The 72,089-nt window shown below is 45.8% G+C and overlaps 4 protein-coding genes across 8 annotated transcripts in view; 1 reads left to right on the top strand and 3 right to left on the bottom strand.

Moving 5' to 3' along the window:
- LOC135826955 (uncharacterized) overlaps nucleotides 1–4,624 on the bottom strand; it is a 14,646-nt gene extending 10,022 nt beyond the window's left edge. Inside the window, exon 1 of the mRNA XM_065339493.1 lies at nucleotides 4,450–4,624. The gene's annotated coding sequence lies outside the window, so the exon portion shown is untranslated. The remainder of the gene's footprint in view (nucleotides 1–4,449) is intronic.
- A 14,532-nt stretch (nucleotides 4,625–19,156) lies between these two features.
- Nucleotides 19,157–22,444, top strand: LOC135826939 (uncharacterized). Its single transcript, XM_065339486.1, has 4 exons — nucleotides 19,157–19,494; nucleotides 20,718–20,994; nucleotides 21,322–21,451; nucleotides 21,718–22,444. The coding sequence occupies exons 1-4, from the start codon at nucleotides 19,371–19,373 to the stop codon at nucleotides 21,841–21,843; spliced, it is 657 nt and encodes a 218-aa protein (XP_065195558.1). The 5' UTR covers nucleotides 19,157–19,370; the 3' UTR covers nucleotides 21,844–22,444.
- A 1,120-nt stretch (nucleotides 22,445–23,564) lies between these two features.
- Nucleotides 23,565–44,844, bottom strand: LOC135826903 (oxalate:formate antiporter-like). Of its 3 annotated transcripts, none has more exons than XM_065339483.1 (15): nucleotides 44,533–44,844; nucleotides 41,367–41,644; nucleotides 40,720–40,787; nucleotides 39,477–39,598; nucleotides 39,083–39,206; nucleotides 38,531–38,688; nucleotides 38,117–38,237; nucleotides 37,444–37,482; nucleotides 35,703–35,939; nucleotides 35,306–35,428; nucleotides 29,061–29,215; nucleotides 27,734–27,788; nucleotides 26,602–26,701; nucleotides 25,959–25,984; nucleotides 23,565–24,299 (listed from the first exon to the last, which is right to left on the bottom strand). In XM_065339483.1, the coding sequence occupies exons 2-15, from the start codon at nucleotides 41,461–41,463 to the stop codon at nucleotides 24,114–24,116; spliced, it is 1,611 nt and encodes a 536-aa protein (XP_065195555.1). In that variant the 5' UTR covers nucleotides 41,464–41,644; nucleotides 44,533–44,844; the 3' UTR covers nucleotides 23,565–24,113. The 3 variants fall into 3 exon arrangements, with proteins under 3 accessions (XP_065195555.1, XP_065195557.1, XP_065195556.1); XM_065339485.1 differs by having other exon boundaries at nucleotides 37,444–37,479; XM_065339484.1 differs by having other exon boundaries at nucleotides 41,367–41,528.
- Nucleotides 44,845–71,342: 26,498 nt separating this feature from the next.
- Nucleotides 71,343–72,089, bottom strand: part of LOC135826869 (uncharacterized) — a 9,232-nt gene continuing 8,485 nt past the window's right edge. For all 3 annotated transcript variants that reach the window (XM_065339481.1, XM_065339480.1, XM_065339482.1), the window contains one exon: nucleotides 71,343–71,739. In XM_065339481.1, coding sequence (XP_065195553.1) covers nucleotides 71,709–71,739 — 31 coding nt within the window. In that variant the 3' untranslated portion in view covers nucleotides 71,343–71,708. The remainder of the gene's footprint in view (nucleotides 71,740–72,089) is intronic.

Raw genomic sequence — 72,089 nt, 5'->3', positions numbered from 1 at the left:
TATTCCCAATCGAACATGGTTGAACAAGCGGTCACGTGCTCCTGGGTGCCCAAATCACCTGGTCACCACGCCAGCAGGCGACAACTAATACTTTCACACCAAGGTTCAACTCAAGTTCCACTCGAGTGGCAGGACTGCACCCAAAAAAGGTCAAACAGGCTAGTAAGTTGTACCCTGCAGGCACGGTGACCAGGTGACTGGTGTACGCAGGAGCACGTGACCACTTGTTCAACCATGTTCGATTGGGAATAAAGGAGGAACGCTGCATCGCAGCCTTTTCGGACCAAAACCAGTCGACTCAGCGTCCAAAAGACTACAACATATGGGCCAATCGTGGTCGTCCGTGCTTTTATAAGAACGAAATGGCGCTTTTAGTGACATTTTGCATACAAATCCCCATCTAGTAGGGCGCAGTCACCCAGTTTCGGTGGAAGTGCGCGAGTTCGATTGGGAATAAAGGAGGATGGGAGCGTCTCAGCTTCCTCGGACCAAGACCATTCGACTCAGCACCCCGAAGACTACAACTGGTGAAAGTTTGATTTTAGGGTATAATAATAGTACAGCACGCATATAGCTCATATGAAAAATCAAATGAGGGTCATGCATCTGTCGACAACGTCGAGCCAGTGCGTTCTGTCTGAGGCAAGTTGCTCCGCTTCCAAAAGAGACATATTGAGAAGTAAAAGGTCATTCCTAATGTTGTCTACCCATCTGGTCACTGGGCGACCTCTGGGCTTCTTTATATCTGTTATATTCATTGCCATGTGAAGGGCTTTGTACGACACAGCGTCCTTCCCTTCACGAATGACATGTCCAAACCATAATAAGCGCCGGCGTCTACAGACTGCACTTATTGGGCATTGAGCAGTTTTAGCATAAAGAGCATTATTCGAAATTTTATTGGGAAAGATGATTCCAAGTATGTATCTGAGTTTACGGCGGTGCCATACATCAATTTTGCTTTCTAAGGCTTTTGTTAGAGTCCATAGGGTATACTTCCCCTTTAAATTATTTGCTAATTCGACAAGTCATGACCTAACGAGAGAGCTTGGAAGCTCAGTGCCCTACGCTATGCTTTCTTGCCTTGATGACCTAGACAAACAAAAGCATAGGGATGTTATAAATTCTTTAAAAAATTCCATTTTTGTAAAAACATAACCTGGGATTCGAACCCGCACTATCGCGCCCTGCATGCATCCCCCGGTCTTTGAAAAATTCCTTTTTTTAAGACATAACCTGGGATTCGAACCCGCACTATCGCGCCCTGCGTGCATCCCCCGGTCTTTGAAAAATTCCTTTTTGTTAAAAGACATAACCTGGGATTCAAACCCGCACTATCGCGCCCTGCATGCATCCCCGGTCTTTAAAAATTCCTATTTTTTAAGGCATAACCTGGGATTCGAACCCGCACTATCGCGCCCTGCATGCTGCATGCATCCCCCGATACACTTCGTATACATACTAGTACTTATTCCTCCAAGTTGCTTCACATTATGATCTTGCATTTGAAAGCCCTATTTGAATATGCATTGTGGCCAGCCGTCTTTGCTGGTAAGGTACGGTAGGGATAGGTACGGGACAGGTACGATCGAGGGTCATACGACACCGTCTCCCGTACTGTACCATCAAACACAGCTGGCCACATACAGCTGCCCGCAATATTCAAATAGGGCTTTCAAACGCAAGATCATAACGTGAAGCAACTTGGATGAATGGGTATGAATGCGAAGTGTATGGGGGAATGCATGTAGGGCGATAGTGCGGGTTCGAATCCCAGGATATGCCTGAAAAAAAATAGGAGAATTAAAAAATTTATAACATCCCTATGATTTTTTGCCGTCAGATACGGGATAGCGCCAGGCGTGACACAAACAAACAAACACACAAACAAACAAATACCAAATTAAAGCTGTGTGGACCCTGGCTAGCGCCAGACGTTACTGAAGTAACGTCTTCTGCATAGCTACGGGAATAAAGTATACAATACAATACAATACAATACATCAGGGAGTCGTATACATAATACGACGATTATTGGTACGGTACGGGACAGATACAGGAGCCCGCAAATATTGTGGACAGCTGTTATGTACAATCCTGTAGAGCCTTTGTAGTCACAGATACGGGACAGATACGGGACAGATACGGGATAGCTCCAGGCGTGACACAAACAAACAAACACACAAACAAACACCAAATTAAAGCTGTGTGGACCCTGGCTAGCGCCAGACGTTACTGAAGTAACGTCTTCTGCATAGCTACGGGAATAATCATGATAATTGTCTTCATGCAGCCAATGGCACCCATTGCCCAAGGCATTGGCATTGGTCAGTTCTGTGCTAGCGCCAAGTAGACGTGCGCTGCATGTGCGTGTGCATGGTGTGTACATGTACGTCTGGGCAATGGATTATCATACGGCTCGCCATCCGGGTCATGTCAGGACAGATATGTACATGTTGACAGTAGAACAGGACGTTAGGACTCAGGAGGCTTCTAAACCGGTTGCTGAGTATAATACGACTCCCTTTTTACTGCTTCATATCTAGATCTACCTGTACATAGATGATCAGCACGTGAGGCTACACGCGAATACGAAGATCAGTTAGTGTTACTGATCTTAATGTACTCTGTACATCATTACAAACATAACCCCCATGTACTCTTGGTACTATCTACATGTACAATGCCATGCTAGTACATGATGTAGTACTAGTAGTATACATGTACATGTGCACTCTTATGTAGTGGAACCAGGGAGTCGAATAGACCTCCCTGAGCTGAGTGGAATGAGTTGCCGTAATCATTCATGGCCAGTAATGGTCCTTCGAAAGTCTTGTGGCTTGTGACTGATCTTGATTGCAGCAAAGATAGGACAGTGCAGGATATGTACTGTCTTATGGACAAGCTCTTTGTCCGTGACAGTTGGCAAGCATGCAAGCCAGCTCGTGCTCAGTGAAGAAGCCGGAGCGGGAAAATGCCAAGCAAGTGGAGCATTGGAGGTGCATTGACTCAGTGGCGCTTCATGAATATCCGGACAATGTACATTTATGTACCTCATGCAACTAACTTGCAAGCCTTGCTTGTTTGAAGATAACAACACACTGTCTGTGTGCCCTCGGCCTTTTTACCTGCTGTCATCTTCAAACATGTACATGTATGTACGGTACTACTTGTGTTCCTTTGCCCGTTTTACAGGAGTCCACTCTATCATGTACAGACTGGTGGATACAATTGAGAGTCCATTCGCTATCATTGTCTTCGGCAATGGCGATGTTCAAGATTCAAGGTGGGGGGGGGGGGGTCTTTTGTATTTTGTGTGTGCGACTGTGCGCATGTGCGCACGTGTGTGTGCATGCGTGTGTGTGGATGTGTGGGAAATAACAATGCGCTATCATTGCTACATGTACGCAAGAAGGAATACATAATCTCAGCCATTCCCGATTATCCGTTATCAGTGCTGCCAACCTTCCGTATTTTTCCGTATTTGTACGGAAACTCACTCCTTTGTCCGCAGTACGGGAATTGACCGAAATTGTACGGAAAATTGAGAAGTATGGATCAGCTGACTATCAACCAGTTTTTTGAACTTTTTTCTACAATACATTGACATTGTACATATACTCAGTACATGACTGTATGTCATGTACTGAGTACTGTAAGTATCTATTATTGCACGATTAAAGAGGTCAATATATGAAATATAGAACGAGTAAAAGACCGAGGTCCCCCGAGGTCTTTTACGAGGTCTATATTTCATATATTGACCGATTATGAGATATTTGACCGCTTAGAGATCACAAGTTTCTGTGGGGGTCAATAATAAGAGAGTGATAAGACATGTTATTATAACGAGTCGCAAATTTAACGATTGTCCAAAATTCATAAGTTAACGAGAAGATATGTTAACGATCTTGCACTATTCTGCCATATCCACACACAGCATATATGAAGCAGTACGGCCTCAACGGATCTTATTATAACGAAGAAATGTCATCCGTTAAAACGTTAGATTTGCTTCCTCGTTATATATACATGTCTTACAGTATATGTACATGTACATGATGAGGACAGTTTGAATGGATATGGCTTTGATTATGACTCAATATATATATATACATGTAAGTACTACTAGTATACTGACCTACATGTACATGATTGTACAATGTACATGTAGGTCATGTCATGACTATGCATAGTCTAGTCTGCAACTGGTGAGATTTTAGCCCCCATTCTTTTCGCCAAAAACACACATTCTAAATCATGGGATTAAAAAGAAATTGGTAGTACGCAACAACTTTGGAAAATACGGAAATTCAGCTGTCCGAGTACGCAAAATAGACCAAGCAGGTAACGGTTACCGGTTGGCAGCACTGCGCTATAAATAATTGTATAATATTCTTGCTTGTGACTCATAGTAATACCCTGCACACAGCTGCTACCGGTACTTACCGTTACGATCGGATTCTATCGGTTTAGTCAGCCAGGAGCTGTTCTTTGTGCACAAATACTTCGATGGTGGATTCGTAATCGTAGCTTGTTTCAGACTCTCTCGTGGATTCGCTCTCCTTGCACCTGGAGGAAAATGGGAAAAAAAGATGTTGAGCATGCCGCGAAGGATTCGTTTTTGAAGTGCAGGATCGCTACAAGCAGTGCTAGTGACGCTCAGCGCTCGCCACCCGTTCTGCGAGACTAGAGACTAGTACTAGAGTGTTTACTACTTACGGGTGGCGACTGTATCGAAACGCTTGTGGCCTCATCAAGATGATCGCTCCTGTCACAAACAGTAGTAACTGGTCAGATAGTTTTTTGATGTAGGGGCAGCAGCGCACGCATGTGTTGTCTGCCGGATGACTGCTCAGGTTTCCCCTGACAGTTGGGTTTTGGACGAGAATTATGCACGCCTAGGTACTACCAAGGGGGATTTCCCACCAATGACATGGCTGAATGGTTGGTCGGCCCGTGGCCATGGGCCGGCCGTAGGCGCTAGCCTAGTAGTAGTACGTAGTAGTACTAGTACTTTAGTAGTACTAGTAGTAAGACAGTACTATTACTAGTACTAGTACTAGTACCGTACTGGCAATATATGTTGCCGCAGTGAGGCCATGAAGCGTTACATTGGCACATGTTTGCCGCACGCAGGGCGTTACATGCAAAGTCGCACAGGAGCCGTTACACAGGTTTCTATATTGCCGCAGTCCTTTTTTGCTATTGCAGGACTTCCTGCTGCGTCCAGTTTTGAACTTTTCACCACGCGGTACACGTGCTTTCACAGTTTTCAGCCTTTTTTGCAATGAAAAGATCGCCGCACCCCGCCGGACGCGCGTTACGAACGCAACGAAAATTTGTTGCACTCGCCTGGTCGCGCGTTACGCCGCACCCCCTGCGTTACGCGTTACGCGGCAACATATATTGCCAGTACGGTAGTAGTAGTAGAGGCTAGAGCCAGGCTAGTACCTACTACTACTACTAGTCTACTAGTACTAGTAGTAGTAGTCAAAGAACTAGTTACTTTATTGAAAATCCATGATAATGTGATCGGAAAGATGATTGAAGAAAAATCCAAATCTAGTAGTAGTACAGTCGTCCCTCTCTAATCCGGCACTTTATAATCCAGCACCCTCGATAAACCAGCACAATTTTCAGTAGCCAAAATTAATGTCCTCTTCATGCACATTGCAGCAGTAGATCAGATTTGTTAATCCAGCACCCTCCCTAATCCAGCAGATTTCCGTGGCACAAATGGTGCCGGATTATAGAGGGACCACTGTACTAGTACTAGTAGTAGTAGTAGTCCGGCTACTCTCATTGGTTATCATTACCATACGGTCTGAAAACTTGTTCTTCTATTGGTCAGTTTAAAGATCTACTATCACAACTGAACTAGACGCAATAATTATCATCGAAGAACATTCTCGAATACCTGGGTGATGCACGAATATTGATAGTGCTCACTTCCGTTAATCGTTTTTCTTTGTAATTTTCCATTCATTTTCTGCTCTAATTCATATTTGCTTTGTTTTCCTAGCTTACTATTGCCGTGGCTGGCTCAACGCCCTTGTCTCAGGGGATTCTGTCCCTGCATTAGCTATGCTTGTCACATGCTATGAGATTGTGTCTAATAATAATAATAGTAGAGCGTTGTTCGAACAATAACATGTTCGCTGTAGCCTTGTAGGGCATGCATGTACTTGTGCAGTTGTAGACGCTTGCATGCAGGACCGGCCCTGCCATGCTATCTAGCCTGACTGGCGAGGCGGTGGCAAGTAACAATTAGTTACATAATTACTCATTACCAGGGAGTAGTAAAATGATTATGTATTTTACTACTCCCTGCTCATTACAGTACATGTACTACGTCGTTAGTTCCGGCCAACTGCCTAGTACTCACTAGTACGTAGTAGTACACTAGTACTCAGTACTAGTAGTAGTACACTAGTACTGTAGTACTAGTAGTAGATCTACTGCCTAGTACTGGCCCCATGAATCATGATTAGATGGCCCAGCCAGCTGTGCTGTGCGGAAGGCATGCAGGCATGCATGGCCGACCGTGCCAAAACAAGGCAAAACTGTTTGTCCCAGCGCTCTGCCAGTCCCGTGCATGTGTTGTGCGCCATCTATGGATCTGCCACATCGATCGATTTTGCTGCGCGATCTGTCGATCGACAGATCGCGCAACGATCGATCGATCGCGCAAAATCGATCGATCGCGCAACAAAAAGAAGAAACCAAATCGATCGATTGTGAGCTGGGCGCGGAGTAGGTATTTTACTACTCCCTTGTGAACGGCATCATCGTAATCAGTACTCGCACTGGTACGAGTACTTGGCGACTGGCCGCACACCACTCAGTAAACAGTAGATGACGATTCTTTGAAGAAGTAATGGTTGACGTTGTCGAACATTCAGACCCACTGGAGGCGTTCCACAGCCTGGAGCCCGCTGATAAGGATTTTGATGTGACTTGAGTAAGTACTAAAGTGATGTCAACACTAGTTCTACGTACTCTCAGTCTCTCTCTCTCTTTTTTCGGCGTCAGACATTGAGTGGGAGATATAGATGACTGGATTTCGTTTGTAAAATAATGAGTAATTTCTGCAATTTGTGATCGAATCAGCATGCTGTCAGCTGTACCAGTCCACATCCCATCGTAATCAGCGACCAGGCCAAGCGTGATATTTGCCTTGGTATTTCACTATGTGTGGTGAGAAGACGTCCATTCACGTCTGAGAAATTCATTTGCAAATGGGAAATCAACAGGCCTGTATTAGTATGGGCAGAATTCATCACCCGGGCCGCTATTGAAGCTTTGCACAGTTGTCAATGTCCAACGGCCTATTTATACGAAGACCTGTGGTGGCTACGTGATTCTCTTAAACCTGTGATCATGTTTTCCAAGATCATTTCAGTAGCAGACATATGAAACACTACGCCGGGCCTGAGCCCGAGGCAATGTACGGACGTGGCCGTGCTGCACTGAACCGCGTGGCATCATCGTCACGTATGATGGAGTCAACATGACTGCGCCCTGCATATGCATCATACATCTGATAGTACGTTTATTGCCCTATCCTTGGAGAGTGGGCCACCAGGGAAGGCTGGGTTTCCGACTTGGCTTCACCTATAATGCTCATGATTGAACACGCTCTTGGAGAATAAATGTAGAATCCGGCTGAACATTGAAACCAGATAGCATCGCGTTTCTGCGCTGCACCTCACAACACCATTGACATACAACCAGGAAGAGCTGGGAACTTGAGGGAAGTGACGGAAAAGTCAAAGAGGAAGTGAAGAAGATTGAAGAAGAGGATCAGTAATCATCAAGGAGGCCAAAAAGAGGTCACCTACGAGCCAAATGGCTCTTGATGTGATGATGTGCAGGCAGGTATGCTGGAATTGGATAGACTCTTTTGGTCAATTTTTGGCCTATCCCACATCTTTCTACCGCAGCTCTGGCAGATTGATTGGTACTATACCCCTGAATTTATACATTTCTGAGCTCTGTGACACGTTACCTAGCTTGTGAATGTCGTCTTTCAGCCATTCATCATTGCTTATTTTGACATTTGATGAGGAGCCGATCATGACTATTTTTGAGGATGCGCATGTCAGAACGCTTTGTTGTGACATGCTCATCTAAAGGATTTTGCAACTGTTTCTATTGAATACCTATAATAGTAGTACGAAATAATTAGGGCTCAAACGGTCACGGTTTTACCCCGAACGGTTAACTGCTAAGCTAACGGTCGGTTTAACGGTTATAACCTATAAGCCATGGCAATCCTGCGGACTCTTTTTTAACCGTTTATTTGACTATACTCATTCAAAAAATGTACCCTATTCAGTACAACGCACACATGTACATTCTCTTGCATGCTCATTCATACATACTCTCACACGAAGAGACCAGATATGACCGAGTTGACAGCCCAGAAATTGCGTACGCGTGCGACAGGCTGCGAAAGTGCATACTTTGCAACGACCTGATACATGAAAAATTGACTGAAAAGTTACTGCGTAACCGTTATCTTTATCGGTTAACCGTTAATTCTTCGTAACCGGTCTGCAACCAGTTAATCGGACTAACCGTTTGAGCCCTAGAAATAATGGTTGCGACTTTGGCGATAATTATTACGAAAGGGTTTGCTCCCCACACTGGAGCTCGCGCTATTCCGTCGACTTGACAAAAATACCCGAGCCCGCTACCCGACCAAACCCCTACCCGTTGCAGCCCTGATTTTTTTTCGTCGGACTGGCCCCTTTCCATTCCCTCAACAAACAAAGGAATTATATAATGAACACTGGATCACTTATTATTCTGCTCGGTGCATGGACCAGTACAGGAACCGACACTCAATACAGTCAACTTCGCTTATAACGACACTCGGCAGGGCATCAAGAAGGTGTCCTTATTCGTGAAGTGTCGTTATACCCGAAGTCTCATTATATGTATTACACTGGGATGGGACTTTGCTCTGGGCATGGAAATTCTGTCGTTATTCGCGAATTGTCGTTATATCCGCAGTCGTTATTAGCGAAGGTGACTGTACTTACTGTTATGTTGATGGATGGATGTGGTTTATAGGATCGCTCTTCCGAACGAGAACACTGTTTCTGGTTCATTGAAGTAGGGATACTGTGCATGTATTATAATGTGCATGCTTAGCTACAAGATGAAATGGATCCAGCCATTGAGTAAGAGAAGAGTTTCAATATTTTAATTCTATTAAAGTATACACCCGGTTCCAAAATAACGCACGTGCCCTTGCATACGCCCAGGAAATCGAGCCTGCTATTATATACACCCGGGACCTATACACGGGCTTTTACGGTAACGTTATAATTATCTCAATGTTCCGGGTACGGCTATTTACCATGATGTGGATATAATACTGGACATACATGTAGTCTGTTTTCTATTTTGCTGCTCCTTGTTCTTTGGTGCGATTGGTGGCTCGGAACAGGCAGACATTATTTACCGATATAATCGCACAGGTCACATTGTAGAGTGCAGACCACCTAGTGCTTTGAAGATTCACTGCGATATTCCCATAATGTTATAATACATGTATGAAAATCAGCATCATTTTCTGTATGTTAAATGCCACAAATTGTTAGGCTTCACCGTAATATCAAGAGTACATAACCCCTCTTGGTAATATCCATGTTCAGTGTTCCGTTCACATCGGTTCATGCTGATCACCCGAAAGTGTCGTCTAAACAGGATATAGGGGTGTGCGGATAATGCTCGAAAAGGTGGGAGATTCTGCTCGAAAAGCTGTGAAATTGGCAGAACCATACAAACCTTATGGCGGGCAATTCCTCGAATTCTGCTCCATTTCTTTATCCACATACCAAACATGCATGAAACTTACCAGAAAAAGTACTGAATTCTGCCAATTTTTCTGCCCGCATATGCCTAACAGGATATGTCCGCGCCGCGGGGATTATTTTTCAAATAATCTCCTCAATGTCATGTACATAATTGTCGCCGGTCGCAGCGGCTTCACAAAACGTAGACTTTCCCCCCCCCCCCCCCCCCCAAAGTACACACAAAATACAATTGAAGCATATGCAATGAAACGTATGCATTGGGAAATTGGATTGCAGTAAAACCCGTGTTTGCCGGACCCTGTACCAAGCGGAATCCTGTATTTACCGGACAAAATTTCATGCACCAAAGTGCTGTGGATCGAAAGTGCATTCCTGGATCAAGCGGGGTCCTGTCACATCAGGACAGTTTCCGCTGCACCAAGGGCGTCTTGTCAGGGCAGGCTTTACTATAGTGAAGTTTATAGTGAATTGTACTCCAAGTAACTCGTGAGTCCACACACAATGGTCATGCAGTACAAAGCCGAAAAGTCCCTTTCAAGACAGAGTGACAGACAGGAGTCGTCACTAGAAGGGCTGATCTACCAACACAGAATACTACAGTGGTGCTCAATGAAGTCCAATGAAGCGAGTGAATGCCGTGCGGAACGTTGTGCAGCTGTGAACACTGGGCTGTCAACTGGCACAGGGCGCACACTTGACTCACACAATATTAACATTGAGCATCAACGTAGCATAATAATAGCAGTGAAAAAGAGTAGAGTCAAATACGCGATGAGCGATAGTGTAGAGTCTAATACTAAAGGCAGAAATAGAGTAATGCCATCAAGTGCGAGATAACATGTTAGGAGCATTAATGTGTGATTGTGAAGCTTACTTTAAAGCGGGATGTTGAGTCTACAGTGCACCATGGGCACAGCGAGATCATGTTATGTGTGAATGGTATACCGTAAAGTACCGCCAGAGCGCCCCGTCTCGCGAGAGCGCCCCACCTTGATTTTACAGCCAGGGTCCAGGGAAAGGAAAATCGTACGGCAGAATGCAACGAAGTGTGTATGGTGTACTAACGTCAGAGGAAGGTTTTTGTGTGGAGCTCGTGTCCGCTCGAAGGTACGGATTGTCTGCACAACGTGCAATATGTGTACGAAGTTCGTGTCGTATGACCTACAGACGGGAGACCACCTACACAATACGACCACGAAAGGACGAGATAGTGTATTGCCATCGATCCACACTGATCAATCCAGGAAATGTGCGCATGTTGTACATTTTTAGTGTATTTTATAGTAGTGTGTCTACTGCATGTGTTTCAGGACTGTAACAGTCACACTACAACAAAAGTCCGACACTCCAGAACAACCCCACACAAAATCCTGTGGTCGACCAGCCAACAAACACAGCTCTGGGTTGAATGACGAATTAGTGAAAAACTATAAAGAGAAAAGAGAGGTGAAAGAGAAAACCGCCAACACATCTCCAGAACGACAGAGCCTCACTCTCTCCCTCCCTCTCTCTCTCTCTCTCTCTCTCTCTCTCTCTGTCTCTGTCTGTGTGTCTGTCTTTGTCTTTGTCTCTCTCTCTCTCTCTGTCTCTCTCTCTCACGGCAACTAAAAAAACAACCATATCTCAAACCACACCTCACTCATTTTACGCTGTAGGATGAAGATGAAGGGGAGGTTGGCGATGAGAAGAAGAACACGGCAGGGTTTAAGCATTTATTGTTCAGTGACCCGTGTCGTTTGGCGTATAATGATTCTCGGTTTACAGTTGTAGTATTGTTTGTTTTGCAAAGAATTTCAATCAGTTAAAAGTCATAGATGCTGTTTACATTCACAAGCGTAAGCCAGACCGATGCATTCAGAAAGAACATGTCACGGCATCCACATTCTTTCCTTAGCACCGTAACTGTATTTTGCACATATGTTTGTTTTATTCACCCTCTCTCTTTCTCTTTTCTTACAGTTACACTTGTGTTTTATCACACTATAGAATGACTGCGCATGTATTTTATAGATTGCGATTATTATCACTGTCGGGAAGGAAAACACCAATTTTACAGGGCCCTAAAAGTCTGAACGATACCTATGAAATGCACTGTCAAAGCAAACACAAAATATGAATATGCAAGCTCATGCCTGAGGGGAAGATGAGAAGTTGAAACGTGGAGAATTTTCGGACAGGACGAGAATCCGAAGAACCTGGGTGATTCCCTTACTTCCACAATGGGCTAGTGGCTGCATCACAAAAATTATACCTTGCAGTGGGTGCAGAGACAGATCAATAAACACTAACCTGAGCATGAGAGCTGCTCGTATTCATTGCGATCGTCAGGAAAATGGCAGGACGAACGGACCAGAAGAATGTTGGCTATGACAAACAACTGCATATCCAGACGACACACGGCTTGACTATTTGCTTATGACGTTCAGCTTCGAGGTCCAGCACGATGGAATTTTCGGAAGGAACTGATTTTTGAATTATTTGGGGAAGAAGATTGCACTCAGAAAAGGTACCGTAACTGGTTTCTTTCATTTGAAAAGCTGTTCACCAAAGTCCTAAACATACACTGTACGACGTTTCGGAGCTGCTCCAAATCGATCGATTTGTTTTGAATGGTTTCGCCACCGCTTTCCGATCGATCGATCCTTGCGCGATCTGTCGATCGACAGATCGCGCAAGAAAATCGATCGATTTTCCAAATCGACAGAACGCGCACAACACATGCACTGAGTGCGTTCGATTACACACTTGAATCGATTCGTGAATCGATTCGCGTGCATAATCGAACGCGAAGGACTAAAGGGACCGTCACTTAATTTTTGCCGACTACCCGCCAAAAAAATCTTTTCGTTTCACGTGTCAGACACGTACGTGAGCGCGTACTCGCGCTACCTTTCACGTCAAGCAATCTGTTCACGCCACATGCCATGGCTGGATAGCGCGTACATGCAAACATGATTGAAGACTTGCAAAATTGATTTTTACAAGTCCAGGCGCTAGGCCTAGGCGCTAGGCCAGTACTAATGGCTACTTTGTAATGGCAGCTGACTTTATTTTCGGAGAAACACTACTCATTGTAGTAAAAAGTTACAATGAATAGCGATATCATCTAGGAAGGATCGCTACCCTAACGCGAAGGAAAGGCCTTGCGCGGCTGCTCTACGAAGTGTTGAAGAAAGACTCAAAGTTAGTTGGTGGACGAACAACTCGCTGGTGTCGGAAAACTTGGCCCCCAACGATGGTGTTTGGTGAATCATCAAGCATAATGTCTTGTACTAGTGTTCACCGAGGAAGGAGAACGCTCTAGCCGCTGCTGTTGTCAGTTTCATCCACGTTGGGCGTTAGCTGCAATTTATTTCACACAGCGTTGTATTGTCCGCGAGCGCAAACTTCATTATCAGCAGTAACTGTTACTCTTCATCCTACATGTAGATTTGGAGTATACACGGCCTTGTCACGACAGCGACAGCTCTACAGAGTGTTCAAGTGAGAAACATTAATTTCAATTGTTGGTGGACGAATAAATGGCTGGTTCCGAAAAACGCGGCCTGCACCGATGGTGTTTTGTGGATCATCAAACAGGGTGACCAGCAGTGTTCACCGAGGAAGGAGAATGCACTCACCACCACTGTCGTCGGATTCATCGAAGTGGGCGTTAGCTGCGCTGCGCCTATTGTGTTTTAGTATTCCATGGACGCACACTAGCGTTCTCAGCGATTGTGGAGCCACAACATATCTTCATGCGGCATTGCACTGTCCAAGAGCAGAAACGTCAGCAGTGACCCATCATCATACATGTAGATTTGGAGTATACACACCATGCGCCAATGGGCCTTGGCACAACAGCGGCAGCTCTACGGAGTGTTCAAGTGAGAAACATTTGTTTCGACTGTTGGTGGACGAACAAATCGTCGGTGCCAAAAAACGTGGCCTGCGCCGATGGTGCTTGAAACATCAAGCATGGTATATGGTGACTGTCAGTGTTCATCGAGGAAGGAGAACACTCAGGCCGTGGACTAAAATAGGCTATGTCTAATGTGTCCTTGTATTCCATGGGCACACACTCATGAAGCATGGCGTCTGAGCTGTGTTCACAGAGCGGGGAGATGCTCTTGCTGCTATCTTATCTGTCCTGTGTATTCCCAAGTGCCGAAGGCTCACAACGATGGTGTTGGACAAGTCAGATAAAATAGAGTCAACGTAAGTACGCATGTGTACTCTTACTGACTGAAACATAAGTGGGGTGTAAGAGCAAATTCATATGCTGTCGTGACATTCACATGTACGAGGTTAGTGTGTAGTACTTGTTACGTACTGAATTCTGTGACTTTGTTTTGTCTCCATATACTGCATGCATTCACGTTTCACAGTTATCAGTTTGACCCTGAGTTCATGTCCGTTATCCCGTGTCTCCTCTACTTCTTTTTGTTTCCACACAGTTCATGGTGTAGCGCTGCACGTGTTCCGTCAGTTTGAACTTCAGCATAAATTGCAACTACTTGTACTTTCAGACATGTCACGTGATTGTTGCCAGGGTTTGAGCCAACCAGAGCGCTTACAGGCAGGGCCTGAACCCCTGATCATGCCCTGCCTGCCAGCTCTACTACGATATCATATGTCACGTACCCGCGCGCGTGCACGATTCTCCTGCGCTTGGGCTTGCTTTCCCTTGGTAGTTGGAAGTCAGTGGCTGTTTTAAGACTCTTAGATTATAAACAGAAAGTGGTGGACATCACGCAACTGCATTGTAAATAAAACGGGGGTTGTCAACTGACAACCGCACAATTTTTCGACATAATTAATAAAAGAATTTTCATCTAAAGAGTGAATAGCAACTAAATAGAGCGGTTGTCGGTTGACAAACCCCCTTTTATTTAGATTATGTATCTGAAGTAAACACAACGTAGAAATATCACAATTGTCTCTTGTGTATTATATCCGTCTGATGTCACCAGATCGTCACATGGTGCTGTGACCAAGATACGGATCATGACGAACGCTGATTCAACTGGACGAATCGCAGCCTGACGACGAAGAATCGCGGGGCTTTTCAGATGCAGGGACACAATGGAAACTGAACGACTTCAGAACAGCACTGAAGCGTTATATTATCATGCAAGACACCTTTCTGCGCCGCACAAACACAGGCGGTACTACAGCAGAAGATGTCACTCACTATTCTGCAGGTGCACTGGTGACAGGCACATGCAAGTTCACGAGAAGGAAGCGGTCTGATGGTAACTGGAATGCCAGCAGTATGAGAGGGTGTGCATTCTGTGGCGGATCTCACCTGGACAAGAGCGGCACGAAATACACAACAGTAGCACAGCGGAAAGAATAACTGATTGAACAGAAGCGTTGCTTTGTGTGTTTGTGCACAGGGCACCGGTCAACTCAGTGCAAGGCCACCCGCAAGTGTAATGTGTGTTCTCGCATGGGTCACCAATCAGAGTCACCATCATGTCACGATCTGCCCTGAATCTCAACAGAAATCTGACAGCAGTACCAACATAGTAGCTGATCAGGCTGTGGCTGACGAGGTACCAGCATCTAGCGCAACAGCAGCTAGTGCAGCATCAACCAGTTTCGCCATTGACCGTAAGATAGTCAGTCGTCTTGATTGGTGCAGATTTCCTCTGGGAGTTTATGACGGGGAGCACCAGAGGACTTCCGCCAGGACTACAGTTTCTGCCTACCACAGTCGGTTTTGTGGTGACTGGCCGAACACGTCACTCCAAGCACTCAGCTACGCCGATGAGCAGCCATGCCAGCTATCGTTTCTCAAACTGATGCAACTTCCGACTCCTGCACCATCCCAGATCTGTGGGACCTAGACTGCGTTGACATCCAGGATTCAGGCAATCTTACTAACTACAACCTAGCCATTAGGCAATTCATCATTGTTCTACGATTTTGCCTGCCACCAATCGTCATGACCTGCGATACTGAGAAGGCCATTTTACAAATCAGTGCCAACCCAGCATACAGAGATGCGACACGATTTCTGTGGTTCGCCAATTCCGACAGTCCATCAGTCACCCCATCCAGCCTGTAAACGCTCATAAGCAGTCCACTTCTGCTTGGCGCGTCTATACAGCATCATTTGGCACAGCAAGATGACAAAACAGCTAGCAGTGGCTATTGGTGAGAACATTTTCTGCTGTGCCATTGGAGTGTGCACGATACACAAACCCTGCTCTTTTGTTGGCACTGCCTCTGTAACTTACTGCATAGGGTGCAAGGTGACCGTTGTCGGTTTACATGTACTCCAGTTATTACACCGTGCATGCACTGAGTCTGTGCTGTACTGTGCATCCATAGGTGTCTGTTTGCGGTAGCGCAAGGTGACACACAAGGTTGATATATTGTGTTGTCCGCTGCTATTCGAAGCTCTCGGAGTCGGAAGCGTTACCTCTGTTTCCCCTGTTCCTCCCTGCGCGGAGTCTGTACTGAGTTCTGGCTTGCAGTCGCTGTTACATGCATGTTGGCAGTTGCATGTGTTTTGGTTTTCAGTTGTCTTTATTCTAGCAGTTGTTGCACTTCCTACATTCCGTAGTTATCTGCGGTTGGTGTTCGAGAGAGCAAACTGTGTTCTTCTCCAGAGTGGAGTAAGCCATTCGCTTGTGTCTGAGGAAAACCCTGTGTGTTGACGAAGTGGGTTGACTTGGCTGTAGAGTGAAAGTACCACATGGTCACATGGTCCACAAAATCTTAGAACTAACTTAGGGTCTTCTGGCGTATGGCATATATGAGCAGCATGAGAGTGAAGTAAAAGACTATTAGCTCAAACATTCAGTCTTTCAAGAGTAGGTGTTTCATCACGGAATAGGTTCTGCAGTCCACTTACACTTACACACTGCAACAATGGACCAGCAGTGTCCAGCATACAATAGTCATGTGAATATGTACCGTATGCATACTCACAGCTGCAAGGCCAGCGCCCCGTGGCTGCTTGACTTCTCAATCGATATAAATATTCACAACAGTAAGACTCTGTGATCAATCAGGGCTCTGTAAGCAGTTATGCTTCGAAGTAGTCACAAATGCCCCATGATCAGTCACAAAACTAAACTTGGCAACCAGTCACAGCTTCCACGGTGCCCCAAGACCAGTCACCAGAGATGACCGTAGTAAATCTGCAGGGAGTTTCATAATCTGTTCATTGCAGAGTCCACTATCCTATAATTCAAGAGGGGGGTAGCGTTCCTGCGGATGCGGAAAACTTGGCTGGAACCCGAGTGTCACGTGAACCCTGATTTTTAAGACTTTTATTATTTGTTTTACGATGAGCCTATTATATGCGATACAGGCTCAAAACACACTTTTCGTCTTGTTGGCATATCAGGGATATAGGGCGGAGCAGCTAATATCGGCCCAATTATGACACGCGAGTAATAGTGAAATACGATTGGCGTATTGTGCTGGAGTGACTGCGGTGATGTAAAGCTAAAATCAAGCAGTCAGTTTGCCCTTAGCATGGCCTTGTCATGACCTTGCGAGGAGAGTCATTGGGCCCGACGGGTAGGTAAAGCCAACTTCCACATGAAGTTTGCGGATGGCCGACATGTAGACATGGACAGATCGGGGCTGAAAAGTTCTGAACAACTCGGCAGCAAAATAACACAAAAAGTAAAAAGTCATCACCTGGCAATGGATTCCAGGCATGCCCTTGACAGAACTGGAAGTAACGGGTATCCGCGGAAAAATATTTCCGGCTGGTGCCAGTGCTGCTAGCTGCAGCACGGAGTCCGTCAACTGAGAGTTGGCAAGACTGGCTGATCTGGCTCAGCTGCTGCTTCCGGAGCCCTCGATGGTTCAAACACCATCGGCGCAGGCCACGTTTTTTGGCACCGACGATTTGTTCGTCCACCAAAAGTCGAAACAAATGTTTCTCACTTGAACACTCCGTAGAGCTGCCGCTGTTGTGCCAAGGCCCATTGGCGCATGGTGTGTATACTCCAAATCTACATGTATGATGATGGGTCACTGCTGACGTTTCTGCTCTTGGACAGTGCAACGCCTCATGAAGATATGTTGTGGCTCCACAATCGCTGAGAACGCTAGTGTGCGTCCATGGAATACTAAAACACAATAGGCGCGGCGCAGCTAACGCCCACTTGGATGAATCGGAGTGGTGGCGAGTGCATTCTCCTTCCTCGGTGAACACTGCTGGTCACCCTGTTTGATGATCCACCAAACACCACCAAACACCATCGGTGAAGGCCGCGTTTTTCGGAACCATCCATTTATTCGTCCACCAACAATTGAAATTAATGTTTCTCACTTGAACACTCTGTAGAGCTGTCGTGACAAGGCCGTGTATACTCCAAATCTACACGTAGGATGAAGAGTAACAGTTACTGTTGATAATGAAGTTTGCGCTCGTGGACAATACAACGCTGTGTGAAGTAAATTGTGGCTCCACAATCGCTCTGAATGGTAATGTGTGTCCATGGAATACTAAAACACAATAGGCACGGTGCAGCTAACGCCCAACGTGGATGAAACGGACAACAGCACCGGCTAGAGCGTTCTCCTTCCTCGGTGAACACTGCTACAAGACAATATGCTTGGTGATTCACCAAACACCATCGTTGGGGGCCAAGTTTTCCGACACCAGCGAGTTGTTCGTCCACCAACTAACTTTGAGTCTTTCTTCAACACTTCGTAGAGCAGCCGCGCAAGGCCTTTCCTTCGCGTTAGGGTAGCGATCCTTCCTAGATGATATCGCTATTCATTGTTACTTTTTACTATACAATGAGTAGTGTTTCTCCGAAAATAAAGTCAGCTGCCATTACAAAGTAGCCATTAGTACTGCCTAGGGCCTAGCGCCTGGACTTGTAAAAAAGTCACTAAAAATTATTTTGCAAGTCTTCAATCATGTTTGCATGTACGCGCTATCCAGCCATGGCGCATGGCATGTGGCGTGAACGTTGCTTGACGTGAAAGGTAGCGCGAGGAGTCGATCGTGAGTCGAGTCGTACGCGCTCGCTGAGTCGCGGACGTGTCTGACACGTGAAACGAAAAGATTTTTTTGGCGGGTAATCGGCAAAAATTAAGTGACGGTCCCTTTAGTCCTTCGCTAATCGAACGCACTCACTGACTCAGTGACCATGGTGACTGTCAAGCCGAGCTGCACTGCCACTAACTACACAAGTAAGTAAGTTTACTTTACTAGTATTAGTAAGAACTGCCAGTGGCAGTACTCATGGTACTGGCACTAGGCTGAAGTCACGAGTTCCTTGCGCAAGTATGTAGCGGAGCCCTACCGGTACTAGAACTCCGCGCTGCCACATTCATTGTACAGTCACGAACATAGATTTTCATCGACTCATGAACTAATTCTTAGTCATAGCGGGACACGGCTGATGTTGCCACACCAAGCAGGGCGACTTCATGAACTACAGCAGTACTCCAGTAGTAAAGTAAAGGAAAGGCGCAGAGTTGAGACGGTTAGTCCGCTTTGACCCTTGCCACCAGCAAGCCGAATCGAAGCCTAACCGTCTGCTGAGTGAGGGAGCAAAGACCTCTCAACAGTACACGATGTGTAACGGAGCAGCGCCACCAATGTCGGAATCCAGTCCGTTCGTCTGCCCTGCCTTGGACATACCACATCTAGGAGATGCTCCATCATGCGACGAGAACAGTGACAAGGAAGAATGTTCCGGTGAGAGAAAAGAGAGGTGGAATGGTGGACGTTTTCATTACCACTACGCATTTCTCTTCTTTGGGGTCCTTTTTGACCGTCACCGTCAGGAATTTGTGACTTGATAATGATATCGTACGTAGCCAGTCGTAGGCCTTTCACTGCATAATACACGTACATGAAACATGTGGTACATGTACATGCTTGGGTAGAAGGTTGACTTTACTCGTTTGCTGCCAACTATAGTATTTTAACTTAATATTCATATTGTGTGTATGTGTCTGGACGGACGATACAATGATTATGTCAGGAGGCATGATTTCAGTCGCATGTGACATTGTCATTCGCAATCATCACCCTTCAACACCATGTCTGGTTGTTGCCTGGAGAGGATGGTACTGGTGGCACTGGTGGTGGTGGTGATGATGATGATGCTTTCTCTATGATGATGATGATGATGATGTTGATGATGAGGATGAGGATGAGGAGGAGGAGGATCATACAGGCACCTTCTGGCACGTTTGGCAACAAGTCACCGATGAACCCCATCTCCATATTGGTTAGTTCTGCTCATGATTTCCGCTCTATCGCTGGGAGTGCCACCCTGAATACGGTAATGCGGTCAGTCTATGCTGGGAAGGGGATAGCGTGCTCTGTAGAGCAGAATTCGACGAGGACCACTGCGGTAGCCTTCTGCGTACCCTGGAAAATGCTGCAAGACAATGGCTGAATGCTTCTCCAGTAACATACCTTGCGCTGCGAAAGGGTCAACGGGTGAATGAGTTATAGATCAACGCACTTTGAGGCAAGCTGAGGAGTGAAAACTGGATTCATGAAGCTACTTTCTTCGCCAAGGCGACTGCTGCTCATTGAAGGAATAGCTTCCTGATTACAGAGAAGGACGAACTAAACGCGGCTTTCGGCGTGTTCTTTTCAGGAACAAGAAGAAAAGCGAGGATAAGGATGCACCTTTCTATTCGTCTTTGGTAATAATGGCAAATTGGCAACCCGGGGCCAGTTGCTGCTATTACATTACAACGCATGCCGACCTTGCGCCTCCTTAAGATTAGGTTATCAGAACCAATCAGTACCTAACATACCATTACAACCTTTCAGCTGATCAAGACAAGAAAGAACACAATAACGTCAACGTGTTTAGAGTTATCTTTGAAGATGTACATGAGCAGTGGAAAGAGAAGCTAATGTGATGACTGTTTTGGCTGTCATTTTGTCTCTTTTTCCAGGGAAAACCTTCGTCACTGTTTCTACGGAAATGAGAGGAGAGAACAGATCCCGGCTTGTTCTCACTTTTGCCCTCGCGTTGAAGTCAACACTGCTCCAAGGCTTTCATGAACAGAATGATGCCGTGTACGCATGTGAAACAGATGAAAAACTGGACATTTTTGAAGTCCGCAGCAACGGCACGCACTTGATACGCAAGAAAGTCGTCTTCAGCGAGTGGAAAATTGGCCTGTGTCACGTCAGGCCGACGGCAATCTTTCAGATCCCCGTCATTAAACCGTAAGTCGTGGAACATGACAAGACATTTTTCGTGCATGATTACTGTTTCAAACCACTCAGGGCATGGGACTGTGGGTGGATTTCATTCCTGTTACGTAGAAGTGCACCCTATGAAAGCATGTATTTGAGAACTCGCAAAGGACAAGAGTAGAAAAGGTGCTAGAAATGTGCTGGGTTTCAGAGGGTTAATGATAACCTATTCGTTACGAGTAAAGCATTGGATGTTCTAAAGTGTACAGTAAAACAGTAAGAGTGTTGAGATTTTTTTTACAGCGTACTAGATATAGATTTAATTGTTTAATTTTTAATTTTTCAATGCAAATGTAGCGATGACGGTAGGCTTGAAGTGGTCATGGCGTTCAATGGTAAACCACTTCACCACATCTCGATGAATCTTGCGGAAGAGTCCACGAACAGTGTGAGCTGGCGGAGGCGAGAGGAAATTCATCTCAATCTTGTAAGGCCTTGAAAGATTTTCATTTCCGTGTTAGGAATGCATTGGTCGGTGTTGGTGTTTGCTCAAGGGGTTCTAAGATTGACTCTAACACATTTTGTCAGCATAAGCATTGTGTAGACTACTAGTTATCCATATACACCTACTATGTATTATTTTATTAAGCAATGAATGATAGTAGTTCGAGGAAGTTTTAATTAATATTTGCTGCATATAGCATCATTTTGTCTTTGATTATAATGCTACATACTTTGATGATTCTGTTGCAGCTGAACATTCCTGCTGATCCTGCGGCTGATATTCCCACGCAGGCATGCCGTGGTGTGGAGCTGTCCAGGAGAAATCAACTTAGAAATCCCGTTATATCATTATTGAGAGACATCAAGAGCCACTGAGTTTGTTGAGCAATGACCTGAGTTCAGTTTTACCTTGATCACACATTACAACACTGACAGATGTACAGGTACGATGGGCACCGTTGCTGGAGCTTGCGCAGCTACCATAAAATAAGCTGGTGCCCTTGATTGCCATGCATTTTTGTACTATTCCTTAGCAACACTTCATTAGAAGTTACAAGTCATATTTTCCAATTGTGCATTAAAAAAATAGAACGTTCAGTCTGTACGTTACTCTTGGCAGGATCCATACAAATTGCACATTTCGCAAATTGTTAGCCTTATTATGACCTTTACTCCCTATTACTTGCCCCAATCTGTCATGGTGGCAATTATTATCATGTAGCACATACATGTATGCAGTTCCATTTATCATTTTTAAAATACACCTGTACGAGTATAGTTGCTCTTCTAAGTTTTATACCCAAGACAGCTATTATGCTGTGGAACACCACTCACTTCCTTGCTTACCACCATACATGTGCGTGCTACTTTTGAAATTTTTTAAAGTGTATACAAGTACCTGTGTGTACGCTTGTTTTTGGTGGTATGACAATTATCATTACACAAGTCTTATGCTGGAAAATACAAGTACAGGCACGACCCAAGAAGGAAAAATGAATCGGACACAGGGGAAGTGTTCTCAGGACCGGTGGAAGCAGTTTTTGAATTGGTCCAGCCATACCCTAGCCTTTCATACAGTTTGTGTATGGAATGGAGGGTATGCACATGACCTACTAAGTAGTAAACACAGTCATGTTGGTGGCTGAAACGTTGGTCCGGCCATGGCCTGACCAGCCGGCCGGACCGGTTCCGCCGGGAGTGATTCTCCTCTTAAGTTAAAAATAAGGTGCACACACACCCCGAGCATTGCCTTGGGAACCACTTTGCTGATGAAAATGTATCTACAGACTACACGTAGGCAAATCAAAAGGGCACATGATGCAGTCAGAGGGGGGAGGAGGAGGGGGGCACTATTCAAGAGAGGGCTGTATATTTTCACTGGACCCTTGGAGACTGGGGCACTATTCACTATAATAAATATTATGGTTCACTATTCAAGAGAGGGCTCTAATCATGCGAGTACGGTATGTATGTTCCGCCTACACTCCATACTATAATGTACTAGCCTATGTTCATGCTTTTTCAGGAACACATGCCAAACCGGAAAGTTAGGAGTACAAGGACGTTGGCGTTCGGGTTTGTACGCTTTCCCTAACCTAACCTTCTGTACAATTTCACCTTTGTCATGTTTGAGCCACCCAAGTTGGCTGGTGTGCTGCTTTGCTGCTTCGAATTGTAGTTAGACTGATGATGATCTGTCTAGTAACACTCAACATTCTTCGTTACCGTGGGACTTGGCTCCTGCTCATTTCCGTTGCACTCACCTTCCCCTCTTTGGAACCTTCCTAGTTGGAAGGCTGTTAGTTGGCGCTTCAGAGATCTGTTTGAGGTAGGTGTCCGGCCCTTGAATGGCCCAGTACATTGTCAGTGTTGTGCCTAGTTATAGCACTTTCTGACTGTATTATAGTATCTAGTTACAGGTGTGGACAGTATCCATAATTACCCGGCCTCTTTCCTTTTTACATACCATTGGTGTTTTGTCAAAATGTTCTTCAACCCTCTGCTTAAATTTATAAAAAAAAACAAGCTGGAAAAGAAACATTGACTATACACAGGCTCCACTCAAAGTACTAACTTCTTTTCCTATTTTCTCATTGTTGTTAGGCTAAAGCCTGTTTTGGAAATCCACTTTCAAACAACAGACAATAGAATAATATGCACATTGTATGGAAAGACATTCAGATTATACTTCAGTGACTTTCCTAGCAACCTTTAAATTAAACCGTTGCACAGAGTTTTTGGGATCAACGTGAGAGGCACGGGATAAGAAAATGATCACGGTACCTAGACGGCAAGATCTGGCTGGATTTCATTATCAATCATAACTGAGGAAAAGTATGTGCCTCAGGTGGGAGCCTGTATAACAGTGCAGAAAAACTCCAAAAAAATGTACTAGGGAAATAGTATTCCAAAATGTTGAGTATCACCTCCACCACTACACTGCGCTCTCAATGGCCGAGAGCTCTGCCGCACCCTATAATAGTATTCCAAAACGGCTATAATTAAAGAAATCTAGTAAGCACAGTCATGTATTTGCTTCATCTAATCATGATTTAAATAGATATTTCGAACACTCCATGCTACCATGGCGATGCCCTGCATCATCCAAGGTTCAAGGCACCATGCCCATGTCATTGTCCCTCAGGTTAGAAATGCGTACTTTCGACTGCGTCTTGTTGCTCCGTTGAGCTGGCAAACGTACCAGAGTGTTCTGCACCATCCACAGTCGGATCGTCTGCTGCTGCTGCTGCTGCTGCTGCTGCTGCTGCTGCTGCTGAAGGAGTGTGTGATACTGGTAAATCTACCTCAGTTTGAACACGCTGAGCTGGATCCTATGAAAACGAAGTCAGCACATGAATAGTTGGTGCTCTTAAGAAAGATTACAATGTATCCTGGCAGACAGCATTAGGAGTCCTTGCACAACCACAACTCATACTAGTGACCTCCCCCAAAAAAATTGCATAAAAAAAGAACTTTTAAATAAGGCAATCAATGTAAAGGCCAGGTTCCCTTGGCCCGGTGTTCACAACTATGCATCACTTGAAAAAATCTATTGATCATTTCGTTTTACACATGATTCTGGCATCCAGACAGCACAACACGGGAATTTACTGTACGACCAGTAATGTTAACGAACATCTAATTCTAACGATTTAACGAATATAAAAAAGTCATAAACATTCGAAGTCGTTATGTACCGAACGATATGTACAAGTACAGTCATTTGCCAGTTTTGACACAGAAATCATTAGAATTTCACCTCGGTCACCCACAAAAATCCAGAGACCGTTAACTTTAATTGACGTAAAATATCTGGTCTTACAGTACTTGATTTCCCCGTGGACATGTCAATATTTATCACAGCATATACCATGTAGATCTGATGCTGACTTAGTAACTACAGTAAAACCTGTAACTAACGACCACCGTGACTAGCGACCTGCCTGGTACTACCGACCACTTGGCCAGGCACGGGCGGTCTCACATTCAAAATGCACTGTGACTAGCGATTATCTGCTGAACGCGACCAGCGACCGCCTTTTCTTGTCACAAAGACGATTTTTTACCCGTAACTAGCGACCGCGATGTAGGAAATCAAATGTTGCCCGAAGCTCCTTCTTGAAATTTTGCTGATTTTCCATGGTCCTGAAAGGAATCTTTCGGTACTACAGCTGAACAAATGAACGCAGGCCATTTTGACTGTGGAGTCGGTGTGGACTGCACTACACCTGTCCCAATTTCAAGCGCTGTCAAGAATAGACATGATAGGAAACGTCTTGGAGAGCGCATCGAAAGCGCTCTTTGCTCGATGTTACTACTCGGAGGAGAAACGAAGACTGAGCGGCTCTTTCACCCCAGTCATACAGCTACAGACTAATCGACAATGGCGTCAAGGAATCCAGAAACAAAGCAGCACCGCAAGGTCCTGATGCTGAAGGATCGCGTTCAAGCAATCGAGAAGTCACAACAAGGATAGTCGGTACGATTGATCGCATGAACAAATTTGAAGCCCATAGCAAAACGAAACTTCCACAGGGAACGTTTGACTCCTGGCTTCAGCAGAAGTAGCAGCTGAATTTGATGTCTGCAAAAATTAACCTCTCTCTCTTTCTCTCCCTGTCTCTCTCTCTCCATCTCTCCGTCTTTCTCTCCAAGTGTTGTTTGAATGGCATTGCGCAAGTCCTGGGGAATTGTATTAGCTGCATTTTGATATACATATCATATAATGGGATCCATATATGTGTGTGTGTGTGTGTGTGTGTGTGTGTGTGTGTGTGTATGTGTGTGTGTGTGTGTGTGTGTGTGTGTGTTATTTCTAAGTGCTCTAACTTATTCACTTATTTGGTTCTTATGTGTGCTTTGATGGACAAGTGATGATCTCTCATTGAATATTGTATGTACATGTCCATGCACGGTGCATGGTGCCTTCGCACAAACGTAAAGACCTTTCACTGTAACCTGCATACTGCTACGCTCAGTGGGTGTCTTACCGGGTACAGAACTGTAAGGAGCATTGCTGTTGCGAGGAAAACATCCATGGCATTGTTGTAGATGAAAGCATAGATAACAATGAAGAGAACAAAAAGCGAGAAAGGAAGTCACAGCTTCAAAGAACCCACGATTAGAACCATCTGAAGATAGCCTGGTATAGATTCAATGTGGGTCAGACTGGTTATTCTGCACCTTTGGCTGGGAACCATAACGGCCTCAAGGATCAAGGCGCATATGCAGTATCTAATCATGTGCTGGGTGAGTTGATCAAACCAACCCAAGTCGTGAAAGACGGATAATCAAGTCGTGAAAGAAGACGGATAATCCCAATCAACTCCATTAGGTTACAGTAAGGAAATATTTGTTAGAAAAGGCGGAGACGTGGAGACAGTAATTGTGACAAGACAACATTCTGGAACTCCCCATTCGTTGCTATGATTGTGATATGATTGCGCACATCGTTTTTTTCATTGCTATATTAAAATAATTATTTCACCTTTTTAGATAACTACATTGTGGCACTGACTCAGCTATACTGTACTTTGAATTCCCCTGAAGGAGAAGTGAGCATGAAACCAATTGATTCAACTGGAAAGGATTGCGATTCGAAAAAAAGTCTGAAATTCCACCGAAGGTACTTACAAAGCACTTGTAATCCAGTGCAGAGTGCAAACAGACCACCATAGCCAATTGCACATGTTAGTTGAGTGTGTGCCAGTGCAGCGACCATGCCACCAACAATCTGAGCATTCCGGAACAGGGCAGATGAACTAACTTTCAGGTCACATGATTGTATTTAGTTTTCTCCAATGCCAAGGGTTTACTGACAGTACCCTTTGATGCCAATGAGGGTTCAATCAACCTCTCAGGTTTACACACACACACACACACACACACACACACACACACACACACACACACACACACACACACACACACACACACACACACACACACACATGCACACATACACACACACACACACACACACACACACACACACACACACACACACACACACACACACACACACATACACACACACACACTCACTCACATACACCCACACAAACATAATTATGTGTGCACAAAAACCCATTCACTCACAACGGGAATGCAAATTGCAGTACAGGTCGTCCCCCGTTAATACGAGTCCGGTTAGTACATAAACCCCGTTAGTACATAAGATATCTCAAGTCCCGGACGAAACGTGGTCACTTCCATACAAATTTTGTCGGTTAGTACATAATTCGTTAGTACATAAACCCCGTTAGTACATAACATGTCTCTGTACCCGCATGCCAACTACCTCAATAGTACATAATTTGTTGGTCTTTTGGCCTTCCAGTGGAGGCACATCGTGTTCTAGTTTCTACTTGTGGGCGCAATTAGCTCAGAAATCAGAGCGCACATCACAAACCGACAAAGCTCTGTTTTTTTTTCGAGTGACTGTACAGGCGCGGCTGGGCATGTATCATGTAAACTGTAGAATCTTCGCTGACTGTGACCGTTATAACATAATTTTTATGTTATATCGAGGGAATCAAGAATATCTCGCTCCCTAGTCATAGCAGCAAGAAACACTCAGAAAAGTTGAAAAAGTGAAAAATTCTAGTATAGAAGCAAGTTATGTACACTTTCGTTTAGTACATAAACCCCGTTAATACATAACATTTGTCAAGTCCCTGAGATTATGTATTAACGAGGGACGACCTGTAATTAGATGCTCTAACATGATTCTTAGTACTGAGTGTAAATGTGCTGCTGTTCCTACCTGTGAGGAAAAGAGAAGTCCGTATAGGAATGCAGCATGAGCTGGACCGAACGTACTGTGGGAAACACAATACAACACGACCCACCAAAACACAGTGTGAATTACAGCTGAATTGGACTGTCCTTTCAAAGCAACACATATTATTGCATCAGCCCCCAGCAAATTTTAGAGGCTTCGATTACAAACGAAATCTGTCATGCATTATATTTTCCTCTCATTCTCTCTCACTCATTCCCTCTCTCTCTCTCTCTCTCTCTCTCTCTCTCTCTCTCTCTCTCTCTCTCTCTCTCTCTCTCTCTCTCTCTCTCTCTCTCTCTCTCTCTCTCTCTCTCTCTCTCTCTCTCTCTCTCTCTCTCTCTCTCTCTCTCTCTCTCTCTCTCTCTCTCTCTCTCTCTCTCTCTCTCTCTCTCTCTCTCTCTCTCTCTCTCTCTCTCTCTCTCTCTCTCTCTCTCTCTCTCTCTCTCTCTCTGTGTCTGTCTGTCTGTCTCTCTTTCTCTTTCTCTCATTCTCTCTCTTTCTCTCATTCTCTCTCTCTCTCTCATTCTCTCTCTCTCTCTCTCTCTCCCGCTCTCCCGCTCTCTCTCTCTCTCTCTCTCTCTCTCTCTCTCTCTCTCTCTCTCTCTCTCTCTCTCTCTCTCTCTCTCTCTCTCTCTCTCTCTCTCTCTCTCTCTCTCTCTCACTCTCTCTTCTTTTTTCGCTGACATGCTTGTACCACACACATGCATGCACGCCTACACACATGCTTATACACATGTATGTGCACATGCCTGCACGCACGTGCACACCCACACGCCTACACACATACATGCATCAGGCGCGTGCTCGGCGATGGGCACGGGGGGGGGGGGGGGGGGGGGGGGGCACGTGCACCCCCAAAAATTTTCAATCTGGGTAATTGCAATTGTAATGTATGCAAATATGCTCTAAAATTCAAGAAAGGTTGCAAACAAATTGCAGAAAATTGCCGGGGGGGCTCCCCTCGGCTCCCGTGCACCCCCCTAGTTGGGGGGGGGGGGGGGGGGGCGAGCACGCCCCTGTGCATCCACACATATATATGCACGCACACCCACACACCTACACATTCTTACGCACACAATGAAACACACGCATCACCACGGAACACTGAAACACCTGCGGTGACAGCCACCAACGTTGAAGAAAACAGAAGTCTCTATCTCCTCTCTATCTGTCTATCTCCTCTCTATCTGTCTATCTCCCTCCCGTGCCCCCTTCCACCACACATACAAGTGAATGCAGCATGAACACTGGAGTTGGTAGGGAAAGCAAAAGAATATATTTCAGTGCCATGTAGTCACAGTATACTTACCTTGTTGTAACGAATGGCCAAAGGGAATAATTTCCACCGATGCAAAAGAACAGTGCTGGCGTGCAGATGGCGTAGGCATAGTGGTTGACAAATGATGTAAAGTAGTAGAGGATGAGTAGCACTGTGCACATGCTACCCAGTGTTAACATGGCTGGCTGGACAACATAACCAAACAAATACACACAAACACACAGTTACACACACAAATACACACACACGCACACACATATACACACACATACACAGTTACACGCAACGATGAGCACAACGTTGAAAATGCCCCGCACACACGCACACGTACATGGCTATACCGTTACTTGCGGTACACACACTCATATGTACACAGAAAGAAAGACAGACAGACAGACCCAAACAACTCGCAAGCAGAGAGTGGAAGCAACATGAATATACGGTCACGATATTTTTCTAGGAGACAAAATGTAATTAGATTAATGGTGTACTACTAGCTGTGCTAGTACTTGTTAGCAACAATCCGAACTAGCGCACACACTGCACTGCATTGCTTTGTACTGCATTCAAGACTGACGTCATGCGCTTTGTTTTGCTGCGTAATCACAAATGGCACCAGCCCATTTTGCGGAAAAAAACAAACAAATCTTGCTTGCCCTGTTGTGCTCTTCCAGACAACGGATCGTGCTTCAGCAGTGTTTCTTTTCCTTTCGTAGCTTTGCTGCCAGCCCGAGTGTCACCTCGACACTGTATTTCTTCCGTATGTCTGACCTAACTGTCGACACTGTCAAGGCAATGCCTTGCCAAGCCCTCGCGGCGAGCCTTCTCAGCGCGGCTTGAATCCGAAAGGAAACTTAGTAAAAGTATTTTACAGGACCGTTTGCTGGCACAACTAGCCCTTGGTAGTGAGGTCTGCTCCGGCCAGGAGAACCAGCAACATGACAGTGCGGACACGGCTCGCGAGCCCAGAAGCCCGACTTGCACCAATGCCTCCTCCGCCAGCTCAGGTGACGCGGGCTCAACATGGGATCTGCGCTCCCGTAGATCTACTTGACGAGGTGTAGTCGGCTTTGTCGGCCGCCATTTTATTATTATCGGAGAGCATTGTGCCGCTCCTCACCCAAGGCCAAGGCAATGCGGCTGCTGCCGCCACTACGCCAGGCCAAGCCCTTGTAACCCACCCGATCAGCCACCTGCACCAGCTGTGCCCAAGGCTGTGCAAGAACGTATCTTGCGAGGGGAGTTCGTAGATTTTTCAAGTTGGTTGCCTGAAATTCTTGCACACTTCCGGCCCAACATTCCGGCTGGTGCACAGCCCGAATAACGATAGCCAGCTAAATATCGTTGAGTCGGATGACCGTACGCGAAGCAGGTGCGTCGCAAGGTTCACGATAATTATACATGTAACTACCCGGCTCGAGGCATGGACCACATACATGTCTGTTATCACGGCTGCTGCCCTACACCGCACTGCTGAACTGCTGAACTGATTGCGTACCAGCAGTTGATCCTGACTGCTAACCGCCAGTTCTTCCCAAGCGCGTGGCTAGAGTACGACCGCCAGCTGCGGCTGCTCGTGGCCCAGTAACCAGGCACGAAGAGGTTGGACACCATCGACGTGAACCTATGGCAGATAGCTGTCACAGGCCATGCACACCCAAAATGCGCTCAATGTAAGACGGCCCATCCAGGGGCGGTTTGTGTCCTTTTCGTCCCCAAGCCAGCAGCATTTACCTCCAGTGGTCGCAACCATACCAGCGACAGCCAAGAAATCTGCCGCAACTTCAATGGAGGTCGCTGTTCTTCGTCGTCGTGCCGCTTCTCCCACACCTGCAGCCAGTGTGGCAAGGACCACCCATGCATCATGTGCAACCAGCAGCAGCGCGGAGCCAATCGGCCACCCCGCCGCTCCTACCAGAATGGCTACTGAATAGCTTGACTCGGTACGTAGCTTCTTTCCTATACACTCTGCAGACACCACACTGCTAGCTGACCACTTTGCCCGCCTGTTACCACTCATATCAATAATGCGTTGCGTATGCTCTCCATGGGCTGCGCCGTGGCTTTACTCTTGGATCTGCCGGCCAACACGACATTTCGGTTTTCTCTGATAATCTACCCTTGGCTTTCACTCACTCGGCATTTATATCCGAGCAATAAGCTGCTTCCTGCGCCCGCAGCGAGACCACAGGCCCATTTCCGTCACCTCCATTTCAGTTCATGCGCCGCTCTGGTATTGGTGCCATCCCCAAAAAGAACGGCAAGCTGCGAATGATCCACCATCTGTCTAGTCCGGAAGGCACCGGCGCGAACGACAGCATTCCTGCCGAGCCGCTCTCTATGCACTACGCGAGCATTGACAACGCGATCAACATCATCATGTCATGCCCACAGCCTGTGTATTTGTCCAAGCTCGATGTACGCAGTGCATTTCGGCAGATCCCAGTCCGCCGTCAGGACTTCGCTGGGAAGGCTCCTACTACTACGAGCGCTTTCTGCCTTTCGGCCTCCGCTCCAGCCCAGCCGTCTTTGACTCAGTAGCCACAGCAGTCAACTGGATCATGCAGCACGAGTTTGCTATAGATCACCGGCTTCATTACCTCGATGACTTTCTCGATATCTCCACTGGTTTGGCTGCAGCCAACCAGCAACTCACCACCCCCCTCCGGGCATTCACGTATCTCGGCACTCCTCTTTGCTCCATCCCAGCTCGAGGGCCATCACCATCATTGACCTTGGTATTTTCCTAGACTGCGGCTACCAGAGGACAAGCTGTCCGAGATCCGTGCGCCACTCATGGCTACTATCAGCGAGCGCAGCATCGGCCAGCGTCAACTCGAGTCCCTCCTGGGGAAGCTCACTTTTGCTGCCCGAGTCATCGTTCCTGGACATACATTCATGCGTGAACTATGATCAGCGTGCCCTGAACTGTATCTGTGTATGCGAGTGCGGTGCATAAAGCCCACCTTGAGAATGGGTTTGCCGGCCCCTTAGTAGATGCGTGGCTTCTGGAGAGGGTGTTGAAGGGCATCCAGCGATGCCATGGTACGGCTGTACTCACCCCTCACCTTCCTATAACTATGCCAATCCTACGACACCTGACGGATGCACGCCGGAAAAGTAGTATCCTGAATGGCCATGACAAGCTGCTCTACCAAGCCGCCATGCTGCTTCTTTGGATTTCTTCGGTGTGCTGAATTCACTAATGGCATCACACGGGGCTGTACTAGCTCCCCTGGTGACGGACGCTTGCAACTCTTCCTGCTTTCATCCAAGACGGACCCATTCGGTAAAGGCGTTACTAGTGACATTGGCCCGTCTGTACCGCCGTACTGCCCGGTCCGTGCCATTGTTAGCTACCCATTTGTCACTCGTCGCGAGGGACCAGAGCAACTCTTGTTCGTACTCTCGAACAGACAGCAGCTGACCAGGCAGTCATTCACAGTAACAGTATGGTCTCTTGTCGCTGCGGCCGGTGTACCATCCCAGTCGAACTACTCCGGGCATTCGGTCTACATTGGTGCAGCCACCACCGCTGCTATGGCTAGTGCCCCGACTCCTTCTTCCGAGTGGCAGGTCAGTGGAAAGAGCGATGCGTGTCTATGCTACATCCGGACTACAACAAGCGCTAAGCGCCAGCTATCGTCCCGGCTTGCTGCCGTGCCATGGATGCCATGATCCCCAACTCGGGTGAGTAATGAGCTACTGAACTCTAGCTGCGTAATGCTTGCCTGTGCTGACATAAATTGACCCTTGCTGTGCGTCAATAGTGCTTAGCTAACGGAGTGCTGGTTTCATGGGTCCACTCTCACAACTGGTGTTATCTAGCTATTTGCTGCGGCTCTGCCTTGCGCTATATTACATCCATTTAGCATTGCAGCTCTACGTTGAGCTAACAGCAGCTCTACTTTGAGCTAACAGCAGCTCTACTTTGAGCTAACAGCAGCTCTACTTTGAGCTAACAGCAGCTCTACTTTGAGCTAACCGCAGCTCTACTTTGAGCTAACAGCAGCTCTACTTTGAGCTAACAGCAGCTCTACTTTGAGCTAACCGCAGCTCTACTTTGAGCTAACCGCAGCTCTACTTTGAGCTAACAGCAGCTCTACTTTGAGCTAACAGCAGCTCTACCTTGAGCTAACAGCAGCTCTACTTTGAGCTAACAGCAGCTCTACTTTGAGCTAACAGCAGCTCTACTTTGAGCTAACCGCAGCTCTACTTTGAGCTAACCGCAGCTCTACTTTGAGCTAACCGCAGCTCTACTTTGAGCTAACAGCAGCTCTACTTTGAGCTAACAGCAGCTCTGCTCTGAGCTAACAGCAGCTCTGCTCTGAGCTAACACCAGCTCTACTTTGAGCTTCAAACCAGTTGTTTCGAAACCAGCACTCCTCAATCCAAAGATGCCTCTTTGTTGACTTGTTTGTGTGAGGGATGGGGCTAATGGTGTACTAGCTGTGCTAGTACTTGTTAGCAACAATCCGAACTAGCGCACACACTGCACTGCATTGCTTTGTACTGCATTCAAGACTGACGTCATGCGCTTTGTTTTGCTGCGTAATCACAAATGGCACCAGCCCATTTTGCGGAAAAAAACAAACAAATCTTGCTTGCCCTGTTGTGCTCTTCCAGACAACGGATCGTGCTTCAGCAGTGTTTCTTTTCCCACCATCCCTCCCTATCCAACTTATTCACACCATCATTATTATCGTACCCACTAATCGGGTCCACTCTCACAACTGGTGTTATCTAGCTATTTGCTGCGGCTCTGCCTTGCGCTATATTACATCCATTTAGCATTGCAGCTCTACGTTGAGCTAACAGCAGCTCTACTTTGAGCTAACAGCAGCTCTACTTTGAGCTAACAGCAGCTCTACTTTGAGCTAACCGCAGCTCTACTTTGAGCTAACAGCAGCTCTACTTTGAGCTAACAGCAGCTCTACTTTGAGCTAACCGCAGCTCTACTTTGAGCTAACCGCAGCTCTACTTTGAGCTAACAGCAGCTCTACTTTGAGCTAACAGCAGCTCTACCTTGAGCTAACAGCAGCTCTACTTTGAGCTAACAGCAGCTCTACTTTGAGCTAACAGCAGCTCTACTTTGAGCTAACCGCAGCTCTACTTTGAGCTAACCGCAGCTCTACTTTGAGCTAACCGCAGCTCTACTTTGAGCTAACAGCAGCTCTACTTTGAGCTAACAGCAGCTCTGCTCTGAGCTAACAGCAGCTCTGCTCTGAGCTAACACCAGCTCTACTTTGAGCTTCAAACCAGTTGTTTCGAAACCAGCACTCCTCAATCCAAAGATGCCTCTTTGTTGACTTGTTTGTGTGAGGGATGGGGCTAAACAAAAATAACAAGCTTCCTCATAAGCAACACTCCAAAGTTTTCGGCATACTCTTATGATGAATTCTCCTCATGTGGAATAAAGTCATACAGAAACTGAACAAACACAATATTTTTTTTAATCTTAGAAAAAATTGGAGGCGTTTCCAATTTCGAAAGAATATGTCAGCACTGTTGCAATCCACACAGGCAAGTACAGCCAATTTTAGTAACTGGACGTTTTCATTCCTTTCTCACAATGGGTAAGTACAGGGGATAATGGAAAATGTCAAATGCAGCAAATTGTCAAGTAAACGCGTAGTGTGAGGTTTCGATCCAGGCTTTTAACTTGACTTGATAATTTGCTTCTTTCTCACACCTCACATCAGCCATAACAAGTGCAGGGTTGGCTGCGGGCAGCCATATCGCAAGACACTTGAAAAGCAGAGGACAAAGAGTGGTACGGCCAATACCGTAGTAACCGTAGCGTGTTCTATGCCCCTGATGGCATAAGCCAATGCAAACAACTACTTCGAAGTAAGAAGCTGTTGATGACCTCAGTCTAACAGCTTATTAACAATATTTATTCAGCCTGATGAGAAGACATGGAACTACTTGCGTAAAACTGTTGAATGTTACTTGTGTAGAGCATCCACTGGCATGGTAATTACGTACTCTTGGAAATACGTTTCTTGGGAGCGGTATCTACTATTTAGTACTACAGCGCTAGTGCTCAATGAAATCCAGTCGTTTCACTCAAGTACTAGTGCGCACCGGGCATTGCGCAGCCCTGGACCTGCGAACACTGGGTATGCGAAATGGTGCAATGTGCAAATGTGAGTGACGCGACTGGTTTTCATTGAGCAGGACTGCACCATTTACATCCTAGCATTACTGAAATAAACGGGATATCCGGAGTGGTTTGTGGCTACATTTGGCATTCGAAGCAATGAAGAGATTACCTTGTAGGAGTAGCGATCTGCCACCACACCCCAAAAGATCCTCGTCACAGCATTCATAGGTGATGATGCCGTGCCCACGTTGGCCAGGAAGTGATCACTACTGATGAATGTTTGGCCAAACGTCTGAGCACAGGTAAAGAACACAGATGATCACTGACATTGGCAACATGTTCAATAGCCAGCTGGCTTATGTTAATAATGATACATGTACTGTGATCACAAACACCATACAATGCAGGGTCTGCTAGCTTGTTTCTTGACTCAATATTTCAACTTGCTGAACGATATTCGTTTTCACTTCCATACTTGTACTTCAAGTAGCAGAATTAAAATGTGACTGTTTCTTTTACGAAAGGCACCAGTCTGAGCGAGAGATGCAGTATCGTTTGTTTCCTACCTTGTACGAATTCACCAAATATACCGTTGCTTGGCCATTGAAGAGAAACGTAACCCACAGCAAAGGGAACAAGTATGTTCGGATGGCTTCCTTTACTGACAAGCTGCGGCCGAAGAGACTTTCTTTGGTGCTGGCTTCATGGATTTTGCCAAGTTTGAATCGCCACTTGAACAGTGTGAAATCGATCTGATAATGCTCTTCAAGCACAATTGTGTCACTACCCTTGGCACTGAGCAGCTGCAGCAAAAAGATACATGAAAGAGAGCTGGAAGGAACTGGAATTCATGTGCAATATAAACCATACAAACTACGATCCATTCTCGGTGTAGTGTATCCCCAAAAAATATCGAATAAAAACTTATACAAGCTGTCCAACCAATTGCCTATCACCAGAACATGCAGGGAACGGCGCTTGTTATGGTTCGGCCATGTAATCAGAGAAGGCAGTGACTCGACATCCTACAAAGCTCTAAGACTTTCAATCGACACCAAAGACATCAAGAAGCCCAGGGGACGCCCCGTCACCAGATGGATCAACAACATCAAGAATGACTTAAAGACAATAAACGTTTCCATTGCCGAAGCGGAAGCTATTTCCCAAGACAGGGAAGCTTGGCTCGGCATTGTGAATCAATGTACTAACTTATCATGCTAAAAAATATCTGCGCTTACTTGAATATCCTTTTGGTAAATAACATTCTGTACTTAATTAATATTATATTCCTCATGCCTAGGCTCATGGTGGAATCGAGGTAGTTTTTCCCTGCAATAACAGAATGAAGAAGGTGTGTATGTCATGTGTTTCTCGTTTTCTCTAACTCTTGCCGACAGATGCGTTAGCCCCATGGGTGATCTCACCCATGGGGTACATGCGAGCTGTTATTATTATTATTATTATTATTATAAACCATGCCTGAAGAAGTATGACTGTGCATAACTGTGTAACAAATCCGTTGATCTCCGAGCTGAATAGAACATGACAGACTCAGCGACAGACGTTCCGATTGGTTGTGAGTTGCCTGATGATTGCTTAGCTGCACGAAACTTAGGTTTACAGCCAATCCGAACGTCCGCTGAGTCTGCTATGTACATGACCTTGCAATATAGTTTCTTCAGCCAGAATCATACCATCATCTACCTCAACTCAATTATGGTCAGCTGTTTACTTAGCCGAAAACATAGAAAATAATATTATCATGTGATGCAGACATCTAGTGTCGGCGTAAATTAACAGCGACGTTTTCAGAAAAGAAGAATTTTCCTCACTCATTGGTGAAACGTGCAGAAATGTGTAACTGACTATCATGTTTGTCCACTGCATGACAAGTACAGTTGCTGTACCTGTGAATCATGCCATCATTCGAATGCTTGCCGTTGGAAAACTCAATGTACAGAGCTGTGAACTAATGGGCACCTCTTGCTTCGTACTACTGACTGTGGTATGATTCATGCGTCTGTTCTTCGTACAATGAAAGTCCACAAATAGAAATAACGGGAGAGGGAAATCAATTTTGAATGCTCTACACGCCACCTCACACCGCAGTCACAATGACGGTCAACCATGTCGGGACTGAGAGGTGGCAAATCACATTGTTGTCATGACGGCTGGAAAGGCAGAAGTATTCAGCCATGACGAAAGGAAGGACCGTCGGAGATAATTATTGACACTCAGATTGGTTCAGGCACAGCACTATTAGAAACATCTCAAGTCACAGTTCTAGCTCTACAATGTATAACTTACCGGAGCTGATTCTGTTTCAGTGGCAGGTTTGCGGGCCTGCTGCAAGCATAACACACAGATCGATTTCAGGTTTTCAATGGGTTGTGGTTCTTGGAACAAGCACATCAGGTCTATCAATATGTATGAATAGCAACGCCCCCCCCCCCCCCCCAAATATCTCCTTGGCCTCCTGAAATAGGCTAACACTATTATCAGCATAGTTGAACAGTATTTTCCATTGGACAGGAAAACGGGAGCATGACACATGTATATTTATCACAAAACCAGTCAGTGAAGAGGACCTGAAGAAGTAGAGGGTGACTGAGCAACTGTGTCCAGGGGCTTAGTCCGGCTGCTTCATGTCTCAACACCAATGCCATGACTGATAACCAGTAACTAGTTATGTCAAGCATGTCCACAAGACAGTGTTATACCAGTATAAGCTGATACCCAGCATGCAGACTCTGGATATCGGGGAACCATTCCGAACAGGTCCCACGCTATATCACTGGCTATGCGATTGGTTTCAGTAGTCATGATGGTGTTCTGCGGCACTTTTACATCTAGTAACTTGCACACGGTAAAGGATGTTCATGCCATAACGCTATGTCATAGTTACTAAATTTAGCTACATCAGAGTCGTTCTCGGCACCCCAATGACACTAGAGAATATCTACTGGTACATGAAACTTACCACATTCTCGGGTGGGTCTGCAATAAGCAGGCAGCCAATTATCTGCATACCGGCATACACACCGGCCAGCACCAGGAAAACTTGTGGGACACGATCCAAAACATCTTTGTCATCAAAATACCTTCAACGAAAACATGGCGAAAAAAGAAAGTCATCAAGAACACACAAGAATTCAGCCAGCAACACATTATTCATCAGTCAAGTCATTGGTTCTAAAATTGCCAAGTTTGATAATTCAAACTACTTCACATAGCACATTGGAATCTGTGCTTGTACTTACACCAAAAGACTGAAACGGGCATACCACTTTGAAATACTGATTAGGAGGATGTCTCCTATTCTGTAGGGTAGAAAGAGAGGAGAGTCTCGCAATATGGAACCAAGTATCGCCAGCCAATATAGATCACCACTCACTTTTCAGTTTGTATGCAGTCACTCTCCGTGCTTGGCAGGCTTGCAGGAATGTCTTCTGGGTTAATGAAGATGGTCTGGACTTGCGTGAAGATGGTACTGCCTGCACCAAATCCGGATACCACTATTCCGCTGGCCATACCCCTGTGATTAGGTAACCACTGGTACACACACACACACACGAACACACACACACGCACGCACACACACACATACACACACACACACACACACACACACACACACACACACACACACACACACAGGAAACAGGTAATGATTTTCATACTTCGAAGTAAAAATTATTATCCTTTGTCTGATGTAAATTGATTCTACGATTCACAGCTATAATATTTTTGTAGGTAGATGCTGTGTATCGTACTCGATGCAGTCTTTAAATTCCAAGAGAATTTAAAGCTAACCAATACGATTATAATAGTTGGATTCTAGTGTTCATGGGTAGACGCATGGCTGCATGCACAGGTCGTCCAGCATGTGCGAGAACGAACCTGGACAAAGTAGGATTACAGCCCGTCGATCGTCCGGTGGGCTTACCTTCATTGCACAGGTAAGAGGATTGGTATAGCCAATGCCAGTTCCGACACCAACCATCAGTCCGTAGGTCAGCATCATGAGATAGAGGTCATGGCAGGTGTAGTAGGACAATGCAACGCCCGCACTGAACAAAATAGCAAAGCAACTGTCAAGTGTTGAGAATCCAAAATAATAAAAATAATAGAAGCAAAAAAAGCACTATTTCTTCACTATTTCTTCATGTTTTCATCGTTTTATTGCACATTGTCTCCACCGTTTTACATTGCATGAATAATTGAATTGCAAATAATGTGTACCCATTTTTCTCCTGCTAAGGAGAATAGGCCACTGTATCAAAGAAGGAGCAGCTGAAAAATGCTGACACATCACCGCACATGCATTCCAGCGGACTCACCTCATCAATAGTGACCCAATCATTGTTGTCCACCGACTGCCAAGCTTCTCACCCAGGTAGCCGCCGAAGATCATGGCAACGGACATCCCCATTATCTGCACAGTGTAAATCCATATTGCTGCCTGGAGGACATACACATACACACACACACACAAACACACACACATACACACATACACACACATACACACATACACACACACACACACACCATTTTGACATTTAACACCCACCGCCAGATGCAATGATAGCGATGCTACAGCAGAAGCCATAGCACCTTGTGCTGGGATTGCACCATTCAACAGCTTGCAAGGCTGAAGAATGGACCGTCACTATTCAGCCTGGTCTACACCACACAGCTATGAAGTGACTTTTTCTGGCCAGTGAATCCCAAATTTTGGGTCTTTTTCATTTTTTCCCGCACACCCGTCACACCACATACTCCGGCATGCACTGGCTGTTGGTAAGCACCCAGCAGAATGAAAGAAAAGTCAGTAGGAGTCTGAGAAAGAGAATAAAGATGTGTGTGACCATAATCGTCGGGAATCGAACCCGCAACCTCTCGATTGGAAATCGCTGCACATACCACTGCACCATATGGGACACACACGCACACACACACACACAAACACACACGTACGCACGCACACACACACACACACACACACACACACACACACACACACACACACACACACACACACACACACTGAACGTTCATTGTGAAAATGCCTTGCCAAATTGTTTCCTCAGTATCCTGATGTCTAAGCAATGCTGCTTTTTCGCAAAAGTGACAAACTTCATTCTTGTTACTACCTACATGGATGGGTAATTTTCCTTGCCCTAAATAAATTCCACCTCCATGCAAGAGTTTTAACCTCCGCGGGTGCTATTTTTGATGTAACTTTTAAAAGCAAGAAAACTCGGGCGATGTGGTGCTTGCATGCTTGAGAAGATGCTGGATGCATGTACTACCACTCTCCCAGACAAAGGCTTGCGATGTACACTTGATCGCCAAATCAAGTTACCGCAATTTCACACCCGCTACAAACTTTCAATAATTTCTCCTATACACTATGTTAACTTGCCTAAAAGAAGAGTCAGACAACAGAGCGCATGAAGAAGATAGGTCACAATGCAATCAAAGTAAAGGGGGAGGTGACATGCTAGACTAGAGCCATGCAAGAGCTGAACCTCGGATAACTGAAATCAGACAATAGAAGAGGATGAGACAATGACTTACCCCAAAGGTTGCATCCGGCTGGTTTCCGCGTAGACGAATGTAGGAAGTGATGTAAGGGGACATATTACCTGAAACGTTAGAAGAACACAATACACACCTTCTCTCTCAAAAACAGGCTGGTATAAGCATAGAGTAACTACAGATCTGACATCAACAAGGCTTGTTCACTGCATCAGAAACAACGATAGAGTATTTTTGCACGCCTTTTTTCTCTTCTGAATGTCCTTTCACAGTTTCATAAGCATAGAGTAACTACAGATCTGACATCAACAAGGCTGGTTCACTGCATCAGAAACAACGATAGAGTATTTTTGCACGCCTTTTTTCTCTTCTGAATGTCCTTTCACAGCTTTCTGAAACAAATGTAGAGAAGAATACATTTGAAAGTGTTGTGTCGATAGTGAAGATATTCAGAAAAGGACACCACCCTTTGTAGTAATAACATTGGTTGATGATGGTTTTGTTGGCCAGAAGGGGAGGTCCCGAAATGTTGGACATCCCTTGGCTGCCGCCTCTTCAAGTTCTTTCTTTCTTCCACTACGAAAGTCAATTTCAATGTTTGCATTGAAGTACTTGGAATACACGTTATAATTAAAGTTGTAAGCCCAGAATTTCAGGCATGCGTAAGGAAGTACAAAACAGCTTACCAAATGTATAATAGCTCCCTAACGTGAGATGAGTCAGCAATCCTCCGAACATCACTAGCCATGGACGCACGCGCATCAGTTCTGACGACCGTGCCATCTTGAAAGATGGCCGCACCCAGGTCGCCTGGCGTTATTTCGATCAGTGAGGGAAACTCCGACGGCCTGGAGAAGCACAGTATTGATTTGATGACCTGCTAACGTGTTGATCTTCAGTCTAATACTGGTGCATGTTTAACATTAGTATCCAGTAGTCATTGCAGAGAAACCTTGCCGTACATCTGTTAGGATATTGGGAATGACATAAGACATGTACAGTATCATAATAAATCATTTCAGAGTATCTGTGATGTCTTTAAAAAAAAAAGAAGGAAATTATCGTGTCCGTTCCCGAAGGGAACTCACGACGGCCGCTAACACCCGGTAAACCCTAGCGGCAGATGCAGCGCCTAACTGTGATGTCTTTTGGACACGCAAATACATACGTACTGGTCTTGATCCAAGGACAATGTCATGCGGCTTGCCTCGCCAATTTATCCCGTAATAAGTTCGCACCACATTAGAGAGGTTTTGCATTCCGAATTTCGGAATGTTTTTCGACTGTGCTTTTCCGAAAAAAAGTGAGTGCCGAAAAACGGCATTTTCAGTGTTTTGCATTCCGAAACTCTGATTCGACTTCGTTTCCAACGGTTGCCATGCAAAACAAAATGGAGAGCGTCGAAGGCGCCAAAACCGAAAACTTTTTCGTCCGAATCTTGCAAATTCGGTTTTGAGGCGTGTTGGTCCAACAGCAGCAGCGTGTGGTCTCTGACAGACTTCCTGGTCTGGTGATACCAGCAAACTTTGGCTCAGACAAGGCTAGAACTTTTGCAGTCTCCTCGAATCCCACAGAGCCGCGAACAAAGGGGCTGAGCACAAAATAGGAGTTGCCTGAGAGGTCAAATCCATGTGCAGGTCAAACCAAATTTGGGTGTGGTTCGAAGACGAGGACGGACTAATGGTGGACTGAGTGATCCAATAGCTGAAGGCGAGGTTGGCGAACTACTGTCTTGTACTGTCAGTAAGCTCCATGGCAGAGGAAGATAGAGTGTGATGGAGTGTGAAAAGATCTACCTGTAGTCAACATGGCGAGATCAGCGAGAGCAGCGAAAACCAGCAAAAACCAAAACTACACACATGGAAATTTTTCAAATATAATCAGCGAGAGCAGCAGAAAACAAAAATACACACATGAAAAATATTTGATAACCGCAATCAATAAAACTAGCTGAACCGACATTTGTGTACTTTATTCATGCAATGTAAAAACGGTGGAGACGATGTGCAATAAAACGATGAAAATATGAAGAAATGGTGTAGGGAAAAAATATGGATTCAAACAAGTTTTCGTACAACACTCATCAGGAATCGTCGTTGTACTAAAGGACACTGAAACAAAAATTGAACTATTATAGAAAATCTAAGTTAGAGAAATAACACTAAGAGCAACAACAGTGAAATCTACAAGTGTGAATTTTAACAATCAAAGCGAGAAATGAACAAAGGAGAAAGGAAGGAAAGACAACGTGATAACACATAACAGCAGTACATTAAACCTAGAACATTAACGGCCAAGCTTGGCCGCACTAAACACGACACGTTACTTGAACAATTTCAACCCAATTATACTATCTTTCTGTACACACAAATTAGGCTTGTACAGACGCTGATAGATAGCTTCCAGCACTTTTAACTGTAGTCCATAACCATGACGACCACGGCACAATACAGTGAACGAAGAGTGTACAGAAAGATAGTATAATTGGGTTGAAATTGTTCAAGTAACGCGTCGTGTTTAGTGCGGCCAAGCTTGGCCGTTAATGTTCTAGGTGTAATGTACTGCTGTTATGTGTTATCACGTTGTCTTTCCTTCCTTTCTCCTTTGTTCATTTCTCGCTTTGATTGTTAAAATTCACACTTGTAGATTTCACTGTTGTTGCTCTTAGTGTTATTTCTCTAACTTAGATTTTCTATAATAGTTCAATTTTTGTTTCAGTGTCCTTTAGTACAACGACGATTCCTGATGAGTGTTGTACGAAAACTTGTTTGAATCCATATTTTTTCCCTACACCATTTCTTCATATTTTCATCGTTTTATTGCACATCGTCTCCACCGTTTTTACATTGCATGAATAAAGTACACAAATGTCGGTTCAGCTAGTTTTATTGATTGCAGTTATCAAATTATTGTCTCCTCGCCGTGTATGAAAAATATTGAAATAATTATGCGCTCCCAAACAGGAAAGAGCCGAAAATCCATTTTCGGAAAACCATGCACTTTCGCCACCACACTTCCGAAAGTTCGACTACTTTTTCGACTCTTGCCGCCACATTCCGAAAATAATTTCGAAATTCGGAATGCAAAACCTCTCTGTTATGCAATAGAGAGACACTCTGCGGCTTTCTTAAAACACATGTAGTGAAAATGACAAGACTGGCAGCCCACTCGATTAGAAAACGATATAATTATTGTTCTACAGGCATCCTTTGCAAAGTCATTTTATTATTGTGGACCGGTAGAATTTTGTTGCTACAGCGGTCAATGGTGGTGGTGGGGGAGGGGGACAACGATTTGCTACCATCTTTACTAGCACGCCCAAAACTGGCAAATTGAAAATTGTATAATTCCCTGTTGATTCAAATATCTCACAGACTGTAATATTGCAGCCTCCTTTTATAACCCCGACCAAGAAATTCTTTCCGGAGCGTCTGCTCTAGGTCGCACTACCTGAGCTTCGGATCCGCTGCACAGTACGGAAGTATGCAATGAAATACCACTTGACAAGAAGAGTAGAATGTGTATCATGATGATGTACAAGTCATGTACTGACTGTTGATGCCTAGGTAATGATGGTGCGCCATTGATTCAAAGTTTCAAACCTCTACAGGACCATTACTAGTATGTCCTACACTACAGCTTAGCTAGCACTGTAAAGCACAACATCACAGGAATGTATCCGATGTGTAACGCGCGCGCACACACACACACACACACACACACACACACACACACACACACACACACACACACACACACACACACATACACACCACACACACACACACGCGTGCGCGCAGCGCGCGCAATGGTTTGGTGAAACATACTCCACGACATAATAATTATCATTACCTCGTGTCGTCCATTCACCTTTCTTCATTTCAACCCTCAATTCAATCTCCAGTAACACTATCAGTATCTCACAGAGCGTTTCGGATCCTCAATGGTGTTCTTCCCTCATCATTTGTGCTTACATACATTGACCGTTACAAAGAACCTACCAGTTCGGCAAGCCACTTAACTCTAGAGACTCGTACCATCAAACGTTACCCCAAACTAAAGCTCCTCTTTGCATTTCGTTGTCTGATGTCAATGAAATAGCACTTGGGGAACAGTGGGAGGAGAACCTCGTCGCTACATAAATTATTATCAGATTCAACGCTGAGCCTGATCTACTACTACTAGTACTAGTAGTAGTACTAGTACATGTACTGTCGTGGACATGGAAATCCAGTCGATTGACCGGGGCCGGCGCCCTCAGCGCGTACCGAACGCTGCGCGTGCGTGCAGGGCTAGGGGCACTTGTTGATCCGATGCGACTAGCGCGCTGCAGCGCATAAATGCATGTGTGTGTGTACCGCTTATCCACGGCTGCATGGCCAGCACCCTGGGGCCGCTAGACGTGCGACCGGATTTCCATGTCCACAACAGTATACAGTAGTACATCATTACAGCTTCTGTACATCATGGTACATCATTGTACTTCGTGTGACACTGACACAGACTTGACAGCTCAGACTCAGACTCAGACTCAGAGTCAGAGCGCGAGCCAAACACAGCCAGTGTGCATACCGGTAGGTTATGTCTGTGGTTGTTGTGACTGGATCGGAGTGGAGGTGTGTGTGTGTGTGTGGAGGGGGGGGGTGACTATCGGCGATAGTCTGCCGCCCATGGTCTACTACTACTAGTACTAGTACACCAGGGAGTCGTAAAAGCCCTCTAGCTCTCTCAGTCTACACCTAATTAGGCTAGTAGATCTAGCTGTAAGGCTGTAGCCAGGGAGTCGTAAAAGCCCGGGAGAGGACACGCACACATTCCCAGAAAACATCTTTGCCTCGCGCTGCCGGGGAACGCTGCCAGGGAACGGTGTTGCGAGGCAAGGAAATTATTATTTTTGAAAATTGTGATGTCTTCTTGAAATACTAATTGGGACATTCTCCGATTTCTCTTAGAGCACGGAGACGATTGCTCCGTCGAGTCTTCTGATCTCTATTTTCATCCTCAATTCTTCCAGCTGGCCTCACTCATTCTCTCTCAGTTTATCGAAGTTAATTTATTCTGAGGCGATGGAAATGCAAGATAAATCCCTAATTGTACTTCACTTTTGATTTGAGTTGGGGTGAACGAAATGAGATTTGTGGAAAATGACGCCATTTCCCGTGTTAGCCGCTGGTCGTATCATACAGCCCATATTCCATTGCAGGTGATGGGCGAACGTTCGTGTTGAGATCCGCTGAGCTTCCTCGTCCTCGTGGAGTTGAACTTGTGGCAGAAATTGCACTGAATTGCAGTCAAATGGTTGTGAATGAAACGAGATTTGTGGAAAATGACGCCACTTCCCGTGTTAGCCGCTGGTCGTATCATACAGCCCATATTCCATTGCAGGTGATGGGCGAACGTTCGTGTTGAGATCCGCTGAGCTTCCTCGTACTCGTGGAGTTGAATTTGTGGCAGAAATTGCACTGAATTGCAGTCAAATGGTTGTGAATGAAACGAGATTTGTGGAAAATGACGCCACTTCCCGTGTTAGCCGCTGGTCGTATCATACAGCCCATATTCCATTGCAGGTGATGGGCGAAAGTTCTTGTGGAGATCCGCTGAGCTTCCTCGTACTCGTGGATTTATGAATTTGTGTCAGAAATTGCACTGAAATTGCAGTCGAGTGGACTTCTGTGCGTGTGTTGTGAGTTAATCGCAATGGCTCCCTTCCTTCAGCATCGTCAAAACGCAACATGGAGCATTATTACGCACTCGTTCCATGATTCATGATATTGCCTGGATTCTTTTAAAAACAATCAATGTGTGTTCCCTATCTATCTACATTGTACATGGTTGCAGGTCGTTATTTATAAATCTTGATAATTTCAACACTTTTCTACTCGTACCTGAGTACGCGGTGACTTTAGCCGTTTAGGAAATGGAAGGCTCAGCCTCCAGGTTGGCCAGAAAGGTTCTCAGTGAATCTAACCGAAGTCTTGGCGAGTGTACAAAAGGTAAACCTATCATTTGTACTTCATAAGGGGCCGTCCGTAAATATCGATGTTTTTTTAGAGACGATATTGGTGCTTCTCTCCCTTGACCCCCCTCCCTCCCCCCAGAAGACGCACATGTACATCATGGAATCAATATTTTTGGATGCTCATGAAGTGCCCAGGATGTTGAGGGTCCGGTGTAGGCGTGAAAATCCCGCCGCACTCACGCAATAGCTGCATCGCCTGGGGGGGGGGGGGGGGGGGGAGCGAACCGGGTTGGCGCTGCAGTGCTCACAGCCATCGTGTAGATCTACATGTACTGGTGTAGCCAAAGCGGCTACGCTCGGGCTTGAATTTTTTCAAATCCTTGTTCAGACAGTGAAGACTGGAAACTCTTGTGGAGTTCGTCCGTGTTTGTTCGCACTGCCTCTACGTCTTGAAAAAGGTCTCCTGCAGGCATCGTTCGGCCGATTTCCACAATCAATAGCTCATTCTTTTGCTTTTGAAATTCGCCATGGGCGTACAGCTTCCAATTTTTGATTTTGTTCTTGTGTCGCGAGTTTTAGCTCCGCGAACGGAAGCTGGTTTCACATTTCTTGTATAGCCATTTAGACGTCCGCGTGCAGGGATCGGCGAAACTTCAGATATTTACATCGATATTTTTCTGATGCTCGAAAAGACGCACATGGCTCAAACCCCCTCCCCCCCAGACGCACCAATATCGTCTCTAAAAAAACATCGATATTTACGGACGGCCCCTAACGGAATTGTGCACAAAAATGCGCACGCACGCGCGCGCACACACACAAACACTGTACAAACACACACAAAAGTACAAGCACATGTGCACATACACACGCCCCCCCCCCCCACACACACACACACTCAACTCCCCACCCCCTGTCCCATGTGTACTGAGTCTGACAGACAGACACACAATCATGTTTATGCTTCCTTCGCCACCAGTTTCGGATAATGGTGTCAACAACGAGTTGTAAAATATTGGTATTTTAGGACTCCCTGCCCTGAACTGCTGAAAACGAGCACAGCGCCGCGGATCGAGCAGATCCGGCCGCGCCGGCCTAGCGTGCTTCACTTTCTGGCCGAGGCAAACATCGTCCGCGTGCGCGCATCCCGTGTCCTCTCCCGGGCTTTTACGACTCCCTGGCTGTAGCTGTGCTTTCACGTTTTCTTGGTTTCTTGACTTCTACACCAGGTCCAGGCCAGGCCAGGATGTAGGGAGTCATTCAACCATGGTCAACACCAGGGAGTCGTAAAAGCCCTTTTACGACTCCCTGGTCAACACCAGGCCAGGGAGTCGTGAAAGACCGGTTTCACAACACTCTACACCAGGGAGTCGTAAAAGCAAAAAGGGCGTAAGTTTTACGACTCCCTGCTCTACAGACTACACCCTGACCGCGCTGTGCAAGCATACATGTACATGGTGTTCATCGATGATGGAGGCTTGCCTAGCCTGACCGGAAGTACATGACTGTACTACAATCAGGTAGATCTACAACTAGAAGTGTAAATCTCCCTGCAAAAATACCCTCCGAGTCATGCACAGTCTCAGTCTGTGTCTCATCTGTAGCAGAGACAGAGTGTAGCCTGTAAGTGTAAGGCTGTAGGTCTGTGTATGTATCTAATATTGACTGAGTACGAGGTCAATATAGGAAATAAAAGCCGAGTAAAAGACTGAGGCGAAGCCGAGGTCTTTTACGAGGTTTTTTATTTCCTATACTGACCAAGTACGAAGTTTATGAAGTTTATCACGACAAACAGTCCGTATTTCAAATTCCAGAACGATGACCTCATGAATCCCGGTTTTATGATTGCACAACCGTTGCACCATCACCTACTCATACAGTGCCCATGCTGCACTAGGCACTAGCCCTTTCCCAAAGGTGCTCGCCCTTTTTGGAAAAGCCCGTTTCTTTCGCCCTTTATGGCTTTTTTTGGTGAATATCGCCCTTTTTGAGCTTTTTTTAGCTGAAAAAGTGCTAAAATCTGTTTGCTCATGCATGCGGTCACAGTTTCCTAGTGCTCGATGTGGCGTGGATGGGCCTAGGTACGCCGCATTTTCGGGGGGGGGGCAACAAGTTGGTGAAGCTTGTACCCGGTGTACAGAATGCTGTAAAAAGTGGGATTTTTGAACTTTACTTCCTGTTTTGCCTTTCGTGGACCCATAAATGGAAGAGCGCGTCTTCATTTCTCAGCTTGGGTTCATATCTGAACATGTATCATGGCTATCATTCACTGAAAAAAGAGCACTTCTTGCCTGTTTTGATAAAGGAGCACTTTTTCAGCATATTTTGAGGGACGCGAAAAGCACTAAGTGCGAATTAAAAGAGCACCTTTGGGAAAGGGCTACTAGGCACCGTTCGACTGCGGAACTCATAAGCAGTCAAATATAAGCAGTAGGCCCCGGCGAATAATGCTAGCTATTTTCGGCAATTATGCTACTAGCACTGCACTGCTAATAAAAGTGGCACATTATGCTAGTTTTAATGCTCGTTATGCTCGTTATGCTCAATTTAATGCCACTTTATATGGGGTCAAAAGATCTGTTACCACCCTAACAGCAACACTATTAACAGCTGCACAGTCTCGGACCAAGGCAAGAACCGTGTGGCTTGGAACTTGCAGCTGTGTTGACAAAACTGTGATGAGCTCTCGAGCTAGTTCGGTACCAGCTAGGCTTTTGGACAGTACAGAGAAACGTACAAGGCGTTGGTATATGTTGAAATCGCCATCGACGTAGCGGAGGACAACAGCAAGTGCCTCACCAAGGCGTGAAGTACCATCGAAAATAACGGTGAGATGAGCTGCAGATGCAATCTCCTTCTTGATGGTAGACTGCTCACTCTGCAACAGGAATGGCACCAAATGTGACATGTGAGTGCTGTACGCCATGCGACAGTAGTTGCTTTCAAGCAACGGACGAAGGTGGTCTATCTTACTCATAGGCACACCTGCTTTGAGGAAAGACTCTACAACGTTGGCTCTTCGAATGAAAACATCATTGGCTACATCACCAGATAGCCCTGTTCCTGCCAGCTCCTTCTTATGGTCTGTAGAGTACTTGTCCCACGAAGCTGTTAGCGCTTGCTGGTGTAGCTGGGCTCGTGACTTTCGCTCTTTTCCCGGCTTGTGATTTGGCTCGAAATGTGTGATTTCACAATGCTGTTCTTCGGTTGAACTGTCTGGCTGCAAGCACTGCAGTAAATCTTCCCACTGGACACGGTCAAATATGCCCCTGGAAATTGCTCCACGCGATGGTGGACGCTGCCACGAGGAACTTCCACCGGCAATTCGCCCACGCTTAGCGACGGACTCTTTCCCACTTCTCTGGAAAGATCGTTTTCGGGAAATCGCTACTCTGGCTGGTTCGGGAAGACGTTCACACGCTGTCCTGACCTCGTCCTCTTCGGACTCTGATTTTGAGGCGTTTTCATCGTCAAACTCGGAATCAAAGTGATAATCGCTACTGCTTACTTGATCAACAATGTCTCTGGCTGCTTGCTCGGACATAGCCATGACGTGTGTTCTTCATCAGCTAACAAAGAATAGTAAGCGGCAAACGTTGGTGGAAACAAAACGCTCCCATTCTCGATCTCACCGCCTTCTCATGTACACCCATCACAAGTTTTTTTTCCCAACGCTTGTGCCCAGACTCCCAGCCAGAGTCATCATGGTCATAGATCTACTACAAGTATCTAATATTGACTGAGTACGAGGTCAATAGGAAATAAAAGCCGAGTAAAAGACCGAGGCGAAGTCGAGGTCTTTTACGAGGTTTTTATTTCCTATACTGACCAAGTACGAAGTCAATATTAGATTTATCACGACAAACAGTCCGTATTTCAAATTCCAGAACGATAACCTCATGAATCCCGGTGTTATGATTGCACAACCGTTGCACCACCATCTACTAGTACTCATGCAGTGACAATGTAGGAAGATCCTCACCTCCTCGTCGGAAATCACGCCACAAACCCTGCCCCTGGATGACTCCATCACTGAAAGCAGCTATTAAAGTCAAGAGCGATCTCTACAGCATCTACCGGAAATACCCATCCCCTACAAATTTCAACAAATACAAACACCAACGTAACTATGTAAAATGCCTTTCCAGATCCTGCAATCGCTGCTACATCCGCAACCTCCGTGCCACGATATCTCCCACAAACCCTCGCCTCCCATCCCTCCCTGTGCTCATTCGTCAACTGCGAAATCCTACCAGCGCCCGGGTCATACCTTCGACGATGGTGGGCCCCAATGGTCGAACAAGCACCTCTCCGGCATCCATTGGTAACTTATTGAACCGCCACTTCGTCAGTGCTGGCTTACAGGTTGACCCCGATGCTCCTATTCCCACTATTTCCTCCATACCTCCACCAGCAACTACATTGCACTCCCTGATCATCACCTCATCGACTGTTCACAAGTATATTGCAAGACTGCCTCTGAACAAATCCCCCAGAGCTGATAGGATCTCCAATGAGATCCTCAGGAAACTGAGCTACTCAATTGCCCGCCCACTCTCCATTCTTTTTAACCTTTCCCTCTCCTCCGGCACATTCCCGTCACGATGGAAGTCAGCCACTGTCATACCAGTGTACAAAAATAAAGGCGACAAGAACAACCCGTCTAATTACCGACCAATCTCCCTCCTGCCCTGCGTCTCCAAGCTGCTAGAGAGAATAGTGTACGACCGCTTTTACGACCATATCTCCCCTCTTCTCCACCCCGCACAATCTGGCTTCCGCCGTAAGGACAACACATCCCTGCAATTGTCCCGCATAATCCAAGACCTCTGCGCCCTAAAAGACCAGCGGCAGGTCTCCTGCATCTGTTTCTTCGACCTCTCCAAGGCCTTCGACACCGTGTGGCACAAGGGCCTGATCGCCAAACTTCGTGCCCATGGTGTCTCCGGCTCCCTACTCGCCTGGATAACTAGCTACCTCTTGGACCGAAATCAGTGCGTCACAGTAAATGGGACCTTATCTGACCCCGAGTCTGTGACATCCGGAGTGCCCCAGGGCTCCATTTTAGGTCCCCTGCTCTTCCTCACATACGTTAATGACCTCCCCTATTCAATTCCCAATATTTCCTTGTTTGCAGATGATACCACTGTCCTTGCTTCCTCCCCATCTCACGCCACCCTGTACCCCAAAGTTCAGACCTGTATCAACGACATTGTTCACTGGATGAGCACTTGGTACCTTAAGCCAAATGTGACCAAAACCGAGCTCCTCCTTTTTCCCCCTCCCACAGATCCAGTGCCCATCTTCCACTTTCCCGATGATCCCGGTCACCCTATCTCTGTAGCGCCCCACCATAAACACCTTGGCATTGTCATAGATTCCGCCCTCTCCTGGTCTCACCATGCTGATCATGTGTCGTCCAAAGTATGCCGATCTGTCGGCATAATGTCAAGTCACTTGTCCCATTTGCCCCAAAATTGCCGGATTAATTTTTATGAATCATACATTCTTCCCCTCTTCACGTACGGCTTCCCTGCCTGGTCCACCATTAACAAAACCCACATAGGTAAATTAGAAGTTCTCCATCGCCGTATACTGCGCATCATATTTCGTACTGATCGTTATATCACAAATCTAGACTTGTATGCTGCTGCATCCACTACCACTCTGCAACATTACCTTGATGCTTCCAAGTGCACCCTGGCACATTCAATTTTTCTTGACCAGCACCCTGCTCATTTACAGTCCCGGTAGCAGTACTGGAAAACGGGTGTCAGATTTAGCCAAAATATCAATTTCACGGGAACTGCTTCAAGTGTGATTTTTCTGAAAGAAGGAATACCAAAGGCTCTACAAACGAAATTTTTTGGCATTCGAACCAGCCAAAGCAGAGATATGGCCCTTCAAAAACTGAAAATACCCGTCAAAATTTCAAAATTGCACTGATCAGCTGATCGATGTCAATCTATTTCGAGAGGGTTTCTGTACAATATCAGCGCATCCTTGCCAATCTCGGCGTGATTCACACTATTCACACTATCTGTCCAGCTAAAACCAGTTTAGAGCTGGGCTGAGTGTCGCGATCCCCACATGCAGCGCGTCTTACCAGGTCGCGCACGGACGACAGGGTGATACTGCCAGGAAGCCAGTAGAACGATCCGTGCCAAGGCCCACGGCGTCGGCACAGTGCATGGCGATATCGGTCGCAGATGCAGAGAAGCAGCTAAAGTCGCTGCCACAGGAAGGGAGAAAGGGTTTTCTGCAGCGAGAGAGACTCTGCTGGAACTGCCTTAAGTATGGCCATATGGCCAGAGAATGTCGGTCAGGCTCGAGATGCACGAAATGCCAGAGGAAACACCACCTGCTAATACATGATGTGGTGGATAGAGCAGGTTACAGCCGGGAGAAACCGACTGAGATAGTAACGGAGAAGAATGTTGGATCGTGCTGTCTACACTCGCCAAGTGTGCGGCTGATGACCGGAGTGGCACGAGTTGAGGGAAGAACTCGAAACGCGAAAGTTCGCGTGTTCCTGGACTCGGGTGCTGAGGCGTCATTCGTGACTGCAGCGTTGGTGGCAGCAATCGATGCAGAACACGTTGGGGTTGAAAATGTAGAGGTGAAGCCGTTCGGCGCGGAACCAACCCAACAGCGCATGGATAAGTACGCCATCACGATCCAGGGTAGCTCCGCTAGCATTCGGGTACGCGCGTTCGTGAAACCAACGCAACGCTAGAGCTGGACCTGAAGTGCGCAAGTCCGCAGACCATTGCGCAGTGGCACAGTTGGGGAGTAGAGCTGAGTGACAAGCCTAAACAAGGGACATCAGACGAAATACATAATATTATGCTGATTGGTGCAGACTATATCAACGCGGTACTGCACAGCAAGAAGGAAGTTAATGGCGAGACGGTGTGGAACACAGAGATAGGTAATGTATTATCTGGTCCAGCGTCTGCACCAAGTCGTAACAGTCAGCCGGTGACCGTGTCATGTGTCACAGCCCACATCGACAAACTATGGCAGTTGGATGAACCTCCAGAACAACATCAGCACCTGCCATCTTTCCCGCTATGTCGCCAGGGCAGCTGGTACCAAGTGGGTCTCTTGTGGCGAAATGAGCGTCGCCCAACGGATAACTATGCTCAAGCTAGAGTCATCGCAACGCGGCTTCTTGAAAAGCTGAAGAGGAATGGGAAGCGTGCGCTCTATGATGATGTGCTGATCAGGGAGTACCGCGAGCTTGGAGCAATTGAGCTGGAGCCATGTGAGAGCGATGCCGGGGACTATGTACCGCATCATGGTGTATTCCGCGAGCACGCTGCAACCACGAAGTTAAGAGTGGTGTTCAATGCCTCGGCGACGGCTCCAGATGGCAAGTCGTTGAACGACATGGTTGACCCTGGACCATCGCTATTGCCGAGTTTCGCAGGTATGCTATTACGGTTCCGTGAATATAAGAGCGCGCTGCAAGCGGACATCCGCAAGGCTTTCTTCATGGTCGCGGTTAATCCCGAAGACCGTCCGTACCTGCGTTTCTTGTGGCCCGGTCGAAGCGACAGCGATGAACTGTTAACCTGGAGGCTAACAAAACTGCCAGTTGGCGTAAACTGCTCGCCATACATGCTTACTGCGGTGATTCAGCATCACTTGAAGGAGCTACGGGCGTTGTCTGCACCCAAAGAGCGAGATCGTATTGATCTCTTGCTCACGAGTTTCTACGTTGACGATTTGGTCTCTAGTGTCTCAAATGCCTCGGAAGCCAAGGAGATGCAAGAGTTCAGCGTGCGTGTGCTTACGGATGCTGGCATGGAGTTACGCAAGTGGCGAGGCAACGAAATCCCGTGCGATCCAGAGGCCGGAGATAAAGTCCTCGGTCTGAAATGGAAAACCAGTGATGACTTGCTCAGCATAGCAGCGCTAGGCGAGTCCGATAGGCCGTCTGTTTGGACCCGGCGATCCCTCCTCAAGTGTGTTTGATCCGCTAGGTCTAGCAGCACCGGCAGTTGTGCCGGGAAAGATACTGCTACAGCAAGCCTGGAAAGTCGGAGGCGACTGGGATGATAAGTTGCCTGATGGCATCGCAGCCGCATGTGCGCAATGGTGGGGAGAGTTGGCCGAAGTGGTGAGCATTGACATACCACGTTGGATTTGCTGCAATCTTGACACGCCGATTGCGCTTCATGCCTTCGCCGATGCCAGTGAAAAAGCGTTTGGATGTTGTTTGTATGCAGTCGTCAAGGGACAGTCGCACTTGGTATTTGCCAAGGCCAAAGTGGCACCCGTGTCTCCACCCACGTTAGCCCGCCTTGAGTTACAAGCAGTATGTCTAGCGGCTCGCTACGCTGAAATTGTGGTGAAGGAGCTGCGTGTGACCGTCACGCAAGTCTATGGCTGGACTGACAGTCTCACTACCGTTCATTGGATCAGTAATCCATCGTACAAATGGAAAACATTTGTGGCTAACCGCGTCAGTCAAGTCCAAGAGATATCGAAGAAGGTCGGCATTGTGTGGAACCATTGCCCGGGCCTTCACAACCCAGCAGATTTACCGTCGCGTGGGAGTAGTGCACAGCAGATCCGTAGTCCGTTCTGGAGGTGCGGACCAACCTGGATCACGGAGCCCAATGACTGGCCCACCGCATCCTCAACCGCAGCTACAGATGAGTCCAGTGTAGCAGTACGAGTGTCAGCCACCACCTGTAGTCGAGAATCTGATAAGGAATGGTGGCTCCGATTCAGTAAATGGTCGAGGGCACAGGGCATGGTGACTCGGATGTTGCAGTGGAAGCACACTGAGCCTCGTGCTGAACTCTATTTTGCAGCAGACAACGTATTGTACCGCATCGTTCAAGCCGCATGTTTCGCTGAGGATCTTGAGCTGATCAAGCAAGGTCAACCAGTGAAGCCTGGGTCGAAGGTGTATCAGCTTGCACCGTTGCTGGATGAGCATGGAGTGCTCAGAGCCGGGGGACGACTTCAGCACAGCGAGTTGGCGTATGGAGCCAAGCACCCAGTCCTGTTAGGCAAACATCATCTGACCGAGTTGCTGTTGGATAAAATGCATGTTGAAAGGATGCACCAAGGTGTAGAAGGAGTCTTGTCGTTCATCCGTCAGAAATTCTGGATTATCGGTGGTCGACGGGCGCTACGCAACATTACTCAGCGATGTGTTACATGCCGCCGCTACAAGGCTAAGGCTGCCTCAGAAGTCTGCCCGCCGCTGCCAGAAGACCGAGTTGTTCACGAGAGGCCGTTCGCAACTACCGGCATCGACTATGCTGGTCCGTTGTACGTGCGCCGTGGTGAGTCATCTCCGAAGGTATGGATAGCATTGTTTGTGTGTGCCACCACCAGAGCAGTTCACTTGGAGGTGGTCGATAGTTTAAGTACTGAGTCATTCTTGATAGCATTTCGGAAGTTTGTCGCGAGACGTAGTTTGCCGTCTCGGATCAGGTCTGACAACGCTACAACGTTCAAGGCGGCATCTGACAAACTGAGTGTGCCATGGATGTTCAATCCGCCAGCTGCACCATGGCATGGAGGCTTCTATGAGCGAATGGTTGGTACAGTGAAGAGTGCCTTGAAAAAGGTAATGGGAACAGCGTTTCTGAAGGTCCAGGAGCTTGAGACCCTCTTGTATGAGGTTGAAGCAGTGGTGAATAGTCGTCCGCTAACTTATGTGTCTGATAACCTGGATGAGCCACCAGTAACCCCTGCAATGATGATGGGTAACATCTGGATGTCGTCAGAGAAGCCAGCAGGTACCCTGGACGCTGCACAGATGTCATCGAGATTGCGTTACCTCAGTCGGACACTGGAGCATGTCAAGAATCGTTGGGAGGTGGAGTACCTAAGTCAGTTGAACAAACACCAACAGACCATGTCGCGCCCTTTAGCTGTGGGTGATGTTGTGTTTGTTCTCGATGATACCAAGCGCAAACAGTTCTGGCGTTTGGGACGGATCATCGAGTTATTCCCTGGTCGAGATGGTAAGCGTCGTGTTGCCAAGGTTAAGTTGAGTACCAGTACCCTGTTGAGGCCGATCCAAAGGTTAGTGCCGTTAGAAGTATCGTCACAGGACGTGGCTCCTGGGCTTGCAGATACCGCTCCACCTGCTATCGTCCCTCAGCAGCCAGCGTATGAACCGTCAGCACCATTACCACCACCACGGCAGCAGGAGATGACGCGTTCTGGGCGCATAGTCAGAGCCCCGGATCGTTTTTGACTTGTGTGCATTGTTGTAGGGCGGTGAGAAGCCCTTTGGTGGGGAGAATGTTGCAAACCACCAGTTCTCAATTGGGAAAGGCCTTCGCGCTTATGGCATTGTATTCGTCGCAATGTTGTCTTTCGACTCCGCCGTACCGCTGATGTTGCTGCATGGCATACGCTATATGCGCTGTGTGTGTTTTGCTGTATACGCTGTTATGTCCAGTTTTATATGCGTATGTTTTGCATGTACGCTGTTTTTGCATGCTATAAATAGCTGGTGTTATTAGTGTTCATTGTTAATTATTCGATGAAGTGAAATATACTGTGTAAAGGAAAAGAGTTGTCCTCGTGCCGTGTGGTCGTACGATCCTGACAATTTAGAGAATCTTAGAGGGTTCACAACACGCACATACAGTCAACTTCGCCAATAACGACTGCGGATATAACGACAATTCGCGAATAACGACCGAATTTCCATGCCCAGAGCAAAGTCCCATCTAACTGTATACATTTAACTTCGGATATAACGACTATCTGAATAACGACAATTCGCGTATAGCGACATGCTTTTAGTGCCCCCGAGGTCATATTCACTGCTTGAATAACGACTTTCTGGGCTTTTGACAGCTATTTCAAGTACCTGTCAGTCAAGTACATGTACCTGTCATGCAGAAGTACCAGAACCTATGGTGATGGATATTATTATTATAAAGGCACACATGCAAGAAAATGCAGCCAAGGGGGAGGGGGGGGGGCTTTTTCTTCCTTTTTTATGTTGGCTTCAAATTGTTGGATTTACCAGCACACCTGTATGTATACAATGTACATGTAGTTGTACATGATTGTACAGTAATCATCATACATGTACATGTACATGTCCCTGGCCCTGAAGATGGCTCAAAAAAGCATATTTTTCAATTGATTTCCCTTGCATATTGAATTTTTAGTTCCTTTCAACTGCAATATGAAAATAAAGTACACATTGACATAGAGCAAGAAAAGAGCTGGATTTTGATATGCATGTCATACTATACAAAATATGGGTTCACATACATTCAAATGGGACTTCGGTTATAAGGACACTTCGCGAATAAGGACACTTTTCTGATGCCCCGCCGAATGTCGTTATTGGCGAAGTTGACTGTACGCACATACACACACATACATGTATATTACCACTGCACCATGTGGGACACACACCATGTGGGACACACACGTACGCGCGCGCACACACACACACACATACACGCACACACAAGCACATACACACATGTACCATGTGCCATGTATACACACACAGTCAAATCTGCACATGCTCTAATACTTGCTTTAGCCATGCCTCGGTCAGTACGGTTCTTGATATTCATGCCCTAATAGCAAGCACATATTTTCCAACGGCCATCGTATTCTCTATCACTGGATATGGTCATAGAACACACATCTTTCCCCTTACCCAAGTTACCACCTGCTTGCTGATGCATATTTCTAGATCTCTTTTCGGCTTTGTTTCGGCAAAAGATTATTCGTTGGTGGGAGTTTAGATACCTTGAATTGTTCAAATTTTGTGTTATATTCAAATTGAACGTTTCAGTACCTAATTATTCAAGCTCAGACAGTAGAAAGCAATGCCGTGCAGTTCAATGGCAAGCAAACTCCGGTAGCCCCTAACGTCATGATGTGTCTGTGCATGATTACACAGTAACCATGGTAACACAGTAACACAGTAACACACGTATCCATGATTACACAGTAACACACGTATCCATACCAAGTAGTGGTCGTGTTACCAACGTTCTTCTCTATCCTATCTGATTCACCGACTCCAAATCATGGTGGTGCGAGTGCTCGTACAGGGTGGTAGAGTAACGAAGGTGCTTAGCTCCTCATCAACGAAAATGCGAGCAGAGATACCCTAGCAAATGGGGGCTTTAGGATTGCCGTTGAGGTGCACTGGCCGCTACCACTACTTCGCCGGAAAATATTTTAATAATACCCTTGTGAATGAAACTCCAGCCGTCAGAATATACAAGCAATGTGTTCACACTGGCAATATATACCTGACAAAGAAACAACCATGATGGACCTGTAATGTGAAGAACAATAATAGGAGAGATGAAAAAATATAAAAATGCATCGAACTAGCTTTCGCACAAAGCTCATCACTGACGTGACATCGGGAAGGTAGACTACACTACAATGTCAGTGTAGTGTTTTGATTTAGCACTAGTAGCAGCCACATCACTGTCATCAGAGCCAAATAATTCAAGTTAGTTATCACTCCACTAGTTTGAGGGAAAGAGACAAACGGGAAAAGTCTGAAGAAAAAATTGACTGTCACCACCAGGACTCGAACCAGGGACCCTCGCTTGTAGCTAGCGATGCTCTAACCACTGAGCTATGGTGTAGTCGTCATCCCAGCATAGACTGTTCAACATTTTCTTCAGACTTCGAGTTATCACTCCCTTAGTATTAACTCCCATAGATTTTTGCCATACCTAAGCAGTCAAATATTCCTGCATATTTCACTCCTTCGGGCTTGCTTGAAAGTGCTACGTCACAGCATAGCAACAATTTCAAAAATTCAAAAATTGGATCCACTTGGATCCAGTTTTTGTATGGATCCAAGCACATTTCAAGCCGTCTTACCCTCAGCAAGGTGATGTAACCAGTGAAACTGACTGATTTGGCTACTGGGGCGGGGTTACAACTGGTGGCGAAATAAAAGTCACACCTGCATGCGACATGAGTGGGTTGCTATGCACCCACATACTTAGGCAATAGCAAAGTCACACCTTAGTGGATCCAAAAATAGAAATCTGATGTCAACTTACTACTCCCTGGCCGTTTTGACGTCATCACTTTCAAGCCCTATTGACTGCTTATTAGGCCCCGGCGGATAATGCTAGCATTATACGGTATCTAGCATATTTAGCACTTTCTGGAAACTAGCATTGCACTAGCATAATCAGCAGGTTTTGCAGAAAACTAGCATATTCTTGGGAAAACTAGCATATTCTTGCAAAACATGGGACTTTCAACTCACTGTGTTCGCATCCGAAAACACTGGTTCACTTCAAATCTTCAATGTCTAGTCGGCCCTCTACTACTTGAACTTATCACTCCCTTAGTATTGACTCACATAGATTTTTGCCATACCTAAGCAGTCAAATATTCCTGCATATTTCACTCCTTAGGGCTATATTGACTGCTTATATTTGACTGCTTAGGCTGCGCAGTTGAACGGTGCCTAGTGCAGCATTTATTTATTTATTTCTGCACCTCGTGGCATGTCAAGACAGCCAATTGAATTGAGGAGAGGGTGAGACCAACCACGGAAGAAGAGAAAAAAAGAAAATGAAGAGCACGTACACAAAGTGGGAAGGGATTAGCAACTTAAAAAGCAATGGGATGCTCAGCGAGCTATGCAGCGGAAGTGGTGACTGTGACTTTGTTTACTGGGAGATACTGAAGTGGTGTCTGACGAGGGTACGGAATTTGGGCATATCTGGGGCTTGTCTAACACTGGGAGGCAGTTGGAGCCACGTGGAGTAGGAGGGAAAGAGAGGGGAATTTACGAACAGGGTAGACCTAGCTAGGGGGAGACGAACGCAGCTTCGGGTGGTGCCACCTGAATTCAACCAAGCAGTACTGGAATATGCCATTCGCAAATACACACAACTAAAATCGGGTACAGGGACTAATAATTATTTACTTCAAAAAAATTGCATAGCAATAATTGCTACACACCTCGACGTTTGCATAGCAACGCAACAATTTTGCATAGCAGTTTTTTTCCGTCGACAATGCAGTCTTCAGTGCACTTCCACTTATACCGTCAACAAACGCCGTGCTGTAATTCTTCAAACCACGAAGCGAGGACGCCTTCTCCCTGCACATCTTGCAAAATATCTTGGTCACAGCTCCACCACTCGACTCTGCGCGAATCCATTCTTTTTTGGGATCAAATAATTCAGCAATCCACTTGTCCACAGTACCTTGCTTCACAGACATGCCGGCAGTGAAGAGGCTTCATCAATAAGGCTAGCAGAATTTTACAAAGATAAGTCCTGAACGGTCGAGACGCCTACTGCTAGTGAAGCAACGTGGTCTAAATCTCAAAAGCAGGTGAAGTCCTTGTCGACACTCGCCTCGTGCTTCCTGGGCTGCACTTCAAGTAAGTAGTTAGTTAGTTTCCAAGTGCACGTGCTGCGGTGCGCGTGCGGAGATAGTGCACTAGTGTGACATATGGCCATGGTCCCGCGGCCCGCGCGTGCGTATGGTGTAAAATCTAGTGCAGTGCAGGCTAGCCGGCTGGACAACCACACACACACACAGTCTAGTCTATAAAGTATAATCTAGTCACAGTGCATGGCGCGCCATCTCGTGGCGCCAAACCAGCCACACACACTGTAAAGCTACACATGTGCATGCGCTACGCGTGCACTACAAGTCTATGTCCAGGGCCATACTTAGCTGTATTTAGAAAAGCGATCCTGTCAGCTTTTCTATTATTGTGTTCACATGGCAAGAAAAACGACACCGCTATGCTACGTAAGTTTCTACGTAAGGTGCTCGGTATTTCACTTAGGCTACGTAAGTCTCTACGTAAGGTGCTCGGTATGGATCTCTTCCAACGGTTGGTAGCCGCGTGCTGTGCACGTGCACGGCAGACATTGTGCATGTGTTGCAGTGCAGTCCGTGTTCGGATGTGCATGCGCGAGGAACTTCCTCCTTTGGAACTGCTTCTTGTATGAGCTGTTTCGGATATTTCGTCTCCTGGCCTGGCTTATTTCGTTTCGGCGCTGCTGTGACCGCCTTTCGCGGAATATTATATTACTCAATGACAGGTGAGTTGACCAGTTCCCTTTGATTCTTTTGCTTGTGTTGACTCTTTCATTTACGAAAAGTGTGCTCATTTTGGGCGGAATGCAATAAATAATGGAAAAGCTGGCAGGATCTCTATTCTAAATTTAGCTTTTCCGCTGCCGAGGCCTCCTTTTACGGAATACTCGATGACAGGTGATCTCTGAGTTGACCGGTTTCCTTCGATTCATTTGCTTATGCTCACCCTTTCATTTACGGAAACGTGTGCTGATTTTATTCGGATTTAGATCCATTTTTACCTCTTTGCCCTTGTCTACAGTGTGCGAAGAACGCGAGTTCACCTTCTTGACGGTAAGGCTTATGTTAGATGTGTTGTCGAAATACTCATATTCATTGTACATTGGTACGTTACAAGTAAGGCACTGGTCAGTGGCATACTATCGTTGGCAGTTCCCAATCTGGAGGGAAAGGTTCAAGGACCCATTGACCGAGTTTGCAAAATAAATTCGCATATCAGGGAAAATCTCCATTGTGGAGAGGTTCAGTAAACTTGTTTGCTTCATACGAAACAAGTCAAAGGGTGCAGTCTCGTCTCGTGAAGATCTCGTACTTGTATGATTAGATTTGCTTACCCGAGTCTGGGCTGTTTGATTTATTATTTTGTGAGTTCCGCCGAGATTGCGCTGCCCCAAATGAAGTTTCGTGCCGCCAAGGCAGGAATTACGATCTGCAATCTGTTTGTAGTACCTGCAAGAATGTGCTGTACATGTATCGTACTTTCTCTCTTGCTGTTTCAGTTGCCGTCATGTTGCTAAAGAAACGTTCAGAAGAGAGGTTCTGCAAAACGAAAATTCGAACGAAGTTTCGCGACAGTCCTTGCGAAAGTGTGTACGAATTTTTGCACGAACTTTGCGTTCTGCACGTTTTCGTAGTTTGCGCGGGCCAAGTGCACGTACGCCATGACCCGATCTCACGAAAGTGTGTACGACTGTTCATTTCGCGTTCCCTGCAAGTTTCGCGTCCAAAGTTGCGAATGTTCGTGCGAAGTTTCGCACTTCAGGACTGTTTGTACGCATTTTCGTTTTGCAGAACCTCTCTAGTGACTCATTTGTTTCATACGAGACGAGTCAATGAGTTGGTGTGGCTTAGAATCTTTCGCTGTAGAAGAAATCTATTCGTATGTCTATTGGAGAAATAATTGTATTCACTGGTTATAAAATAGGTTAAGACAAACTCACAGAATAAATACCATCGGTCCCTTGGTGTTCGTCCTAAAGAGGTTCGACTGGATATCATTCATACTCACCAAAAAATGTGTACGATTCTATTATTATGGAGTGCCTTGTTTATCTCTCAGTACCTCCAACCATAGCCTTGCCCCTTTTATCCTCAGTTTCAGTGTAGTTGTTGGAACGAGGTGTCGGACTCAGCAATGTATTCGTTTACATTTTAATACATATTTATTGTTCCTCCTTTGCTGTGTTGTTTTAGAAAATCGTGGACTAACAGTTTGAAGTCATTGAACTACTTCCAAAAGTTGTATCGACATCAACAGGGTTACGATTTCAGTGCAATATGATGCAGGATGACCTTATCACGATAACCCATGATTATAAACCATTATAAACACAGAATCAACAAAAACATCTGCAACACGCACCTGGTTACATTTCTCAAATAAATCTGTTCGAGGGTGGGGAAATCTGAAATATCTGAAAGGCAAGACAATTTTATGACAGAGTCATGAAATTCTGCTACAGCAACATGCACAGAATGACCTCCGTCTAAAAAAAGTATCACCACGGTCCACCACTACTCACATGTATCCCCGCAGAAGAACATGCTAGTCCCATTTTCTGCAAGAAAAGGCTTGCACATCAATGCGCATAATACGGTATTGATATGATGTGAAGGCCATCATTTACATATTGATATACATGTAGGGCATTCCATTGATTGGTGACAGAAAAAACAAAAGAAATTATAGCAATAAAAACTGCTTTATGGCAGTTTTCTAAAAAAAGTTATTGTGTTCTAGTCCATGGACCCCGTCTAAAAAGTAAGAAATTAACGAAATGTGATAGCTGAAAATTAAAATTTCACACAAAACCTCACAATAATCACACACAGAATGAAAAGCTACATGTACATGTAGAAGACCTTTTCCCCTCGTGATCCTCTTTCCTATGCATGCATGTTGCCAATTGTTGGTGCAGTACAAGTTTAGTGTTGAAAGCAGCATTTCAAGTGTTGTGATTATTGTGAGGTTTTGTGTGAAATTTTAATTTTCAGCTATCACATTTCGTTAATTTCTTACTTTTTAGACGGGGTCCATGGACTAGAACACAATAACTTTTTTTAGAAAACTGCCATAAAGCAGTTTTTATTGCTATAATGTTGTGTGTGTCGCAGTTTACCGCGACTCACTACGAACTTCGAATCGCAGACACTGTGTTTTGCGTCGCAAACTGCGATGCGATACCGGTTAAATTAGTCCCTGGGGTATTACTTCGGTGTCTGTGAATCTTTTCCCACAAAATTTTGAGCACAGATTCATGATTCACGCCACCACCTAATAAAAGTACCACCTTGAACTTATTTACTTCGCATCGTCCCAAAAGTTCACTGCACTAGAGAGTAAAAAAATGCCGTCATCTCAGATTTTTGGTACATGCTAGCAGCAACATAATATCAGCTGAAGTGTTAAAAATGCATCACAAGCGACAGTCTACAACAGTAGCAGATGCTGAATAGAACAGATTGGAGATAGGACACAAATAGCACCACCCAGTCAACATCATCTGTGAAGACGCCCGTCACCGTCGAAAAAGATTATTACTACTGAGGCAGCTAACATCCGCCAAACAAAAAACTATGGCTTTATAAATATATTCAGCATCTGGGAAATTTTCCACTGATCAATCTACATATAAGGTTTATTGGGCTGTGATGAGCCAGTCTGGAGATACAGTGTACCAAAGTTTGGTCGGAAGGCCAAAAAACACTAACTTTTGGCACTCTGAGAACCCTCCAGCAATGTATGTGACTACCTCTGCTTGCTGTATCGTGTCAGCAAATCCCTTTCGAATGGCTCTTCTTCTCTTCCTGGCTGACTTTTGCTCCTCACTGGACCTTCTCCTCCTGTGATACTGCTTCTCTTCATCCAACTTGAGAAGACCAGAGCTGGCAAGTGAACCCTTAGAGCAGCTCATCATTTCCAGCACAGCCGAAAACATTTCCATTGTTCGTACTCAGCATTAGAAATCTTTCTTGCTTGCCATCTGTTCTTCCAAGTTTTACATCCACTGCAGTGTTTTGATAGCACCTCCGCGTTCAGAACCTTTTCTGTCTCATAGGACACAACAGTTGGCATACCAAACATTGATGAGAATCCGCGCTTCATCCACGTTCCATCGGTGCTAACTGCAACATGCTCCGGGTGGGAATGCTGTTCTGTTGTTCGCCGAACAAGAAGACGCTGTGCAGCACTCTTCATGCTGTCCCTAGCATCAGTTTCCACAGCAGTGTGTAGTGCATCGCTGTGCCCAGAATTGGACTTGCTAACAGGAGGCGGCATATCCAATATCCCACAGATATTGTTCAGACCTTCTCGTCCACTACCAATAAGGCGCATGGCAAGCACACTGCGGCGGCGGTTTATATCGTACAATTTAGCAAGTGGGTGTCTTTCTGCCAGGGCTACACTGGTTGATGAGCAGCACGATTCGCACTGCAAACTAATTGTTGAGGCGAGGCCATTAACAAAAATTATCTTTGATAGTCAGGTTGCCCTCTTGATAATTACTACATACACACGCTGACGTCACCAATTGCTGTAAGCTCTCCATGTGAACAATTCGATTTCCTGATGGAATATCATCGCAATCCTCTTCAGACTAATCTCCATCGTTATCACACGAGGCATCACTGAATAAAAAATCAGCTGGAAGATCAGAGTAATCTTCTACGCCCTCACCAGCTCCATCAGCCTGCGACTCGCCGAGTGTTCGCTTTCACTCCCCTCAATTGGCTCAATACAAATACTTCAGGCTTGAAACGAGCTTGGACGTAACTCTAGGAAATGTGCTTTTCCTTGGCCTGCTGAGCGACCTTCGTTTGTGTTCATCACCCGTCTCCTGACCAAGTAGCGCCAGCACAACAACTCAAGCGCAGAGCTGCAACGTCGATGACAAACGCTCGTCGCATTGGCAAACAGTTTGAGAACAAAGAATTTTTTATCAAATTTGAAAATACAATTGCGTGGGTTGAGTGCATGCAGGCCAGCCAGGCCAGCTAGCTTGGGCCAGGCAGGCGCCGTGCTCCTGTACCTGGCGCAGAGACATCCCGTAGCACTGCCGTTCGACCAGGTACTGAAGAATAGTAAACGTGTTTTGCAATATATGTATGAAGCTATTTTGTATATAGTATGTTCCCATTCCGTTTTTGCTTTGGTGTAGCCCTGAGGTTGATTGCTTATTTATTTCTACCCTTCCTCTCTCCATACTTCTGCCCCCCACCCCCCTCTCTCTCATTCCTTCTGTCGTCCACATGTATCAAAGGAGGCGAAATCGCCTGTTTGTGGTGCGACGTTAAATAAACTTCTACAACAACAACAACGTCTTCATCTCAGGTCCGCATTGCTCCAAGATTACCTGCTTTGCCATTGCTTGCAGCACCGGGGCCATTTTACCTATATCGGCGCTATACTTGGTGTCCACCTCGCCATCTTCTGTCATGGCGAGTGTGGCCCACACCTCTACCTCTCGGCAAACACGGACAACGTATTGGTGGAACGACTCATCTGACCGCTGCTTGCCTGTCAGCAATGTCTTCCACGCTTTATCCGGAGTCTTTCCGAGCGAGGCAAGCAACTCTCGCTTTGCTTCCTCGTAATTATTGCATCCAATACATATCCTCTCCGCTTTGCTACCCGCTAGCGCGATGCGCAGTCGCAGCAGCCATTCGCTTTCTTCGAACTCGTTCTTGGAACAGATGTCCTCGAACAGGTCAAGATAACGCTCCAATGGCTGCGTTCCATCATATGAGGGGATTTTCATCAACGGTTGACGCCCCCCGCTGTGACAGGAAGTTTCCTCTGTACCTCCCATCGCGGCTTTACCATCACCCTCATACGCATTGGCGATGCGCTCGTTAATCTCCTTTAGTGTTTTGTCAAACTCGGTGCGGAGCGCCTCCTCTCGCCGTCTGGCACTGCGCTCCTCACGCTCCTCGTACTGTTGGAGCCTCTGCTCCACATGTTCCATCAACAACTCGCCTTCTAATCCTAACCGAACTCCATTGGCGATAAAGCTGGCTTCCAAATTGTGTAGTTGCTCTGCCATGCTCGCTCCTATCCTGGCGTGGTCGCCAAATGTTGTGAACCCTCTAAGATTCTCTAAATTGTCAGGATCGTACGACCACACGGCACGAGGACAACTCTTTTCCTTTACACAGTATATTTCACTTCATCGAATAATTAACAATGAACACTAATAACACCAGCTATTTATAGCATGCAAAAACAGCGTACATGCAAAACATACGCATATAAAACTGGACATAACAGCGTATACAGCAAAACACACACAGCGCATATAGCGTATGCCATGCAGCAACATCAGCGGTACGGCGGAGTCGAAAGACAACATTGCGACGAATACAATGCCATAAGCGCGAAGGCCTTTCCCAATTGAGAACTGGTGGTTTGCAACAGTGCGTATGTGTGTAGGTGTGTGCGTGCGTGTGTGTGCTCTTACTGAAGCATTTCTATGTAAATGCGACGACTTGTCATGTGCCCTGACTGATGCCTACAAACAGCAATATTACGTTAGAAAACAATTATTGTATTTCACATATTATAATTATTATACATGTATGTAATATGGTGATGTTGTCTCTGCTCAATTGATTGGTGTTATTTTTTCATTGCAAAGAACATTGTTGTCTCCGTGCTGCGCTCCATGCTAGCATTGATATCCCGACGGAGCCACTGCAGCAGTGAGTTCTTACTCCTAGCTTCCCTGGATCACTCCTTCAAGCTGTGCACTAGAGTTAAATTTAATGCATCAGCCTCCTTGAGTTCTGTGTTGGTTAGGGGCATTGTGCTTGTCCTATTCTCTTCACTATGCTATAGGATCCACCTGGACATCATCAGCAGACAGGACTGAATCAATGAACAGGAAACACACACCCAGGAGCAGCTGCTAGTGATCCAATCATGAAAGCAACCTGTATGGTTGGCAGCGCAGGCACAATGAATGTCTGCAACAAGCTCACCAGGCACTGTTGACAGTGCACATTTGTCATTTAAAATACTTTTGGACAGACCGGAAATTAGAACCGGTCTTCCATTACCGCCTCTTTGAATTAAGCGGCACAACATTTCAGAGGTTATGTGTGGATTTTTTTCAAATCAGGTTAAATTTTAGGGCTTGCAAACTACTAAGCGCCTTGGCCAATATTGTCGAAGATTCGGTGCGATAAAAACTATTCTTATCAGTACTAATGTAAAGCACACAATGTTGTACAAATAATCTACGTGGAGATAATAATTTTAATATAGCTATGAATAGGATGAAGGCCGCAGATATCACGCAACTACGTTACTTGTTTGACATGTATTTACTGTGTATTTTATAACAAAAATATTATTGAAAACCCATAATCGATTTTCTTGTTCCTATCATCAGTGGGAAAAATACGTGTTGTACTTATGTATATCTGTTCTTCAAGTGATTCTGATGGCTTATCAGCTGTTTTGAGCTAGGGGAAATTCAAAATAACCACCCAGTGTTCAGGTCTTACTTTCGCTTCTCTCTCTCTTTCTCTGTCCTTTCCTCCCTTCCTCTTTCTCTCTAGTATCTCACTCTCTATGTCCCTCTGCCCTCTCCCCCCCCCCTCTCTCTCTCTCTCTCTCTCTCTCTCTCTCTCTCTCTCTCTCTCTCTCTCTCTCTCTCTCTCTCTCTCTCTCTCTCTCTCTCTCTCTCTCTCTCTCTCTCTCTCTCTCTCTCTCTCTCTCTCTCTCTCTCTCTCTCTCTCTCTCTCTCTCTCTCTCTCTCTCTCTCTCTCTCTTCTTATCAAGTCCAAAAAAGGGTGTGCAGACTTTACTGCAACTGACAATTTCCCTTACTCAGGACCGTGAAGAGGCTGGAGGTTGCTAGTGGTTTGTGAAGAATCAGTATCACTCTTCAGAAAATTCAACAGCCACGATCGCTTTGAGCAGGGCAATATCATGAAAACACCAAAAACTTGAAGACCATCAATATAAGCGCTACGCGATCATGGAAACTCACAGAGGTGAATTAGTCGACCTCAGCAGAAGCAAGAGTGAACAGGGCAAAAGGATTTGAAATCACCGTTCAAGTTTGGACACTAGGTTCCTATGCTAACGTAAAAAAGAAACAAACTTCAACTGAGCAGTCTATAATTATAGAGATATACGAGACCCCACCTGCTCGTGTGGATGAAGATATCATGTCAATGTGCTTCAGAACATTGCCGCTTGCGCCATAGCATGGAATGACTAGTCAGTTAGCTTCTTGAATTCTAATACTTGCAGTATTTATGGCAATATACACACATGTCTTGGTTGGTTGTTTGTATTAATTTGAGTGTCCGAAAAGCGAACACATTGTACAGATCCAATGGTAAAGACGCGAATGAGGTCAGGGCTACTCAGAAATGGGGGACTTGGAAGAGGAGAGATGAAATATGCGCAAAATAGGAAAAAAGAAATAAAGAAAAGGTGAACTTGTAACCGTACAGGAGACAGTAACCGTAAAATGACAAAGAATAAAACAAATTCTGCACTCAGACCAATGTTTTCTTTTTCTGTGCCTGCCTCTCCTTGTAATGAATGGCAAATCGACACGTGCCAAGGAGCGTGTTGAGAACGAAAAGACTTATTTGAAGCCAATCTCCCTTGTACTTGCAGGTGCAGATGCACGAGGAGGACGCGGACTTGTTAATTTCAACATCAACTCCTTTGATTAAATACACAAGGGCTGTGATATTGCAGCCTAGCATGGCAAGGAACACTTTTAAATAGCCAACACTGACCACGTTTAGAAATCGTTCTCCCCGATGGCAGAGTTGAATGAGTTGCAGTACACACAGAAAAACGGACAAGCCGACCAGAACGCCTCCGCATATCTTGAAAACGACCAGTGGTTGCGAGGCACCGAAGTTTTTCAATTCCGATTGTTCGATGAAGTCGAATTCTGCGCACGACGCTAGAGCCGAGCTGCAGCCATCACTGCACTGTGGCTGTCCAGCATGGATCAGATCGAAATCACAAGGATCAATGGCCAACAAGTCCATACCAATGGACACTCCGATGAAGCCACCTCCCAATGCGTTAAAAAAATCGAAACAATCCATTTCTGCTCTCTCCTGTGGTTTCTTTCAAATGACCAGAAGGAGATTTGTATTTGTATTTGTGGATTCTCCACAGGCCTTAGCCTAAATCAAGAGAGTCTCCGTCGAGATCCGAGCAGACTACATGTATGGAATATAACTAGAGAACCTAAGTAAGTTCGTTATACTGCCAAGGTAACTACCCGCCAAAAATCTAAATGGAGGGCAAAAGGTCGCGACAAGCTGCATGTAACTTTCAACTTTCACCGTCGAGTCCTTCCAGCTGGCCTTCGTGTCTTGCAGGTTTCGGAGCAGGAACCCCCCTACAATTATTTGAACATTATCATTGTGGTAGGATACTAACGTATAAGTAACCCTTGGTTTCTGGATCTGCTGTCAACGCCTGTCCACTGACTACTGACACTGTCGCTCCCCTGCATGCCTACTTGATGTACCATTGCATGTCCAATGACCATGTAAATTGTTGCATATCGTGCATGGCCGAACCATACTACAAGTACATGTAGTACTCGCATGCGTGCACTGCATGTACATACTACTGTACTAGTAATGAACAGTCATTGTAGATCTACATGTACATGTACATGAAGAGCTGTAGGCTTCTTTGTTCTGTCGCCCATAAATCAGTTGTCAAACAAGCAGCGGATGGTGTGTGCGAGCAGCAACACCTTTGAGCACAATCATGCACATACCCGTCTCACGACTTGGTGAAGTAAGGGCGGTGCTCATTGTGCCGCGCGCTAACCGCTCCCTTCTCCATTAATGGTGTTTCTTCATATAAAGTTGTTAGTACTGGTTACTTCAATTCTAGGAAGTAAAGAACCTAAAGATACAGTTACATCAAGCTAGAGTGGACATATTCTTATAGTGGTTGAAAAATCACTTTCATTCGGACAACGTCCCCTGGCTTCTGCTTCTGGAAATTCTATGTACATGTAACTGTACATGTTTCTGTAATTCTAAGATTTGCAATGGCACACCTCACCGTCGCCGTTTATGATGGTGCATCTGCCACCCTGGTATAATCAGGCATGGTGGTGTCCTGGCACGAGCGACACTTCTCTAAGCTGGTTGTGTTTCTCAACACAATCGTAAGCCTGTCGTAACGTGGATGTGCGAACTTCACTGTTTTTTACAGGTACACGTTTGCAATCATGGGCACAAGGCCATTTTTGTTGTTGCTCAGGGTTGCTTGGCTGTTCGGCTAGGCCTCAGACGACAATTAAAACCTAAACCACAATCCAGTTACCACTCTGCGGTCAATACCGCCACACAATGCTCAACAAAAGGATTCTTGCTCGCAACAATACGCATGGAAAGGATTTAAATTAAAATGGACAGAAATATTCAATTAAGGAATTCTATAAACTGTCATAGACCATACATGGACAAACTGATCTGCCCTGACATGAGTAAATGTTCATGTTTTATCAACAAAGCAGCCAGTGATAGATCATGGCTGGCATGTTAGCATCGTACTTAACTGCATAGAGAATCTACAATGCATTCATTAGTTTGTGGGAAATATTTTGCAAACGAGAAAATCTATAGAACATAAAAATGTGTGCTCAGAGAATATAACTGAGCATTAACTGCTAGCAGATTACTCTAGTTGTTCCATCATCCAGCGTTCTCGGCGGCGTGCCTGTGCCCATGCTCAGTCCTCCAGTCCAAAATTTAATTCGTTCCTGCAGTCAAGCAGAGTTATGCGAACACAAGAATAATAATATCAACATAAAAATGCCTACGAGTCTCAGATTAGAACAGGGAGGAATACGGATTTATGCAACTCCCTGGATGAGAGCTAGTGTACCTGATAGGGCTTGAGAGGGATGATGCCTTACGTGATCAGAAAAGAACTACTTTTTTGGATCTGCGCATGCACGGCTTTCAATATGGTTGATAATGGTGACTGGCCCTTCATGTTACAGAATTTTTTAATTTTTTAATTTTTTTTGTGAAAGTGCACATATGCCTACATAGATCATAGAATGGAAGATAAAAACAACAACATCAAGAGAACATAGACTACAAAGGG

Source organism: Sycon ciliatum, chromosome 1 (genome assembly GCF_964019385.1).
Source record: "Sycon ciliatum chromosome 1, ocSycCili1.1, whole genome shotgun sequence".
NCBI classification, from domain to species: Eukaryota; Metazoa; Porifera; class Calcarea; order Leucosolenida; family Sycettidae; genus Sycon; species Sycon ciliatum.
The sequence above is the reverse complement of the archived record's forward strand: the minus strand, read 5'-3'. Positions and strand labels throughout refer to the sequence as shown.

Excerpts from the sequence above, each read along its gene's own strand:
- LOC135826939 (XM_065339486.1), top strand. The coding sequence starts at position 19,371 with ATGTGTAACGGAGCAGCGCCACCAATGTCGGAATCCAGTCCGTTCGTC. Across the intron at positions 19,495-20,717 it reads TGACAAGGAAGAATGTTCCG|GGAAAACCTTCGTCACTGTT; the intron begins GTGAGAGAAAAG and ends CTCTTTTTCCAG. Across the intron at positions 20,995-21,321 it reads CAGATCCCCGTCATTAAACC|CGATGACGGTAGGCTTGAAG; the intron begins GTAAGTCGTGGA and ends ATGCAAATGTAG.
- LOC135826903 (XM_065339483.1), bottom strand. The coding sequence starts at position 41,463 with ATGGCACGGTCGTCAGAACTGATGCGCGTGCGTCCATGGCTAGTGATG. Across the intron at positions 38,689-39,082 it reads CTCTTACCTGTGCAATGAAG|TGGTTACCTAATCACAGGGG; the intron begins GTAAGCCCACCG and ends TGTGTGTACCAG. Across the intron at positions 26,702-27,733 it reads GACTTCTCTTTTCCTCACAG|ATTGTTGGTGGCATGGTCGC; the intron begins GTAGGAACAGCA and ends CGGAATGCTCAG.